We start from the raw sequence: 72,089 nt of genomic DNA on the forward strand, positions 1-72,089 counted from the left end.
ACTATTTACTTGTTCATTGTGTAAACTGACCATTTAATTCCTATCTTTTTGTTTCCTATCTTTTAACCAATTACTGAGTCATGAGAGGACCTTCCCTCTTATCCCATGACTACTTACTTTGCTTAAGAGCCTTTGGTGTGGGATCATGTCAAAGGCTTTCTGAAAGTCCAAGTACACTATATCAACTGGATCACTGTTGTCTACATGCTTGTTGACCCCCTCAAAGAATTCTAATAGATTGGTGAGGTATAATTTCCCTTTACAAAACCCATGTTGACTCTTCCTCATCATCGCTAGGAAAATTCTGGAATCCTCATCCTTTGAAATTTTTAAGAACAAGTTAGACAAACATCTGGCAGGGATAGTCTAGGTAAACTTGGTCCTTCCTCATCGCAGGGACATGTACTAGATGACCTCTTGAGGTCCCTTCCATCCATCTCTATAATATTATGTTCATCTATGTGTCTGATAATTCTGTTCTTTACTATAGCTTAAACCAGTTTGCCTGGTACTGAATTAAGGTTTACTGGCCTGTCACTGCCATGATTGCCTCTGGAGCCTTCTTTAAAAATCAGTGTTACGTTAGCTATCCTTGAGTCATCTGGTACAGAGGCTGATTTAAGCAATAGGTTACATACTATAGTGAGTAGTTCTGCAATTTCATTTTTGAGTTCCTTCAGAACTCTTGGGTGAATACCATGTGGTCCTGCTTTTTCTCAATTTGTTACAAAACCTCCTTTATTGACACCTCAATCTAAGACAGTTCCTCAGATTTGTCACCTAAAAAGAATGACTTAGGTGTGGGAATCTCCTTTACATCCTCTGCAGTGAAGACTCATGCAAAGAATTAATTTAGCTTCTCCGCAACAGTATTGTCTTCCTTGAGTGGTCCTTGAGTACCTTGATCATCTAGTGGACCCAAATTAGTTGGTAGGCTTCTCACTTTTGATGTACTTTATTATTTTATTTGTTGCTGTTTTTTAGTGTCTTTTGCTATTTGCTCTTCACATTCTTTTTTGACCTGCCTAATTACTCTTTTACACTTGCCAAAGTTTATGCTCCTTTCTAATTTCCACAGCAGGATTTGACTTCCAATTTTTAAAGGATGCCTGTTTGCCTTTAAGCACCTCTTTAGTCTGCTGATTAGCCAGGGTAGCAATTTTTTGGTCCTATTTTTTATTATTATTATTTGGAGTATACATTTAGTTTAAACCTCCACTGTGGCATTTAAGTCTGTTCCACGCAGCTTGCAGGCATTTCATTCTTGTGCCTGTTTCTTTTAATTTCCGTTTAACTAGTTTCCTCATTTTTGTGTAGTTCCTCTCTTTGAAGGTAAAAAATGCTACTGGTGTGGGTTTCTTTGGTATTTTTTCCCCTCTAACGATGCTAAAATTTAATTACAGTGCGGTCTCTGTGACACCTACTTGCAGCTACAGGAAGCATCTGAGAAGTCTGAATTACCCCATTCATCTGCCTGGTGTGTTGACAGAATGCTCACTGGCACTGGACTCCTGCCGCTGTCACTGCAGCCGGGGGTGGTGTGGTAGGAGCCCAACTGCTGCATTTCTAGCAGCAGACTCAACATGGGCATGGCGTGAGCAACCAGCTCACAGAAGGGTGATGATGGATTCCCCCATGAGTTGCTCTAGTGTAGCTGGCCAGCCTACAGCGACGATGCCACTACTTCTCATTAATATACAGTGTGGTGCATGATACATGCTAGTTTTCATAAAGCCCCAGCTCCTGGAGTCATGTGAATAGAAGAGACTAAAAAAAAAGGCATTTTCTAGCCTGCCTCGTTGCATGAAGAACGTGCCTGCACCAGCTAGGCGCCCCTAGGGGCTCAGCCCCTGTTGGCACACTTAAAGAACCAGATGTTATTTCTTTAAAAAAAACCCTTATTTTCTAGCTAATCTTATGAGGGTAGCAGCATGACTCCTGAGTTTTCAGTGCCTGGCCCAAGGAGGCACATGGCTGCAGCAGGGGCTGTCAGTTCCTGGGCCTTGGTGGAAGGGGCGGGGCTAGGGCCCTCACTTTAGCCCTGGGCACCGCCCAGCGCTGGGGGGAGGGAACAGTAGCGTCCCGCCCCTGAGGGGGCGGGGAAGTGGGCGGAGCAGCCGCGGACCCCAATAAAGCTTGACATTGAAATTGAAAGCGCCTCCCTGGTGGCGAGCTAGGGGAAGGGGCGCTCGGGCGGGCGGCTGGTTTGCTGGCTATGCGCCTGCGCACAGCAGCCGGGCAGGTGGCTGGTGTGTTGTTGTTCGGCGGTGGCGGCGGCAAGATGGCGGCGCACGGGGGCTCTGCGGCCTCCTCGGCGCTCAAAGGGTTAATCCAGCAGTTCACCGCCATCACGGGTGAGACGCACGGATGCCGGCGGTGTGGGCCGCCGGGGCCCCCCGGGGGGCTGTGCACGTCCTGTAGCCCCAGTATCGGGGGGCGGTGCAGGGGCAGCACCGGTGGGCTGGGCCCCGCAGCTCTGGTCCAGCTCCGGGCAGAACCGGCCTGGGGCAGCGGCGGCTTCCGGCCGGGGGGGCGCGGGCTGTGGCCGGCGGATCGGCGCGGCACGGAGGCTCCCGGCTGAGGGGATGTGGGGTTCCCCTTCCTCCCCAGGCCAGGGGCTGCCCCGTTTCTCTGTGACCTTCGGGGTGCGGCCCCGGCCCTGCTCACCCGGCAAAGTCCCGGGCCCAGGAAAGGGCGCTCAGGCATCCCATAGGGCAGGCGAGCAGCCGCCCGGCCTGAGTCTGCGGCACAGAGCCCCAGAGCCGGGTGGGCGGGCGGACGTGCGGGAGGGGACAGGCTGCCGGGGAGCTGGGGGTCTGGCAGGGAATCACTGTCTGCTGTACGGGTGACACTCCAATGCTGTCAGATGCTCTTCTCCTTTTTCCTCCATCGCCAGGACAGGTGCGTCTTGTGGTCTCTGTTGGGTGCAAGGAGCATCAGTCGTCCTCCTCCTGCTTCCCCCAGTGTAACTGAAGTTCTGTTTGCTTGAGTAATTAGTGGACAGATTTGGTGTAATATGATCTGTGGAAGTAATCTATTAGTGCATTGAAATGATGATCCGGTTTGTCGGCATATATTTCCCCACCGTTCTTACAAATGGCACTGGATTGCTCCCAATGAAAATTCTTTGTTTGCTTTATCTTGAGCACTTGATACAACTTGTGCATAATCTGTTTCATTATAGCTTCCTCTGTTTGTGTGTCTTCACACCACAACAGAGGAGGGAAGGGTTTTAAAAGATAGGAAAATATGGCTGTCAAACTACAAAAATCGACTTGGTGAGTGGAATAAGTGGAACTACTAAGTTTCTTGTTATAGCTAATTAAATTCTAGCTTGTATCCCTTTTAATAGTCAGGTATGATTGGCTCAAAATCTGAGTTAACAATACTGGAGATGTTAAGTAGCTAGTAAACTGACAGGGATACACGTTAGCCTGTACCCTGGGGAATTCTTAGTAAGTCAGTTCTTTGTAAATCACAAATAGTCATTTTTAATCTTCTCAGAGAGAGTACAATATCTTATGGCTCTGCTGGGCTCCACTAATGAAGAATGAGGAGAAAGTTATTTAGTATATTTCTGCTGTAGGAAACAGGGGACTGACTTTTTTTGTTGTTGCTCACCAAGAAGAGTGGCTGTAAGAAACTGGGAAAAAAATACACACGAGCTACAATGAAACTAGATGAGTTTTGGTTCACATTTCAATGTTTGCAGTGCTCATTTCAAGGCAGATGCAACATTAAATATTTTGTAAAGAAAGTAAAGCTGGTTTTAGAGCCTTTATTAATTGTAGAACATTAGTGCAGACACACTGGCTCTAGACGAGGTTCTCAGGACAAATTTTTTGGTGGCATCAGAGTGCATCCACCAACTCTTGCTGGTGGCCACTCTCACACTTTTTCTTAAAATATTTAACTATCTTTAGGAAAAACAAATAAATATGCACATATACATGTCCAAATCATTGTAATTTATGTATTGCTAGCTAGTAAGTCTGCTGTGAAAAGTGATATTAACAAACATACAAGTATCACTTTTCACAGCAGCCTTACTTAGCCCTCCCAAGCCTAGGGACAAATTAATCCTGGATGGGGGATCGAGGGAGGCAGTCGGGGACTGGAGCCTGAAGCCCCGTGGCCAGAGCCCGAAGCCCCTCATCGAGTCTGGGGCCTGCTGCCACACAGCTGGAGCCTGAAGCCCCTTGGCTGGAGCCTGCTGCCCCGCCATTCCAGGGCTGAAGCCCAAAGCCTGAGCCTCATCGCCCCTGGGAAGGTGGGGAACTCACCAGCTCTGAGTGCACCCCCTTTATAAATTTAAAACACTTTTAAAATACATTTAACACCATTATAAATACTAGACGCAAAGCAGGGTTTGGGCTGGAGGCTGACAGCTCGTGACCTCCCATGTAATAACCTCGTGACCCCCTGAGGGGTCCCAAGCTCCAGTCTGAGAACCCCTGCTTTATCCAGACATTTTCCATCCCTTGAAGTGTTTCATTTTCTGGCTGGGCTGTTCTGACTAGAGCTTCCCGGGAAATCTAATGTTGCCAAATATAGGTTGAGTGACTAAGATAAAATGGGTTTAGGCCCAGGTGACTTAATTTACTACAACTCTAACTTTATACAATATAATCTTCTTTTCCTCGTTGCTATGGTATTTGGACACTTAAACTAATGAAAATTAAACTTATCATGAGTACAAAAGCTACCCCCAAGGCTAACTCCATTGAATTCTGCCTCTGTAACTCACTAACTGCCTTCACCTACTGTGACCTGAAGAAGAGCTCTGTGTAATCTTGAAAGCTTCTCGCTTTCACCAACAGAAGTTGGTCCAATAAAAGCTATTACCTCACTCAGTTTGTCTCTGTAGTATCCTAGTACTAACATGAGTATGACAACACGGTCCCTCTGTGGGATGGAGAACTCACACTTGTGCTCTGATAGGTAGACTGTTAGGGAAAATAAATTCCCCAGATGAGAGTGCTTCTATGGCATGACTAACTTTGGGATACTTGTCCTGGAGGGGAAAGGTCTTTTGATGTAGAGAAGGAGGTGGTACTGCGAGTTAATGTTGCTACTCGTATCCATGAACAATAATGGATACGGTAAGAGACTGAGACTGGGAACTGTTTTAATAGATGGACATGTATCAACACGTAAACAAACTTTCCTCCATTCCTTCTTTCTGCCAGTTGTTATGCTTGTCTTCTCTGGACTGAGCATCTGCTAGTTCTCTTTTGCTCACTCTGTATCTTGGTCAGATGATAGATAAAGTAGGGAACATGGTCTTTCTGCTATAAATATCCGTCATAAAATGGCTGAAACCGTTACACCTGGATGGATAAAAATCAATGATTTTTTTCTTTTTAAATAAAAAAAATCGGATTTTTTTTGATAAAATGCTTTTTGAGGAAAAATCCAATCTAAAGATAGATACATTATAGCTCAAAAATATCTCATCATAGAATAGGTATTATAAATTCTAATTCTCTAGTATGAGACAATAGATTCATGTAATGTTTAAGAAGTTTTGTAATTGACTTCCAATAGTTCATGGATTAGAGACCCAATTTTATGAGATTCCAAGGGCTTCTGTATAGATTATTTAGGTTAATCTTTCTATCTACCCAATGGGACTCAGTCCTCAGTCTAGAAGATACCATCAGAGATGCTTAGTTTTGCGGTTCTCAAACTGTGGATTTGTGTCTCCAGAGATAACATGCCTGTTAACAGCAAAAATGTTTTTAAATAAATAAATATAGAGGTGAGAAATAACAGACCTCAGCCCTATTGTCCCTCTGCAAATTTGTGTACACAGAGTCAATCCCTTACCTCTCTCTAAAAGTGCAAAATTTCAAAAAATTCAATGAATAGAAAATTATTGGGGGGCAGAATAGATCTGGACAAAGAGGAGAAGTCTGGAGATAAATGTGAGGAAGGAGGGACAGTCAGTAGAAACAAAAGTGAAACTGTCTGAGCAGCATATTCCAGAAGTCTTGAGGTCTTTCTGAACATAGCCTTCATTGATTTGACATCTACCATACCATTCTCTCACTAGAAGGGAAAACCTATCATGGCAGCAGGCCGTAAAAGAGACCCAGTTTGGGAATATTTTAATGAAGTTCCTCTACCTGTGGGTAAGACAGGCATGCATGCAAAATGCAAACAGTGCAACAAAGAAATGCAAGGCCTGGCTGCCCGAATGAAACAACATCACGAGAAGTGTTCCTTCTCAGGAGGAAGCGGCGTTGAAGATGGTGAAAGGAGCATGTCTGAACATGCAGGATCTTCAGGTTGGTCAACTTTTTTATTTCATACTTCTTTCTTAAGGACTGCTAGTCTTCCTTATGGACTATTCTTGAATTTTCATGTTTGAGCAAAAATATGGAGTAACAACTATGGTATTTTAGATGCAGTTGTGATTTAAAAAAATAAACAGCTGAAACAAACAGATCTTTCTTTTACAATTTCACCTTTAAAGTAGTACTAAGTGTCAATGAATACAATGAGTAATACCAAATTAGCAGTATGGCAATAATAATTAAATAACTTCATTGACTTATTTTGTTTAGGAGAATCCATCCTCAACATACAGGATTCTGAAGACTGTCCACCTTCAAGATCACCATCATTTTCTATAGTTTCAGAGTTATCTGCCAATGATAGCGTTTCAGTCACACCATGTATGTCACATAACCACAGTATATCACCTGTAGCAAAAATAATTTTTTCCCCCATCATCCAGAAACAACCATAGATAAGTTTGTGATAAGAACCAGCAGATTACAAAAAAGAGGTAATTGATGAAAATCTTGCCTGGTTTGTTTATGCAACAAACTCTCCTTTCTGTATGATTGAGAACCCACATTTCATTAACATGGTTCAGTCATTAAGACCAGGATAGAGTCCACCCAACAGAGCAGATGTTGCAGGCAAATTGCTGGATAAAGTGTACGAAAGAGAAATTGAGCAGTGTGCAAAAGGTCTAGAGGGTGAAGTTGTTAATCTGAGTCTTGATAGGTGGAGCAATGTCCACGATGATCCTGTTGTGTGTGCTTGTGTGACAACAGAAGAAGGGAATGTCTTCCTTACAGAAACAATTGATACATCAGGAAATACACACACACAGAAGAATACTTACTAGAAGTAGCAGTAAAAGCTATAACAAACCGTAGAAAAAAAATTCAAATGTCTAGTATGCAGCTTGGTCACAAACAATGCTGCAAATGCATCCAAGATGAGAAGAAATTATTTAAAAGAGAGTCCCAAGCTAATAACATACGGTTGCAGTGCTCATTTGATGCACCTCCTAGCCAAAGACTTCAGTGTTCCAGAAATAAAGGCTAATGTTGTTGAAATTGCAAAATACTTCTGTAACAACCATTTTGCAGCAGCTGCTCTGAAAAAAGTGGGAGGAACCAAGTTAACTCTCCCACAAGATGTGGGGTGGAACTCAGTAGTGGACTGTTTTGAGCACTATATCAAGAACTGGCCTAATCTGATGACAGTTTGTGAACAAAATCATGAAAAACTAGTTGGCACTGTCACAGCCAAAGTTCTCAACATTGGGCTTAAGAGAAATGTTGAACACGTGCTGAGTACCCTGAAGCCTATTTCTGTAGCCTTCAACAAAATGCAGGGAAATAGCTGTTCTATTGCTGACACTGTTGAAATTGGGAAAGAACTGAGTGAGATCTTAAAAAGAGAAATATGCAATGACAAAGTTAAATCACAAGCCTTAAAAAAACGAATGGGATAAGCACTATCTACAGCTCATTTACTTGCAGATATTCTCAGTACTCGGTACCAGGATTAAGCCTTAACTGTTGAAGAAGAGGAGTTGGCTATGACATGGCATTGTGGAGGGATGATTGCTGGGTGTCCAACTATAATAAACTTCAGAGCTAAGGGTGAACCATTCAAGAAATATATGTTTGCTGATGATGTGAACTGGTGGAATTCACTTAAGCACTTGGATTCGAGACTGTTGAAGTGATAATCTCACTTTTAACAACATTAGCTTCTTCTTCCGGTGTAGGAGAATATTTTCTTCCTTTGGACTAATTCATTCCAAATTGAGAAATCGTTTGGGACCTGAAAAAGCAGGAACGCTTGTTTTTCATTTCCAGATTATGAAGAAACAGGAAAACGAAGATGAAGACGACCGAGTTCGCTGCAGAAGCCAGTATTTTAAGTTTCTCATGTTGAGCTGGCTGACATAGTCGATTTAATTTTTTTTTAAATTTCATTTAACTATTTTAGTTAAAAACAATTTTAACAAAAACAAACCTGATTTTAAAAAACTTCAATGTTTAACTACATTCAAAAATTCATATGCTTGTTTTGTTAAAAATATTATATATTTGCTGTTGAAGAAAAAATCCAGAATACATAATGTTGTTTGTTTTATTTAACTAAAACATGTAAATGTCTGCCTGGTGATGTTCTCCTTCTAATACAGCATGGCAAGAAAATCCTCCAAATATTAATGATTAACCTGTTGAATTGGAGATAGTTCACCTCCCAATTACTTTATAAATGTGTGCTTCAATTACCTTTGGTAAATGAAATAACCAAACAAGCATTCATTTTCTGATATAGCTGTAAAACTAATCTGAACAGTTTTCAAAAGAAATAGCTTTAAAAATGTGTAGTGTAGGTTTCATTTTTAGAAGGTACACATCTATCTCTGAATTGTGAAGAATATGTATTAAGGTTATAACAACCAAATAAAGCACTTTTATATAGAAATCGATGATTAACGCAGGGTGGACTCGATTTATACTCATTGCTGATTTAATATTGAGTTTTTCATAGGGTGATTAGAAGTTGGTAGTTTAATTTTGTGTGTAACCCAACTTCTTTCTGGATCATTGCATCTTCTTTATGTTTTGAATTTTGTGTTGGGCAAAGATCTGAGACCTGTTTATAAAAAAAAAAAATAGCTACTGTTAAACTTTTTTCCTTTTTTAAGGAAGGAGATAGGATTGAAGGAGACCCACATTTCCATCTCCTTCCCCCCCCCCCCAGGCAAGATGTGTATATTAGTGTTTCTTCTAATGATTTCTAAACTATAAATGCAAAGCAAGTGACAGCCATATAAGTTGTGCATTCTTACTAATTACTAATTCTTTGAAAGAGCAATCTTGTCTGTCAGCTATTCCCAGGACCTCTTTGATCAGGGTCTTGATACTATTTTCTGAGACTTTTTTTGTCTTTCGTATTATAGGTGCCAGTGAAAGCGTGGGGAAACATATGCTTGAAGCATGCAACAATAATCTAGAGATGGCTGTCACTATGTTTCTGGATAGTGGAGGCATAGCAGAGGAGCCCAGCACCAGTTCAGCAGCGGTGTCAACTGTCCGACCAGATACAGAGTATGTGCCTGTGTGAATGTATCCATATGAATGAATAACGTGTGTTTGAATAGTGGTAGGATGGAAAGGTGGGAAAGTTATGGTATCAAGGCATTTTGCGGTTGCATTGTTCATTTCTCTCATAACCTGCTGTCACTTCACTGTTACTATGTAGTCTTTTAATGATCTTGTCCACTTTTCCCTCCTCTGGTAGGGCCATTCTAGTAAAACTTTTATCTGGTAGTAATGGTCTTGTGGCTAAAACACAGGACTGAGTTTTAATATAAGAATGGCCGTATCGGGTTAGACCAAATGTCCATCTAGCCCAGTATCTGTCTACCGACAGTGGCCAATGCCAGGTGCCCTAAAGGGAGTGAACCTAACAGGCAATGATCAAGTGATCTCTCTCCTGCCATCCATCTCCATCCTCTGACGAACAGAGGCTAGGGACACCATTCTTTACCCATCCTGGCTAATAGCCATTTATGGACTTAAGCACCATGAATTTATCCAGTCCTCCTTTAAATACTGCTATAGTCCTAGCCTTCACAACCTCTTCAGGTAAGGAGTTCCACAAGTTGACTGTGTGCTGCGTGAAGAAGAACTTCCTTTTATTTGTTTTAAACCTGCTGCCTATTAATTTCATTTGGTGACCCCTATTCTTGTATTATGGGAATAAGTAAATAACTTTTCCTTATCCACTTTCTCCACATCACTCATGATTTTATATACCTCTATCATATCCCCCCTTAGTCTCCTCTTTTCCGAGCTGAAGAGTCCTAGCCTCTTTAATCTTTCCTCGTATGGGACCCTCTCCAAACCCTTAATCATTTTAGTTGCCCTTTTCTGAACCTTTTCTAGTGCTAGAATATCTTTTTTGAGGTGAGGAGACCACATCTGTACACAGTATTCAAGATGTGGGCGTACCATGGATTTATATAAGGGCAATAATATAGTCTCAGTCTTATTCTCTATCCCCTTTTTAATGATTCCTAACATCCTGTTTGCTTTTTTGACCGCCTCTGCACACTGCGTGGACATCTTCAGAGAACTATCCACGATGACTCCAAGATCTTTTTCCTGACTCGTTGTAGCTAAATTTGCCCCCATGTATAGTTGGGGTTATTTTTTCCAATGTGCATTACTTTACATTTATCCACATTAAATTTCATTTGCCATTTTGTTGCCCAGTCACTTAGTTTTGTGAGATCTTTTTGAAGTTCTTCACAATCTGTTTTGGTCTTAACTATCTTGAGCAGTTTAGTATCATCTGCAAACTTTGCCACCTCACTGTTTACCCCTTTCTCCAGATCATTTATGAATAAATTGAATAGGATTGGTCCGAGGACTGACCCTTGGGGAACACCACTAGTTACCCCTCTCCATTCTGAGAATTTACCATTAATTCCTACCCTTTGTTCCCTGTCTTTTAACCAGTTCTCAATCCATGAAAGGACCTTCCCTTTTATCCCATGACAGCTTAATTTACGTAAGAGCCTTTGGTGAGGGACCTTGTCAAAGGCTTTCTGGAAATCTAAGTACACTATGTCCACCGGATCCCCCTTGTCCACATGTTTGTTGACCCCTTCAAAGAACTCTAATAGATTAGTAAGACATGATTTCCCCTTACAGAAACCATGTTGACTATTGCTCAACAGTTTATAGGAGTACTTGTGGCACCTTAGAGACTAACAAATTTATTTCAGCATGAGTTTTCGTGAGCTACAGCTCACTTCTTTGGATTCATAGAATGGAACACACAGACAGGAGATATTTATCCATACAGAGAACATGAAAAGGTGGAAGTATGCATACCAACAGGAAGAGTCTAATCAATTAGTCTCTAAGGTGCCACAAGTACTCCTGTTCTTTTTGCGGATACAGACTAACACGGCTGCTACTCTGAAACCTGTCAACAGTTTGTTTTTCTATGTGTCTGACTATTTTATTCTTATCTATTGTTTCGACTAATTTGCCCGGTACCGACATTAGACTTACTGGTCTGTAATTGCCGGGATCACCTCTAGAGCCCTTTTTAAATATTGGCATTACATTAGCTAACTTCCAGTCATTGGATACCGAAGCCGATTTAAAGGACAGGTTACAAATCTTAGTTAATAGTTCCACAACTTCACATTTGAGTTCTTTCAGAACTCTTGGGTGAATGCCATTGGGTCCCAGTGACTTATTAATGTTGAATTTATCAATTAATTCCAAAACCTCCTCTAGTGACACGTCAATTTGTGACAGTTCCTCAGATTTGTCGCCTACAAAAGCCAGCTCAGGTTTGGGAATCTCCCTAACATCCTCAGCCGTGAAGACTGAAGCAAAGAATCCATTTAGTTTCTCCGCAATGACTTTATCGTCTTTAAGTGCTCCTTTTGTATTTCGATCAAGGGGCCCCACTGGTTGTTTAGCAGGCTTCCTTCTTCTGATGTACTTAAAAAACATTTTATTACCTTTGGAGTTTTTGGCTAGCCGTTCTTCAAACTCCTCTTTGGCTTTTCTTATTACACTCTTGCACTTAAGTGCACTTATTGCACTCTTTGCACTTAAGTTTTAAGAGACCTGGGGTTTGTTTTTTGTTTTGACTTGGGAATATTACCTGTTCTCACTGCTGGTGCTAGAGGCCAGCATCTTGTTGGTGTTGTACAAACATATAGCAAAGAGATGGTCCCCTGGCCTGAAAATTGTACTATGACTCAGTTTCGTCACCTGTACGTTTTGGATAACATTTGCATACCTACCAGGGATATTGGTTACAAGCCATGCTAGCTAAATGCTGCTTTCAGGGGACACAGAAGCTGGGTCTTGCATGGTAGATGTGCATGTGGTGGTAATGATAGTTATTTTCACCTCCACGTCACTGCTTTGAACTTGGTCTAAATTGGATTAGTTGTGGCTAAAAGGTAATTAGGTTTTTGGTCTTCAAGACGTGAGTTTTGGTCTCTGTCCGGTTCCTAGGGGGCTTGTGTCCTACCATAAAATCCACAGCAACGTTTGGCATTAATTGGCGCCCATGTTGTGCATGAAAGGCCAGGGTGTGAATAATTATGAAGAGCATATTACCCGCTCATATGTAGAGTTGGTCACTGAAAGGCATGAGTGAGTTGCATTGGGGCATTGTAGGGAAGTTTGCAGTTCTGCTTCCTTTGCTCTACCTGTTCTGTGGATAAATAGATAACTTTTGACCCTGGAAACAGTCTTACTAAACTTTCTGTCTAAATTCAGGTTAATTATAAAGGTGAAAGTGCCAGAAAAGGGTGTACTTGAAGTTAAAACAGCTGGAGTAGTGCCAACAGTCCTAGCTGATGCTAAATTCTGTACCTTTCTGCCATTTGCCTTTGACAGGTACTGAAGCTAAACCTCTATATTTGTCAGTATGGAGGCCTTGTTTCTGTGCAGATTCTTTGTGAATCAGTGACTTTTATACCACTATAAGTTAAACCCAATAAGTGTTTTTATTGGAATAAATTTGATACCTTGGCTCCATTCAGGAGCCAGCCAATCCATCTCCTAAACTTCAGACACAGTGCCTAGAAGACTGTGAAGAGACTGGTAAAACAAATAAGCATTTCTTTCTGCGTTATGTAGGGTTGTAGGCTCTAGTCTGTGACCCCTTCTGTGCCACTCTTTATGCACGGAACCTCTGTGTCAAAGAACCTCTCTCAATTCAGGTCTTTTAAACATTCACTTCCTGCATGGAGCCTTTGAGCCACCTGAAAAGATAAAATAATTAAAAAATTGTACAACATCTTTACTTCACCTAGGTATCATGCATCTGTACTTTTGTCTGTATCATTTAAGCTGCAAGATCCTTGGGCAGGAACTGGTGTTCTTTGTTTATAGAGTGCCTAGCACATCCCTCAGTAAATAACAAGTTATTTTTTTCTACTCTGGTAGGGATGAAGTACGAGCACCAATTCCACAAAAGCAGGAAATTTTGGTAGAGCCGGAGCCCTTGTTTGGAGGTAAGATTTGTTTGTGTTTTTTGTTTATGTTGCTTCCGGCCTGTGTGAGTGACAAAAGAAAAATCGTAACTGACTGAGGGGTTGTCTACGCATACCTACATGGTGCAGCTGCACCACTCTAAGTACTCCACCTGCTCCCTCCCCCCCCCAAGTCAGCGCAGCGCCGTTTATACCAGGAGTTCGGTCGGTATAAATGCATTGCTCAGAGGATGTGGATTTTCCATACCCCTGAGCAGTGTAGTTATACCAACATAAGTCTGGAGTTTAAACCAAGCCTGAGAAATTGAATCCCATCACTGCTTCTTTCTGCTGTTCTCTACAATAACTCTGTAGCCATAGGATGTAATTGCACACTTTGAAATACCTCTGTGCAGTTGGAAGTACGGTTTCTCAAAGGAGACATAGGTAATAAATCATGCACCACTGGGAGTGCAGTTGGCTTCATGTGCCATTTAAAATGGGTGCTGCCTCATAAGCTATGCTAAAATACTCCTGTTTACTGGCTGAGTACAGTGGTCCAGGAACAGAACTGGAAGATACTTCTCCCACATTAGAGATGCTCAAAGTGGTGGTATTGCAGGACAGAGTGATTAGTGATGAAGGGAAGAAGAATAGGTGAAGATTCAAGAGGGCTAGAGCTACAAAGGAGATAAGAGGATTAGAAATGAAGTCAGAAGTATATGAAGGGTAAAGACAAACTATTAATGTTAAAGAAAAATATTTGATTAGTTTAGTTCTGCTTTGTGTTGAATTTCTTGAATCATCTGAACCTACCTACCTGGTGAAGAAATATTATTGAGGAGGCTTAGAAAGTAGGAGGTTTCTGAGAATGGGGGTGGTTCCTAGACGTTCTACAGTCAATATGCAATGGGCATTGCTGTGTAATGCACCAAGGCCCTAGTAATTGGACACTTGGCACAGTGCAAAGGATACCGTGTGAATTTGTTTTAGATGGTAATAGTAGCTTTTCCCATTTGTTGTTGATGTTTGTAGTTTACTCTCATTTTTTCCTTTGGAGAATAAACTGAAGTTTTGAAATGCACCTTGTAGTTTTTATTTTCTGTTTGCTTTAAATATAAGATTGCTTTATTATCTTTTGCTTTTGAAATGTTGCCTCCTCCCCCCCCCTTTTTTTTTAAGTGAAGGGCTAATGAGAAGATCACTTTCCTGCTAGTTAAAATATTGATCTTCTAAGAAGAGGTGGCTATTTATGATCATCCCTGGCAACCCCAATAAAGGTTCAGGGACCCATTGCGCTAGGCACTGTACAGACATGTAAGAAAGGACAGTCTTTGCCCTAGAGAACTCAGTCTAGGTATACGGATATTTGGATTTGAATGTTGTCTAGTTGAGAATGATACTTAAATTGTCTGAAACAGAAGATAACACCAGTTCATAGCCAACTATTAAATTACATTCCAAAGAAACACAAAAATATAGGACAGTGTTTTCAGACTTGCATGCCTAATCTCAGGTTCCTAAAGTCATACATAAATACCTAACTGCAGGCAGGTGATTTTCACAAATGCTGAGCACTTGTAGCTAGCACCTGTTGATTTGTGTGAGATTTATAGGTGCTCAGTACTTAACTCTGAAGTCTGAAAATTTTTTATTATAATGTACAAAGCAGATCACTTGGGGTCAAAAATATTATACCTTTTTTCATAGTTATTAGAGATGGAAATTACTCCTGGGGGAATTGTGCGCTACTGCATGTGTGCAGAATTCATGTCCCCCGCAGATTTCTTTGCTTCCCCGCAGAAAATGACGGGGAAGCAAAGGGAAGCCACACGAGCTGTCATGCGCCCCTTCCCAGCAGTGCGGGCACATCGTTTCGGGCGCCCGGAGCAGCCAGCAGAGAGGTAAATCACTGTGGAGGAGACTCCACAGCCACTGGCTCTTACCCTGCGCCGGTCTTAGCTGCTCGTCCTGGGTGGGTGGGGGGGAGGATGATGGGACCTCCTTTCCCTGCATAGAGTGGCCTGGTCCAGATCAGACCCACCCCTAGAAACCTCCCGGGCTCTAGGAAGCTCTGCACTCCCCCAGGCCCACCCTACTTCCTCCTCCATTGCTTCTCAGTCACAGGGCGAGGGGGTTACTGTATGGGGAACTGCTCCTTCCCACTCTGCCCAACCGTGTGCATCCAGATCTCCACCAAGCCCTTCCCGCCCTGCACCCAGACCACCCTCCACACCTGAACCCCCACCCCACCATGCCTTCCCCCCCATTCATTCAGAGCCCCCTGTCACCTGGTCACTCACCAAGAACCTCCCCCCTGCATTCGGACCCCCACCCCGTACCTAGGGGCCTCAGTAGAGGTTAGTCTTTCACCTGGACCACCCCGAGAAGCCCCCGCACCTAGACCTCCACTCCATTGAGCCCCAGCCAGTTGCACCTGGACCTCCACCTCATCAAGCCCCCAACACCTAGCCCCCCCGCCAAGCCCCATCCCTCCCAAATCCAGACCCCCCCATGCCCCAGTCAGCTGCACCTGAACCCCTTGCAGAGTCCCATTCCCCTGCACCTGGAACCCCCAACTAGCCCCTGAGCATTCAGATTCTCCCCTTCCCCCCCCCCCCACAAGACACCTGCACCCAGATTGCCCCACACAGAACCCTCTCACCCAACATGTGGATCCCCCCACACTAAGCATCTCTATTCTTGGATCCTGCTGGGCTGAGCCTGCTTGCCCCACACCTAGACTGGGGGCTAGGGCTGAGTGTGTGAGACTCTGTCCCTCTCACTTACTGTCTTGGTGCACTGGTGTGAAAGGGTAGGGCCCCAGGGTGTTTCTGGGGCAGGCCTGGCCCTCGTGCTGTGTCAGGGTCAGATGCAGCTTCACCGCCAAGTTCTTGTCAGGGGTGGGGTGGGGTGGGGGAAGCTGCAGGGTGATCTCACACCTCCATGCAGCCAGTGGCCTGTGCTCCCCACTGCTATGCTGGAACCTTCATGTTTGTTTATTGACAAAATATGCAGAGTTTTGCAGAATTTTAATTTTTTGGTGCAGAATTCCCTCAGGAGTAGGCAATGCCCTTTAATTCAACCAGTCAGTCCCCCTGCAAATTGATTTTTTAAAATCAGGTTTTATGGTGTATGGTGGCCTCTTTCCATGTACTTTGTTTGAACATCTCCTGTAACTGAATTACTTTGAAAATACTGTCTTAATTGTTAAATGACCATTCCTAGGCAGACAAAGATTTGTAATAAATCGCTCTATGGTGTCTTGTCTTACGGCCCCATCAGGAGTACTTTGGAGCAGCAGCTATAGATAGTAATGCCAAGTGACTTCAGCCCAGCCCTTTATCCTGGTATTACAGAGGTCTTTGTGAGTTAATTGCCCAGCAGAGAATTGGAACAGTATCTCTTCCCCCTCCTTTTGTGCTCAGAGGCAACTGCATAGAGCTCCTTGAGGGGGGGTTTACTTGGGGATAGGGTAATAGCAAGATTCCTCCTTTTGAATCCAGATATTGCCCACCCTGCCCAACAGCCAAGAAGATGATGTGAGTGAGAGGCCTGACAGAACTAAATTGGAGAACTCTGAGAGTAGCTGCCTTCCTAGAGGATTTTCCATTATTACTCCTCCAGGACATATAGTTATTTTCTAAAGTGGGTCCCTGTTTTATGTTGTGGGTTCAGTGTGGTAAGAATTATTTAATTCGAATACTATATTGGGCAGCATGGCAGAAAAGCAATCAGCATGGGTATGTACAAGCATATCAGAAATGGGAGGCCCAGTATTTTACCTGCTTTCATCAGCAACCTGAATTTGCTTTGAGGAAAGACTTGTTCTTGGGGGGAATATCCAAAGTAAAATGTGGTGATACTTGGATCTGTTGTTCTGGTTTCCCCCTACCCTTACCCAGTGACCTTACTCCTCCTTATATGTATGCTTTGGGTCTTTAATCTTTTCGCATCACAACTTTGTGGTATGCCATCATTCAAAAGTAATTCTTTGACAATCTAGCTTTTAAATTACATCTGAGATCTTTTTATTTTAATTTTTTTAAAGCTCCTAAACGACGCAGACCTGCCCGTTCAATATTTGATGGTTTTCGGGATTTTCAAACAGAAACCAGTAAGTATCTGTGATTCATTATGGTAGGGTTTCTAGTTTGTTGTGTAACTTTGTGGTGTGGAATGAACAGAGTTGTCTGCTATTGGCCATGATCATTGGCTGCAGTCATCAAACAGTTTTTAATGTTAAATGAGGAAATTTCCTATGCAGTAGGCAATATTCTATTCTAAAACTACTTTATTAATCTTTAATTGTAGTGGTGCCATTACTACTTTTATAATTAAAGATGTGTCTATTTATTAACTACAGCTGTCTCCCCACAGATACTAGTTTCACAGCTTTTTATAATCATGGCAATTTTAAATAGTTGTGAGGTGATTATGACGAAAATGCCAAGTCATGGAAATATGAATCTTGGCAGATACTATTGAATCTTGTTGTGACCCTGATGCATACTTCCAATCTTATAAAACAAAACAAAACACACAAACCTGTGTGTGCTCTGTGGCAGTACTGGACACATGAGTAAAGTACTTGCCATACCAGAACGGACTTTGATAACCCAGTTTAATTCTTCAAAAGCATCTTTTTCCCTTGGTGGTAGGGGATGGAAAGGTGGGGAGAGAACTCAAGAATCCTGGGGGAACTAAAGCTCTCATTCACTAATCTGGTCTTCTGTGTGGCCACTGTTGCTGTGCGCGCGCTCTTGTTAGTCTTCAGATTAGTCCTGGGTTTTGCTTGGCAGCACAGAAAGTTCTCAGTGAACTTGTTTAGCCATTTACCATTACATCTGCCCACCCATGTGCAAAATCTACAAATGACAAAAGTAATAGAGAAACTCTTCTAAATCATAAAATTTCAAAAAATGACTCCTTTGGCAGGTGGAACAAATGCAGCCTTAATAACTTTTTATTGTTAATCATTTGTATTACCATAGTTCCTAAGAGCCCTAGTCATGGACCAGGACCCCTTTGTGCAAGGCACAGTGCCAAAAGCTGACAATCTTCTACTGGCATCACTCAAAGAGTCCCAGTCAGACTCTTCAGTAATAATCAACCTATTTAAAGGTAGTGTCATTGGCTTCTCTGTGAATAACCTATACCCTACTGCACAACCACATTTTTTGACTGACTCATGGTTTCAGACAGTGTTCTTTAAATTATTTGAACAAAAGACATACAGACTGAGGAGTCTGTTAAAGTTTAGTAATGTACTGGGAAGTGGTAGATTTAAACAATACAGTAGAATTTAGGGTTCCATTACTCTAATTACTCTGTTTCCACAAAGGAAGACGTTCCAAAATGTTTTTTTGACACATCCTTACAGTAATCCAAAGTGGAATGGCCCACGTTGGTGCATAAAAGTGGACTCTACAGCTCCATGATCACCAGCATGGGTCAGATAGGTGGAACACATCACTTTTGTCTGTTACTATGGTGTGTGTTACTAAAAGTGATTAATATTGCAGGCAGTGTTTAATTCTTTCATATCACTATACTAAATGTCTGACAATCTGGAAGCATTCCACCATGTCAGCTGTAGCTCTTGAAGGGTATATGATCCAGTTACACATTCATCTCTCATCTAACTTAATAACATTCAATAAAAATACACAAATACACCAAAAGCTTTTTTCACCTAAATGAAAGCTGGAAACTTAATAGTTAAAGTCTGACACTAATCTGGCCTTTAATGTTTGCAGACATGTTTCCAGGGGCTGCAAAATAGCGATATTTACAGGTACAGGGGGCTTCTATACTCTGGTCCACTGCACACTTGCTTGTGTCCAGTGGAGAGTTGGCGGACCACATGGTCCTGGCTCCCCATTTCCAGCTGCTAAACTGCATAAAAAAGCAAATGCACAGAGTATTTTAGGTAAGCAATTGCTGTAATTCCCCCCCAAAGGTTTCATATGATCACAGATGGGTATGCAAGGTGGCCTCATGGGCATGAATGGGAGAGGTGGTATCCACAGGACACTGTTTTCAAGGTGTGGTATAGACTATAGAAAGAGTTTGAGAACCTCTGACCTATAAGAGGTTGCAATATCTAAGTCTATCAATGAAGAGGATTTAATGTTAAATGTGAGGTTTCAAAGAATATTCTATTTATGTGAAGAAATACCTGATTCTGTCAAAGGGGTCCTTTGATGTTTGTGAAGGTGAGGGAACAGGTGAAAGATCAAACTAGAAATATTTTTGGATGTAGGTCAATATTTGAAAAACAGGAGCCTAAGTTTAGACTACTAAATCCATATTTGGGCAACAGAATAAGTTGCCTGATTTTTTTTCACAATCAGATTCCACTAATGTGTACATTTTACAAATATATTTAAATGAGAGTTCAGTGTTCAGCACTTCAGAAAATCAGAGCACTTAGTTGCCTTGTTATGGATTTAGAACCTCGACTTTAGGATCCTGTCTTCAAAATAAATCATGGCCTGTGCACTTTGTAACCTTGTAAAATGATTTCAACCAGGTGAATTTGTATGTAGGGAATAGGGATGAAGACAGCGTAATGCACTGTTGTGAGTATTTTGTCTAATTCAACTCCTGTTCCTCCCGGGGCTGTATAGTTCGACAGGAGCAGGAGCTGCGGAATGGAGGTGCAATAGATAAGAAACTCACTACCCTTGCAGACCTCTTCAGGCCTCCCATCGATCTGATGCACAAAGGCAGCTTTGAAACGGTAGGTTTCTGTCTTTCAGTAAGACTACCTGTGTGTTAATTAGGCATAGCTTGTAAGCCTTACATCAGCATGCATGTCCAAATTGATTTATAGTGTGATTGTACAATAAATTATAAGAAGATACATAGCTGCCAATATTTAGAAGCAGACTAGCACCTGCATGGGGTAGTAATTTTATGCGTTGTATAGGACTGATCTTAGCAAGTAGTGACTGATTTCTAAAAAGTGTGGGCTTGTTATCCACTGTTCTCTTCCCTGGCCCACTCTTTCCCCTTTTGTTTTTCAAATGTGAAGTTGAGCAGGTGTCACTGGTGAAAGATTTCAGTGCATGAGTGAAGCTAACAAGGATGGAAGAATCCTAGTTATTTAAATTCAGGAAAGGTGCTGTGGCTAAAGATTTTCTGTACAGGTGCTCTGGGTACAGGATTTCTGTGCAGAAGCATGATCTTTCTGCACAGAAGCATGGTGGTGAGGGAAATAATATTCCACAGATCAAGTAGTATGATCATCATCATCAATATTGTCCTCGCTCTTCCCTCTCTGAGGAATTCCAGAGCATTGTAATTGCCTGGTTCTCCTGTCTCACAGATCACTATTTCATCACCAGTGTTCCTCAGTGCTCTTCTCTTCTCCCTGTATGCACTGAACCCTTGAGAGGGGATGAGGTAGCACAAGGACAGGTCTCTAACTGCTTCCAAGTCTACACGTCCACTCACTTGTGACCCCTGCCTCTTTGTTCAGTTTTACAATTGTGACTGCATCTGGCATCTCACCCTGATGTCCCAACAACTCAGTTGTATTGTGGCAAAGACTAGATGATAAGCTTATTGAGGCAGGGACCATCTTTTTTTGTTCTGTTTGTACAGCTGATCCGTGACTAGGGCTCCTAGAGGAATTTATTTATTTATTTTATTTTATTTTATTTAACTCTCCTGTCCATCAGTTAACTGCTATCCTCATTCCATGTTCTTTTGTCATCTTCGCTCTTTTATGCTACTCCTATGCCTGGGACAGCCTCCTTCCTCTTGTATACCTGGTAACCACACAGTTTTCTAGACCCTCCTCAAAACTCACTTCTAGCTAACTACAATTCAGGCACAACTAGCTAATCCCCCTCTATGTACCTAACTAGAGGATACATTTATGAAATTTAGTAAACCTAATGTGACAGTTCTAATGGTCATAAGCTAAAGTTTTTGCCTCCAGAAATATCTAAGAACAAATGTTTCAGACGGCTTACCCCCTCGGATCTTGGAATTATCTTATTTAAATAAATATTTAGATCATTTGTTCCTGTATTAGATTCTAAATTCCTCAGGGAAGAGGGGCCACAGCTTATTTTATAGATAGGGCTACTCACATCTGTGACATTTACACACAAGATGGCTGGAGTGGCAGTATCCATTCTAGTTAAGGTTGCATGAGCATTTCTATTCAATCCCTTATTTTCAATCATTCAGATTTTTGTAGCTCATCTCTTTTTGGGCTGAAATTTTCTAGTTTTCATCTGCAACTTAAGTTAACTTATGCACTTAATGTTTTTTTGAGGTTTTCTGTCATGACCAGTTGTCATTTTTAAATAGGGGTGTGGGGGGACTAAGCTTTTCCAACTATTAAAAATAAATAAATAAATACAATTTTAAAAATTGCAACTTTTTGCACCAGCCATTCCCCTACCCGTGGTCTAAACGGTTATGGATAGAAAATTCAATTTTGGCATTGGCAGTAGCTTTTGTTGAGGGGGAAAATGTCCTTGAATGTTCCAGTGAGTATTGATTTGTCTTTGATCAAGTTATGACCCATTCTTCATGTGATCAGTACGCTTTACGTAGAGTTTATTGCTATCTGCATGTGGCTATCTTGGCTGTATTGTGAAGGTGTACACAGGTTGAGGCAAGGATTCTGTAAGAGCTCTGATTTAGTCCTGTAGACCAATGGTTCTCAGTCAGTGGTATGCATATCTCTGGGGGTATGCAGAGGTCTTCCAGGGGGTAATCAACTCATCTAGATTTTTGCTTAGTTTTACCACAGCCTACATAAAAAGCACTAGAGAAGTTAGTGCAAACTAAAATTTCATACACACAATAACTTGTTCATACTGCTCTGTATACTATACACTAAAATGTAAGTACAGTATTTATATTCCAATTGATTTATTTTATAATTATATAAAAATGAGAAAATTTCAGTAAGTGTGCTGTGACACTGTATTTTAGTCTGCTTTTGTAAGGAAGTCGTTTTTAAGGGAGGTGAAACTTGGGGTATGCAAGACGCATCAGATTCCTGAAAAGCAGTCTGGAAAGGTTGAGAACCATTGTTGTACACAAAGTAATAGGGGGAGCTGCTGTACACTAACACCTAAAGGTTTGCAGGAGAGGGCTCTCTGCAACTCCTCATGTTTATGGAAAAGAGCTCCTTAGTAAACAGGAGGGGGATTCATTCTTGCAGATCTTCAGAGGTCCATGGCACAGAAGGTACTACTAACAACAATATGTTAGTCTTAAACAGCTTGAAACTACCCCCACCTTCTTTTTAAATAACTAGGAAATTCCACACACACCATAAGCCTGTTTTGAAAGCATTAAGATTGCATGTTTAAACACTGAAGTGTCTCTGAAACTGTAGAAAGTGTGTTGTGTTTTGAGAAACAGTATGTGAGCAAGTAATTAGTCTGTCATTGCATGCCATATGCACAAGGAGGCAGAATTGAGATTGCTCATACATGCTCACTGGCACTGGCTCATACATTCTCTAACATATTCAGCCTTGCAACTAATCATTTGCCTTAATGTAGACTTCAGTATGGAACAAAAAGTTAAAATGGAGTTGAGCCCATGCACTAAACCACTGTGACACTAAATGTTGTCTTTGTACATGGATCTAATTAGGGTAATGAAATAGAGGAGAGGTGAAATGAGGCACATTATGATTGGAGTTACTGTAGAGTACTTGAAGACGAGGGAAATATGCATGAAGAGTGTGAAGATGGGAGTTGGGATGCGATTCAGGGGCAGATCAATGGGTTGGAAATAATAAGAGGAGGGCTTAGTCATGGTTAAAAGGAGTGTTAAGTTCTTGCTGGATAGCTCTTGAGAAGATCATAAGTGAACACTTGGTTTCATCCTACTCCCAAAAGAACACTTTTGTATGTCACAGGCCTGTCCTCTTCACCACACCCACAAGCATTGTAGTGTAATTAGCAGTATCTACTCGGGATACACATGAAGCTGGCATAGCTAGGAATCTGGTGGTCAGGATTCAGGTCCATTCTTAGATGTTTGTAAGCAACTAGCCATGTGGCACCTGGTTCTAAACTTAACGAGTAAACGGTTTATTTGAACCTTAAGAGTGTGCCGCTTCTTTGAAAAGCGTAATAAAAATTATGTTGTAGAGCTCAGTGTTGTCTCTGTGTCCATATCAAATACCGTTAGTTTTCAGGTTAAAAAGATGTCTTCCAACTATCAGTTTTGCTTTAAATCAAGTTTGGGTTTGTTTATTCACATGTAACAAAGGTTCTGATGGCCAAATTAGGCTATCCTTTAATCTTGTACAATCCTATTAGTCGGTGAGTTTGTATTGGTGTAACTTAATTAGTAAAATACTTATGAATTTCTGTCTCTAACACCAAAAAATACACGGCTATAGGGCTGTGTGGTATAAATGGAACACCAAATATGACCAGCTGTTTGGACCAACCAGTTCAGACTCGTTCTGTTTTATTCTACCACATACGAGCAAGTGAACTCTGAGAAGATGCTGTCTTTTAAAATGTGCAAAGTTTGTTTGTTTGTCACATTTTCTCATATATTGGACAGGCAGCATGGTCCAGTAGATAGATCCCCAGACAGTGATCAGGGGACTGCGGATTCTATTTCTGGCTCTACCACTGATTTGCTGTGACCTTGGACAATTCTGCGCCTCTGTTTCCTTTCCCTTGTGTGTCTAAACTGCAAGCTCTTTGAAACAGTCTGTGTGTTTATATAGCACCTGGCACAGTGGGGTTCCAATAAATAAACTTGATATTAGTTCTAGTTAGTTCAGTAATACAAAAGGAGTCACTCAGAAATATTCATCACCTTATCAAAGTAAATTGTGACTGCTATTGAACCAAGTCACATTTTTTGTAGAAAATTCAGGTACTGCAAGTCATTTCTGGGAGTCCAGTGCTTGTCTAATGCTGTAAACTCAATTTTTATTATAATTACAGGTAGTGGCAAGAGTCTTACTACTTGAAAGGACACAGTATGAAATCTGATCAGCTTTAAAATGAGTTTAAAGTAATTCTGGCATTACACCTGCCCTGAAGCACTCCTCTTCTTCTCCCCCCCCCCCCCACTCCCCAATTAATTTCTGTAGACTTGTTTTTGTCAATATATTGTATGGGTTTTTCTTGTTCACAAACTTTAAAGGGGTATGTGATTCATTTGGGTGGGAGGGGAGCAAAACTGACTACACAAAATGCTGGCAAATACATATAAAAGTAGAAAAATTAGACTTTTTCCCACTTTGAGTCTTTTTTTTTAATAGTAATTTAGGCATATGTAACAAGAGTAGGAGAGAAACTGTGCAGACAGAATGGAATTCTTAGTCAGTGTCCCTGTAATCCAGTAGAGTTGGGGGTCAGAGCACAGGACTGGGACCAGGGCTCTTGGGTCTAAATATACATTCTGATATAGATTTCCTCCTGAGCCTTGGGCAATCATTATTCCAAAAATTAGACATCCAAATCTATATTTAGGTAATTAAATAAAAGGCTTGTCTCCTTTGGAGCTGGTGAGCATATTGAAAAATCAGGCCACTTACTTAGATTCCCCTTCTGTTAAATAGGTGCCCAAGGAGTGTTGTAAGGATTAACTAATGAATGAGAAGCACTTTAGAGATAAGTACTGAAGTGCTGCTTATGTGAATATGCAAGAGTAGTGGCATATCCTATGTGCACCTAATTCCTGTATGATGTCCTTTCAGGTGAATGGAAAATTAGGCCGCAATTGCTCTGTCATCTAGCCATGCAGAAATCTTATTACCTAGGTGTTTAATGTGAGGGCCTGTGTACAGTAAGTAAACTTGAACCAGCTTTCCTTAACACATACAGGCCCTAACTGAATTACCAGTTAAATGAAGTATTAGCATTGGAATGGTAATATTGAGGTTTTAAATTTACAATTCACTGACACGAGTGGGTGTAGATAAGACAAGAAACTTCATTCTAAAAGCCAAAGCTTAGGTTCTGAAGAAAACAGTAAAATCTGGTGAAATACCCTAAACCTTTGAATTTGCTGTCTCTCCCCTCCCCCCCCCTGCCCCCCGTGAGTAATGCAGTTAGTGCAAACTCACGTAAGAAATAAAAATTTAAAAAAATATATATATATTTATTTTTTTTAGGAAAGTTCATCACTATTTCCAATCTATCCTGGAGATGTGAGCATTCCTACTTTTGATAAAGCCCTCTTTTTTTCAACAGGTTTGACAATTCAGCGATCAGAATTACATTCTTGATCAAACTCCTACCATTAACTTGCAACCAACCAATCAGACAATGCCAGCTTTGTGACTCAAACCAGTAAGATCTCTTCCTGCAACTTCAAACCCTCCTGTTCCCCCCCCTCCGCCCGCCACTTGCAGTCTGAATGAGCATCAGAAAATGACTCCTGATTTGGCAGTCACACCAAAATTAAGTTTAAGAACATAAAATCTAGAAAAAATGAATAGTGGGGAAAAAAGGGCTGTTGTATAAATACAAGTCCTCAGTCAGTAACTTTAGCCTATTTACACAGAAAAAGGGTCCACAAGTTTTCCTTTTGAGTAACCAGGTCTTTCTTCTGCTATCAGATGTGACTCACTTCACTCTGTTTTCTCTGAACAAATGGTTAATTCAGATTTTTTTTTCCCCCCATTTTCAGTCTTTTGCTTCTCAAGTTGCTTCCCTCTCCCTATCCTGCTGGGCTTGGCTTGTTGAACTCAGTTAACCAAAGTGTGATTGATTGATTGATATTTATTTTAAATAATACATTTAGGCAACTTGAACTGCAGTTAAGTAGGTCTTCTAGCCCTGCTCTCTGTTTGTCAGGTGTTTGAGGATGACTTTTGCTAGTTCTGATCATCCTTTCTACTGTAAAGAGGTTTTGGTAAAGCCTGGTGCACAAGTTGAACCCATCATTGCTGGCGTTGTTTCTGTCTAGCCTTTTGTTTTTAAATAATGTATTCTTTCTGTCTGATTGAAGGCCAAAGAGTGTGGTCAGATGCAGAATAAATGGCTCATGATTAACATCCAGAATGTGCAGGACTTCGCATGTCAGTGTCTCAACCGTGACGTCTGGAGCAACGAGGCTGTGAAGAACATTATCCGGGAGCATTTCATTTTTTGGCAGGTGAGAGGCTAATAGAGATACGTTGAAGATAGAAATTGATGGGAGTGGGGCAACAAAAACAAACCTCTTGTAGTTTATAAACAAAACAAAACCCAGTGCTCTCTAAGAACTGCCAAGAAAGATTGAATTGTGGCTTTAATCTCAGATTACCGAAATGAGTGTATGTTTAAAACAATTTTAAAAACCATGTGTTCAAAACTAGCCTTTTTGGGTCTGACCTTTTTACACTAACAAAATCCATGTACTAATGTTTGGACGAGTTAATGGGAATTGCATACATACAAAGTGTAGAGTAAATGGTAAAATAAGGACTCGTTTTGTTCAATTTTGAGGCATTATCATTTTTTTTTTTTTTTTTCTTCAAATGTGGTGTTCTGTAGGTATACCATGACAGTGAGGAAGGACAGAGATACATACAGTTTTATAAACTGGCAGATTTCCCTTATGTCTCCATTCTGGACCCCAGGACAGGTAAGATAAAGGACAATACATATGATCTTCAGACAGACTGCTGATTGTAATCTGGAATGTTTAGTTCTGCTTGTTTTTGGCAGTGCTAGTTAATATGGGTTAAAACGTAAATTACTTTTGCAACATTCTAAATGTCTGTACACAAACAGCAACATTTTCTGAGAGGCACTGAAGCCTTTAAAGATTATGTGGACTAAGAATCTAACAAAAGAACTAAATGAATAAAAATCCAAGTTCTGCACAAATTTTGTGTAGTGACACTTGATTTCAGTTTAGCTTGCTAGCTTTATCTGTCCATTTGGAAAACAAAATTGGTAACACTTTGTGGCCAAATCATGAACATAAATCCACCCTTGCCTCCTCACCACCTCATCAGTTTTGCAGAACAAAAATGGACCTTTATAAAATCTAATAAGCATTATGTGCTTTAAGATAAATTTGTTTTATGCTCCAATGGCTAAGCAAAAATCTCTTGAGGGGCCCCTCAGTGAAATGAGGTCCAATGTTCCTATGTGTTCCATAGGCCAGAAATTAGTGGAGTGGCACCAACTGGATGTAACTTCTTTTTTGGACCAAGTGACTGGTTTCCTGGGTGAGCATGGGCAACTGGATGGACATTCTACCAGCCCTCCCCAAAAATGTTCCCGCTCTGTAAGTATAAGGCCTTGTGGGTAGTGGGAGGGAAAGAGGGAAAACTCAGTACATTCGTGTCTGGTCCAGTAGAACCTCTCATCCCACTGCATGGGAAATACAAATAGACTTGTGTGAACTAACAAGTGTGTAAAAGCACAAAACATGCAGATAATGCATCAGCGAAAGTACTTTCTCTCCTTTTTGATCAATAGTTTTTTGTTCGCAACTACATAATCTATAGTATTTGTTACGAATGTAATGGCCATAGTAATGTGAGCTTTCACTACAGCACTTTGCTGTTAAAATCGCTGGGTAGAAATGAGAGGTTTGTTGGATGTGAATTATGAGGTGTAAATATTAGAAAGGGTGCACTATAATTTAAATGTTTGATTGATGTTATGGGGGTGGGGAATTCTTCTCTGTAGTTGGCTTTTCAACCATCTGTGGTATCCCTAATCTCTTGACCCCACACCTCCAAATCAAATAAAATAAGAACTAAGTGGTAGGGTTGGTGTCTTGGAAGGACGGACTGAAAATAAAGATGAGAGTGCTTGTTCTCCCGCCATCTGGTTCACTTGTACAGGTTTCTAGAATACAATAATCCTATTAAGAAGCTGTTTAAAAATACTCATTGTGATTTTAATGTCATGCAAAATGACTTTCAGTAAACTACTACAAATTTCAGTACTGGAGTTAATCCATGAAAAGTGTAGGAAATTATGCATTCTATTTAAATTAATCTCAATAGAATTGCCTTTTTCAAAACGATGACGCTTCTGTTGCTCTTTACACAATTGTTTTTCCTGCCAATTGTACCCCAGACCTGGATTCTTACAGTTTCCAGAGGTTTTTTTTTTTTTTTTTGTGAGCAACTAAACTAAAACCCAAGCACCTTGCTGTAACTTGTGCAGTAGCTTTATGTGTCTTTTGAGTGATTCTTCAATATAAACTAAAATTTATATGATGAAATTTTGCAAAAAAACAAATTTGAAGAGGTTGCAAGCAGAGGACAGAACCAAATTACTGAGTGATCTGGAAAGACTAAGTCATCAACTAAAGAAAATTTGGGACTAAAACTGTCAACTCCTGTGCCCTGGGAGAGGCTCATCCAGCAGCTGCACAGATCACATTAAAAGTGTGGTCCCCACACTGTGGGGCACAGCTCCTTAAGGGGGTGCAGAGGAATGTTCATGGGAGGGGGCGCGTTAGGCCAGCCCCCACAGGGGCTGGGGAGGGAGCAATACCTACCCCCTCTCTGCCCCCTGGCTACAGCCCTGTGTGCAACTGCAAACCCACCCTGGGCCACCAGCCACTGCCTGCCGGCCCAGCTGCAGCTCTGGCCCCATCCTCGGCCCCCTTACCTCCACACTTCTCTCTCCCCTGGAGCCCTGGCCGCAGCTCCCGACTGTGCCTCCTGGGGGGTGGGAGGCAGCAGGGATAAGGGAGAGTGCTACATGAAAAGTTTGGAACCACCACATTAAAGGGAGCTTATTACAACTTGCCTCTTTATTATAGACCTTTTAGTACTTTTCCATGCAGACAAATACTGTAGCTGCCATGTGGAAATCAAGACTGGACAGTTGAAAGAGCGCAGGTGGTCCTCCAAATTATAAAGGTTTGGGAATGATTGAAATAGACAGTACTCCATGATCAGCATTGCTTCAGAGACTATAGTGGAGTGGAGGAGGGGGAGATGTCAACTGTGGAGAATTTACGTATTTCTCAAAAAGAAGAAATACGGGCTTTAAAATTGTAGAACAGCTGGCAGTCACACCATTTAATCATTACATGCCTATCAGGTGTCACCTGAGAACCCTTTGTTAAAGTCTTCTAATTCCTGTTTAAAATATTTTGCTTAGTGTTTTTATTATTTTTTTTTGTCATTTCTGTGTTATGACTATATCAAACAGGAGAGCCTCATTGATGCTAGTGAGGATAGTCAGATGGAAGCTGCCATCAGGGCCTCCCTGCAGGAGACGCATTTTGATTCCTCCCAGGTCAAACATGACAGCCGATCAGATGAGGAGTCTGAATCTGAGCTTTTCTCTGGAAGTGAGGAGTTTATTTCTGTTTGTGGCTCTGATGATGATGATGATTCCGAGAATCCTACCAAGTCTAGAAAGTCTCCACACAAGGACTTAGGGTGTAGGAAAGAGGAGAGCCGTAGGCCTCTACCTGAGCCCCCCACAAGGACTGAGCCTGGAATAACATCAAACCATCGAGTAGTGTCCTGCATTGATGCTGGGATACTGGAAGAATCAGCTGACAAGCCTGACAGTGCAGTGGAGGGATTGGATGTGAATGGTGAGCTTTTCCCCTTTAATTGTAACTTAATTTTTTTAAAAAAGCTTTGCAACAGCCTTTTTATATTTATCAAGCATATTTAAGTCCTAATTTTAAGAACACCTTTTCTGTCTTTATCCTTACTTAAAGTTTGCCATTTGGATACATCCCTCTACTTTCAGCAGCATGAAATGACGTTGCAAACCCCAAGAACCTGTTAATCGCTGAACTGTAATCTGAGTTTCTATTGTTCTGCGGGACCATCTATATTAGATAAATTGGCATCCGTGTAATGTAGATGTGTGTAGTGAGGCTCTCACCAGTGAGGTATGCTGCACAAATGTAAGTCCATTTTGCAGTTATGCAGCAAATCTGCACTCGTGTGGTTGTATTGGTGCACATTTTCCTTGTGTAGATGGACCTCAAAAGTTCCTCCTCCTCCCTCCCCCCCCCCAGCTTTCTCTGCTGGTTGGCAGTAGGAGTACAGCAGTTTTCCACGAGACAGTGCAGCAGTGTACAAGTAGAGAGTGCACTAAAGAGAGGGGAATGGTATTCACATCAGTTTGGCACGCAAATAGCTATGATGTCAGCAAAGGACTGCACCTTAATTCCCTTTGCTGTAGTTTCTCTGTGGAGATGGCGGGGAGGGGCAGTATCAGTCACTGGTTTTAACTTTTTAAAAAAAAAAAATGAAAGCAGGGATTTTGATTAAAAAAAATACATGCAACAGAAGTTCATCTTCATGGACCAAGCTTTGCAGCTCACCTTTAAGACTTCTTTTGTGTTAATTTTCCACACTAATCCTCTTCTCCCGTAGAGTGAAGTACACCATTTAAATGTACAAAAAAGCTCAGTTCAGATGCCTTGTTGTTAACTTGTAGCAACTTACTTTACACTAGGACCAAAGGCACAGCTGATGCTAAGGTATCCAGATGGAAAGAGGGAACAAATTTCACTGCCTGGACAAGCTAAACTTCTGGTAAGTGAAGCTAATTGGAGATCCTGTTTTGAATGGAAGAGAGCTGAAACTAGATGATGATTTTTTGTGATGGCACTATGAAATTAGATTTAACCAAATATGAAAGATTGCTATACATATAGAATTATAGATTATTAGGGTTGGAAGGAACCTCAGGAGATCATCTAGTCCAACCCCCTGCTCAAAGCAGGACCAATCCCCAAATCCCTAAATGGCCCCCTCAAGGATTGAACTCACAACCCTGGGTTTAGCAGGCCAATGCTCAAACCACTGAGCTATCCACCCAAGAGATAGTGTGGCAATTGATACAAAAATATTAAATGTGAACATTAGACAGAAGCAAACTGAACATTTTAATAAAAACTGGACCCCTATTTTTTTAATTTGAAGTCTCTCCATTGTGACTTGTGTTTCTATACTTAGAGTATATGAAATCTTGCAAAAAACTTAGCTTTTGCATGTGTCAAATAGCTTCTATGTGTAGTCAATGCAGTTTTGTGATAATTAGCTTAGGAACTTTTAAAGGTATTTTATTAGGCTGGATTTGTTCTGATGCTTCAAAATGTATTACCATGGAGGGGCTTGTTCTGTCAGACTATGAGGCTTCTTCCTTGCTATATAACTATCTTCCCACATTATTCCTGAGGGCATTCTGTGCCAAAAAAAATTATGTGCACAATATTTTAAAATTCTGCAAATTTTTTTATCAAATAAATGTGGCGGCTCCAGCATGGCATTGGGGAGCACAGGGCACCACAGAGGTGGGAGATCATTGTGCAGCTCCCCTTGGGACACGGACTCAGCAGTGAGGCTGCACCCAACCCTGACACAGTGTAAAGACCGGGCCTGCCCCAGAAACACCCTAGAGTCCTGCCCCTCTGTGACAGGTTCACCAGGTGTGAGCAGGCAAGCTCAGCAAGAGAGGATCCAAGTATGGAGGGGCTTATTGGGGTGGGGAGATCCAGGTGTGGGTTGAGAGGGTTCTGAGTGTGGGCAGCTCAGTGGGGGATCTGGATGCACAGGGGCTTGTTGAGGGATTCTCGGTGCAACGGTAATGGGACTCTGCAGGGATGTCCAGGTGAAAGTGGTTGGGGCTCAGCGGGGGTCGGGGGGGGGGAGGGATAGAGCTCAGCAGGGGGGTATGGGTGTTGGGGGGGGCTCAGTGGGGGGTCCAGATGCAGCTGGTTGGGGCTTGGTGGGGTGGGGATCTAGCTGTGGGTGGCTTGTCTGGGTGGTCCAGATGCAGGGGGAATGGCTCATCGGGGGTGTGGGAGTTCTGAGTGGATGGAGGGGTGAGGTTTGGCTGGAGGATCTGCATATGAGGGCAACTGGATACACAGGGGTTGGGGGAGCAGCTCCCTCTACAGGGATCCCTGCAGCTGAGGAGCGATGGTTGCAGGAAGAAAGGGAGCAGGGGAGTTTGCAGAGTTTCTTTCAGCTGGGGGATAAATCTGGGAGTGGGTCTGACCTGTCCCCAGATGCCATGCAGGGGATGAAGTCCAGTCCTCCCTAGCCCAGCCAGAGTTAGTAGTTGAGCCCAGCGGAGGGTAGGAGCCACCAGCCGGGTCTTCCACAGTACCGCCTCTTGCCCCACAGTGACTTACCTCTCTGGCAGCTGCCCTGGACCCCTTGAAACATACTGCTGGGGAGGGTCACAGAACCACTGTTGTGGCTACCCTGTCAGAAAGTCATTTTTCTGTGGAGAAGCAAAGAAATCTGTGGGGGGCATAAATTTTGCGCAAGCACAGAAGTGCAGAATCCCTCTAGAAGTACCACATGCGGACACTGCTGGTAGTTCTTTGTTCTCACTGCCACTTCCAGTCCCTATACAAGCTCCCCAGAGTCTTCCCTGGTCCTAATGCTGCTTGCTTCTTTTATATGGTAACCCTTTCTAATTAAATACCTTTTCATCTTAGCAACTTAAGCATTTTACAAACATTGTCTCATCTCACTCCAGTGTTTTAGGTGGTATTTATTTTATAGTGAGCAAAACTGAGAGAAGTTGAGAGAAATTAAGTGACTTGCCCTTTGTGATAGACAGGAATAAAATACAAAAGTCCTGATTCTTGGGTCCTCTTCTCTAATTTTGACTCCATATTTCCACAGCCCCCCTCTGGACATAGATAATAGAACTTTCCCCATAGTGAGATCCCCCCTAACATGGGAATTTTGTCAACAGTTCCTGGTGCTTTTCTGCACTGTTCCTCGGAACTGCTTACTATAGTAGGAAGTAGTCATCTGGTAGCAATAGCATAACTCTTCGAAGTTTGAAGGCTTACTATGTTAAAAGCACTATTGTACTACTAGCAACCAGGCTTGCTCATGAAGTGGGGTATGACCAGCAGTGACCCTGCAAACTGAGTAGACATAAAAGCCCTTTCTGGAATTCTCTGATGTCCTTTTGTAAAAGTACAAAACTTCAGAGAGTGTTTGCTCAACTCTAGGAAGAATTGGAGGAAGATTGCTATTTATCATGCATCATTTAGCTGATATACTTTTTTAGTACGGGAGCAAGGCATGGACCTTATACTCTCATCAGGAAAAGAGGCTCAACAGCTTTCATGTATGTTGCCTTCATTGAATTTTTGGAATTTCCTGGAGGGACAGAGTCACCAACATTGAAGTGCTCAAGTGGGCCAGTATACTCCCAGCCTGCAAACACTCCTCAAACGGAGACACCGTTGCTGGCTTGGGCATATGTGCCAAATGAATGATGGGCGAATCCCAAAGGATATTCTCTATGGCAAACTGGCAGCTGGAAAAAGACCCAAAGGACACCCAAAATTGCATTTCAAGGATGTGTACAAGCGAAAACTCAAAGAAATGGACATGGCTGTGGATAACTGCGAAGATCACACTCGTGACTGCAGTCTTTGGAAACAAGCTTAACAAAGGTCTCCAAAGTTATGAGAAAAAGCAGTTCGACTTAGCAGAGGAGAAAAGAGCTTGCAGAAAGCAGAGCCCAGAGGGTTGAAACACCACCTTTAAATGTGTCAGATGCAGCAAAGATTCTCTCTTGATTGGGTCTCTTCAGCCACAGTCTCAGCTGCCATAAAAACCATTACTGAGGACAGTGGTGTTGGCACAGACCGTTTCCACACTGGCGACTTATCAGGCAGCAGTGGACTTGCTGTGCCTTTCTGTTCCTGACTCTCCCCTTACTCGGGAACAGTCAACTATGGTAGCTTCCTTTTTCAGTGTCTTCAGCATCACCCAGACTGGCTGCAGACTTCTCATTATTGTCTGTACCATTGTCCATACCCCATCATATCCCAAGGATAGAGTTTGTCTGCTTCCCTCTCAGTACAGAGAGGTTAACTGGCACCCATATACTGTCTTTGGTACTGACGACGATTACAGTGCTGTCTATATCTGGAGGTCCGGTACCAGCTTCGACTTCAGCACCAACATCTGTTTATGCACTGAGTATAAGTGCAATTCCCCATCACTACTTGGAAGTGCCAGCTTATGTGCTGTTGTTGGTTCCAGTGATGCCTGTATATTGGGCTTTGGATGTGACTGGCTCCACCTAGAATTGCTCCTCCATTACCTTCAGACTACTTGGAAAGTTCTTCAAGGTCAAGTTTGGAGACATCTCCCTCTCCTTCACCTTCGTATTACTGCTCTCAAAGCTTGTTGAGACATCCTGGGCTACCGCTCCTGCACTATGGATAAAGACTCTTGGCCTAGTTTCTAATGGCCACCAATGCCATACCCCAATCCACAGTGGCCTCCTTGGAACCCCTGGGAGGTTCCTCAGTTTGTGAGGTCCTGATCCACAGCTCAGTCCAGGACAGGGTTGCCTATCCCCTGGTAATCTCCCTGCCTGAGCTGTTTGTGAAGCAGTCACAGACTGAGGGGCTCCCTCTGAGTTGGTTCAGCTTGAGCCCTTGTTACAGACACGTGCTGCCACAGAGATTTCACTGGTTCTGCTAGTGTCCTCTTGCTTGTTACCAGATGACATTGCAGTGCCAGATTCTTCATCTCTGGTGCCTGAGGATTTTAAATCCTATCAAGATCTATTGGGACAAATGGCTTTGACGGATATTCAGACTGAGTTTTTAAGGCGAAAACGCCTTAAGGATATTCATTCCTCAGCTCCAGGAAGAATGTTTCATTTATAGGAAGAGTCAGTCTTGAAACCTACAAAGTCTCTGTGGACTACCTCAGCATCCTTAACACCTACTGTGAAGTGTACTGGTAAAAGGCGGTATGTCCCCCCAGGTAGGGTTTTGAGTGTTTTTTTTTTTTTCTCATATCCAGCCCATAATTCCATTGTTGTGATGGTGGTAAACGAAGGACTACATCAGAGGAGGTATAAATCCACACCAAAAGATGACATCTAAAAGTTTAGATTTGTTGGAGAAAAATTTATTCAACCTCTTTATGTCCAAGTCATATCTTGTAATGGTGTTGCAATTTTTTAAGTTTACAGATGAGTTGCTAGAATCCTCCAAGGAAGAATTGAAGGCATTCATTGCCCAAGGCTATTGGGTGGCAAAGACTTCTTTGCAGTTGGCACTGAATGTAGCAGACCCTTTGTCCAGACTTTGGCCTCAGCTGTAATGATACCTCATGGCTGCAAAATTATGGCATAGCTCCTGATGTCCAACACAGCATAGAGGTCCATTTTCTCAAAAAAAACTGGTGAGACTTTACATTCATTTAAGGATTCTTGTGCTACTTTGCAGTCATTGGGAGATTTGTACCCTGGCCACAAAGAGATGTCATTATGGAAGTCACCAGCAATATCATTCATAGCAATGCCTCCAACAGTCATCCTACCCTGCTAGGCAGCAATAGTTCCCCAGAAAGGGATGTAAAAAGCAACAGAGTCCTGTGGCACCTTTAAGACTAACAGATGTATTGGAGCATAAACTTTCGTGGGTGAATACCCACTTCGTCAGATGCACATCTGACGAAGTGGATATTCACCCACAAAAGCTTATGCTCCAATACATCTGTTAGTCTTAAAGGTGCCACAGGGCTTTCTGTTGCTTTTTACAGATCCAGACTAACACGGCTACCCCTCTGATACTTGACACCAGAAAGGGACATAAATCACAGAGGAGAAAATCCGCTGGGTCCAATTTGAATCAGTCGGCCCGCTCTCTGCTAGTTTTAAGCAGGGAGCCTATTTGACTTGCATATCGAGAGTGGCATTCCAGTTATGACAGTCTCACCATATCCCTTGAATTCAGGGACAGGCTGTCTCACTTCTGCAGTCCTTGGGAAACAACTACTGAGTCCTACGCACTGGGGAATCAGGTTATGCCATCCAACTTACGTTCATTTCCCATTCCTACCACCCTACCCATCCCTTTTCAGGGACATCACTCACAAGTCCAGACTCTGTGCCCTTTGGGAGCTATAGAAGAAGTTCCTCCTTCAGCATTGGCAGGAGGAATTCTATTTCCTGATCCTCAAATCCAAGGGAGGGGTGAGATCTATTCAATCTTCCAAGTCTCAACAAACTAATGAGATTCTGCATGGTAACCCTAGCTACAATCCCTTCCTACATTGAGAGCAATATACCAGGTAATTGGGATCCAATCTTCAGGCTGCCTACTTCCATGTGGCAATTTTCCCAGCCCACAGGAAGTTTGAGATTTGTACTGGCAGGTCATCGTCATCAATTCACAGTGCTCCCTTTGAGGCTGAGGATAGGCCAACACATGACTCCTCTGCCACGTCCAGTTCACCCATCATCTTTTTGATCAGCTAGGTCTGATTTTGAACAAAGGGAAGTCAACATTAATGCCAGCACAAACGATAGAGTTTATTGGGGCCTTGCTTAACTGTACGAGTTTGAAGGCTTTCCTGATGATTGAGAAACTTCAGATAACTTGTCATCCATCTGTGCCTCCAGCCTCACCCTTCAGCTAGAATCCGCATATGCCTGGGATTGCTAGGGTATATGGCAGTGTGCACTTTCATAGTTCAGCACACAAAATTGCATTGTCATCCTTTCCAAGCCTGGTAGAAATTAGTCTATCTCCCGAATTGTCAGTTGATGGACAGCTTCTTAAGGATGCTACCAAAGATCCTGGACTCCCTAGAGCTGTGGAGAAATCAGATCAATGTTTGCCAGGGTGTTCCCTTTGCCCACCCTTCTCCAACCAGGACTACAGTCACTGATGCATCCACAATGGGTTGGGGAGCACATCTAGGGACATTAAAAGTTTAGGGTTTGGGGCCCGAACAGGAAGCTTCTCTTCATATCAACATTTTGGAACTTTGAGCCATTTAAAGTGAATGCCAGGCCTTTCGGACTGAGATCACGTGCACAGCTGTTCACATACTTACCAGTAATACTACCACAATGTATTATGTGAACAAGCAGGGGGAACTCACTTCAACCAGCTTTGCCAGAAGTAAATTCTTTTTGGCACCTTTCATCAAGGAGGGAAAACTGAGGAGTCTGCTGCTTGCCAGGAGCTAGGATTCATGATGTGACAGAGAGACTGCCGAGACTCATCAAGCCCTTGGAGCATTACCCCTTCTTGCTTTTCCACATAGGCACCAATGATACTGCCAAGAATGACCTGGAGCGGATCACTGCAGACTACGTGGCTCTGGGAAGAAGGGTAAAGGAGTTTGAGGCGCAAGTGGTGGTTTTGTCCATCTTCCCTGTGCAAAGAAAAGGCCTGGGTAGAGACCGTCGAATCATGGAAGTCAACGAATGGCTACGCAGGTGGTGTTGGAGAGAAGGCTTTGGATTCTTTGACCATGGGATGGTGTTCCAAGGAGGAGGAGTGCTAGGCAGAGACGGGCTCCACCTAACAAAGAGAGGAAAGAGCATCTTCGCAAGCAGGCTGACTAACCTAGCGAGGAGAGCTTTAAACTAGGTTCACTGGGGAAGGAGACCAAAGCCCTGAGGTAAGTGGGGAAATGGAATACCAGGAGGAAGCAGGAGAGCGCGAGAGTAGAGGACTCCTGTCTCATACTGAGAATGCGGGATGATTAGCGCGTTATCTTAAGTGCCTATACACAAATGCAAGAAGCCTGGGAAACAAGCAGGGAGAACTGGAAGTTCTAGCACAGTCAAGGAACTATGATGTGATTTGGAATAACAGAGACATGGTGGGATAACTCATATTACTGGAGTACTGTCATGGATGGATATAAACTGTTCAGGAAGGACAGGCAGGGCAGAAAAGGTAGGGGAGTTGCATTGTATGTAAGAGAGCAGTATGACTGCTCAGAGCTCCGATATGAAACTGCAGAAAAACGTGAGAGTCTCTGGATTAAGTTTAGAAGTGTGAGCAACAATGGTGATGTCGTGGTGGGAGTCTCCTATTGACCACCAGACCAGGGGGATGAGGTGTACGAGACTTTCTTCTGGCAACTAACAGAAGTTACTAGCTCATGAGAGACTTTTAAATCACCCTGATATCTTCTGGGAGAACAATACAGTGGTGCACAGACAATCCAGGAAGCTTTTGTTAAGTGTAGGGGACGATTTCCTGGTGCTGGAGGAACCAACTAGGGGCAGAACTTTTCTTGACCTGCTGCTCACAAAGAGGGAAGAATTAGTAGGGGAAACAAAAGTGGATGGGAACCTGGGAGGCAGTGACCATGAGATGGTCGATTTTAGGATCCTGACACAAGGAAGAAAGAGCAGCAGAATACGGACCCTGGACTTCAGAAAAGCAGACTTTGACTCCCTCAGGGAACTGATGGGCAGGATCCCCTGGGAGAATAACATGAGGAGGAAAGGAGTCCAGGAGAGCTGGCTGTATTTCAAAGAATTCTTATGGAGGTTGCAGGAACAAACCATCCCGATGTGTAGAAAGAATAGTAAATATGGCAGGCGACCAGCTTGGCTTAACAGTGAAATCCTTGCTGATCTTAAACACAAAAAAGAAGCTTACAAGAAGTGGAAAATTGGACAAATGACCAGGGAGGAGTATAAAAATATTGCTCAGGCATGCAAGAGTGAAATCAGTAAGGCCAAACCACACTTGGAGTTGTAGCTAGCAAGAGATGTTAAGAGTAACAAGAAGGGTTTCTTCAGGTATGTTAGTAACAAGAAGAAAGTCAAGGAAAATGTGGGCCCCTTACTGAACGAGGGAGGCAATCTAGTGCCAGAGGATGTGGAAAAAACTAATGTACTCAATGCTTTTTTTTGCCTCTGTCTTCACGAACAAGGTCAGCTCCCAGACTACTGCACTGGGCAGCACAGTGTGATGAGTGTTGGTTCTTGGATCTTTTTTTTCTGATCAACCTTCCAGACCTTTTCACCTCATCCCCAAATCTTCTGACACAATATCACAGTCAGTCAGATTTGGCATCCAGTGCTGATCAGTCTGCATCTCTTGGCATGAATGCTGCATGTGTGTTGTCCCAGATCTTGAACCAAGATGACTGCTGCATCCTGGCCTCCACCCAATGTTTGTCAAAACCTGGTGATCCGAGAAGCTAGTAGGACTATAGCCTCAGGCAAGACACTACCCACGGGAGCCCTAATTGGAGGATCACCCAGCTCCACCAGTTGGTCCAACCACACTATTTCAGGCCAAAGGAGGCACAGGAAATCTGTCTGAGCAACAAGGTGATTTCCTGTTATGGCTGCGTTGGACCCTGCTTGTGCCTGTCTCTTTCACCTAACCCTGTTCCTGATTCCTGCTCTGCTCCTGGCACCTACCTCTCTCTTCACATCTGTTCCCACCATGCTCCTGTTCTGTGCTTGATCCTTGTCTTCTCCAGTTCCTGCCTCGCCTCCAATCAGTTACCAGTCCTGGCTCCAACCCCAGCCTCTGACTTGTGACCTTGACTCTGGCTTGCCCCTTGGCTCTGGTTATTGGAAGTTGACTCTGGTGCTGACCCTTGGCTTCATTCCCCACCCTGGACATCTGCTCCGCCCACTAACCATGACTCTTGCTATGACTATAGGCTGGACCACCTACATCCCATTCCATAACACATAAATGAGGAGGAAGAATAATGCTCAGAAGCAGTGCAGTAGAAAGCTCTCTGCTACAAGTACATATTTGGCCAAGTAGAAGGGTTTTTCAGTTTGGTCTCTAGCTCAAGGAATCTGGCCAAGGCCAGCACTCATTCATGACTCCTTGGACTATCTGTTGCATTTTAAGTTCTCAGGTCTGTCTAAATTCGTTCAGGGGTCCACTTAGTGGCTATCTTGGTGTTCCATCTGACAAGACAAAATTGACTTCCTTTGGATAACTGCCTTGTGGCTAGATTTTTTTTTTTTTAAAGGTGGTGGTGATCTCTTCCTTCTTGATAAACAGCACTATTGTGAGACCATAATTTGGTGCTGGCTGCCCTCACAGGACATCCATCTGAGCCCTTGGCAACCTGTTCTCTCTCCATTCTTTTACAAAAGACAGGTTTTCTCATGTCAGGACCTCTGTACATACAGTTTTTCAAGAATACGTTGGCCCTAAGGACACGTAAGAAATGTTTGTCTAAAGTGATTTCAGTTTCACCTTGACAAACTATGTACTCACCTGTAGTTTTTCCTAAACAGCTCTTGAATACAGAGGAACAGCACCTTCGTACATTGGATTTGAGATTGTTTGGCATTCTATTTGGAAAGGACTAAACCATTTCATTGTTCACCTTGGCTCTTATGTCTTATGCGGATTGGGTGAAGGGTCAGATGGTTTCTTTGCAGACAATCTGCAGATGGATTACTTCTTACATTACGGCAGCATATGGAGTAGCTCAGTCTATTCCTCCACAAAAACTGGTAGCTCATTTGACAAGGGCCCAAGCGGCTTCAGTCACATTCCTCAGCGTTTCTACGCTGGACATGTGCAGAGCAGCTACCTGGTCTTCAGTTCAGCTATTACGACTGATAATAATCTGATCTAGATCAGATGCAAACTTTGGAAAGGCAGTCCTGTGGTCATTCTTTAGGTAGATGCTGAGCCCCGCCTCCGTCAGTTACTGCTTGTAAATCACCTGAGTGGAATGAATACACATTTGCAACCACTCAAAGAAATAAAAAACAGCTACTTACCTGTTCTGTAACTGTTTGTTGAGATGTGAGTACAGATGTGTATTCCACGACCTACCCTCCATCCCCTCTGCATCAGAGTCTTTAGCCTTGGATTCCGGTGGGAGAGATGTGATGAGGGTGAGGTTGGTGCCACCTTTATATAGGCATAGGAAGGTGACTGGGCCAAAGGGCATGGAATATGTGTCTGCATCCACATCTCAAAGAACAGTTACAGTACAGGTAAGGAACCTTCTTTTGCATGTACAGCCTTAAATATACCCTTTGTGCATATGAATTCTGGTAGTCTGTGGTGAATAACTCCTTTCCCTGATTAGAGTAAAATATATAGTTACTAAACAAATTCTACCACCTTGGCTAAGGTCCTTTGAACCTTCTGAAGGCTATTGTCACTTACACTTGTGGCGGGTTCCCCCTGGGGTGCCACCTGCAACTGAGGTACCTCTGAGCCCCCCTGACCCACCAGCCTGGGCTTCCTATCACACTGTGCTGCTGTGATAAGTTGCCAAGCTCTCCAAGCTTGCTCTTTCACCAGCATACACATAGGTAGGGACACACGCAGCTGCAGTACTTGCAGGCTGCTGTGATCAGCTCTGCATGGGGAGGTTACAGCTAAGGAACTGCCCAGCTGCTCAAAAGCACACCACCCTTTGGAGTATAAACCCAAAATTATACTGCCTTGCACTGCCCAGAGATCTGTACAGCGTAAGCTCATGAAATTCGCCCCCTCCCTCAATGTGGAGAGGAAACATGCAACAGGTTTCTGCTCCAAGTTATAACTCCCACACAGTTTTTGCTTTATCACAAACCACATTTGTTAACTACAGAAAGATAGATTTTAAGTGATTATAAGGAATAGCAAACAGATCAAAGCAGATTACCTAGCAAATAAACAAAAACACAATCTAAGCTTAGTGTACTAAAGAAGTAGCGAATTCTCACCCTAAATTAATATTTAAGCCAGCTGCAGGCTCTTAAGGGGCAAGCTGCACTTGCTTGAAGCTTAAAACCCCAGGTATTGCTTTCATAAGATAGAAATCCCTCTAGCCTGGGTCCAGCACTTCTCCCCCCAGTTCAGTACGTTTTACTGTACAGTTGGCTGTGCACATGGGCAGCCTTACGTAGTGGCACACTTAATGTGTACTGCAAAATATGCTGATCCTTATGCAGTTGTCAAGCGCTTTCAGTCAAATCAGAGCCAAGTTCCAAAGACAGTTCTCCATGATGGCTATTTCCATGCTGAATTGTTTTTTACCCTCCGTGGTTTGTTAGTGTTGTCCAAAACAGTCATAAGAATTGTTTGAGGAAAAAATTGCATTTTGAAGTTTTAAAATGGAGACCATAATTAATGGCAGTTGCCATTACACTAACATTGAATGTGTTGAAAACTCAGACTATTCAGCGTTTAATTTTTTACCAGTCTGGATATTGCTTCATTGCACACCATTGTTCACAGAATATGCTTGCACTCTCAATACTGCCCTATTCCCTAGATAGATTGGGGGAGGAGAGGGGGATGGACCAGAAGCATATGTTGTGTTGGCTCCACGTAAAGGACTGACTCATACTTGTCTTCTCATTTTCCATGTCTTTCCTTCTTTCACTCTTTTGGGTCCAAACAGGCAAAGAAAACAGTGTTAACGTTGTTTCATAGTAGCATTTTCTGTGGATGCCTGTTTTGAGGGCAATAATGTACAATAAATAGCTCAGTTTCACACTCTGCAGGTAACATTGTTCTATGCAGGAACACAGCACTGCTTTTAATCTATGGCTGTCAGATTTTGTTGTCTAGAAAATGTCTATTGCCTACCAAGTGGCTTGAGGTGTACAGACAGGGCTGGCCTTAAAATGTTCAGGGAGGTGCGAGCAGCCAACTTAACTGGTTTTTAAATAAAAGAGGATGTAGAAGAATTTCCCTTTTTCTCTCCTGTTCTTGAAAAGTGGGATTTGCTTTCCTGTTCTCCTTTCCCCCTGCCCCTTTTCTGTTTGCTATGTTGTTGCTTCCCTCCTGCAACCCTTTTAACTATCTCCTGTATTCCTTTCTCTCCACAGTCCACTTTTCTACACGATAGTTCTACACATGGTGTTCCCTTTCCCCTCCTCTCCTGACGTGGGCATTCATCCACCCTTCCTGACACATTGCTGCTGTTTGACTGGTTGAGCTGGATATCTCGTCTTCTTCACACATTTTTTTCCCCTCTTTTCCTCCTCAAAAAAAACCCAAACAAACCAATGTTGCCATTCTAGGGAGAGAAGCAAAGGAGCTAATGAGGGCAGTTTACAAAGAAATATATATTTTGATAGGAAGAAAAAGATGAACTAAATATGGTCCTATTCAAGTAACATAGAAAAGTCACTTGTTTCACAGAGGATCATTTAACTCTTTCTAGTGGTGACTACCAATAAACAACTAAGGGGCTTCTACGTTTGGATATTTTAAGATTTTCTTGCAGGTGCCATTTTGTCTTAATGTGTAGTCCAAAATTCAGCTTGCTTGCATTAATATGCTAATATCTATTTCTCTTCTGTTTAAAGTATTCATTAGCTAGGGACCATTTGGTTTAATAGTGTCCAGTATTGCAGTCATGGGAGCTATAGAAATGTGTACATAATACAACTCCTTTATTACCTAACTTCTCACTCAATGCCCTTCCGTCCATGATCTCAAACTTTTTTTTAATATTTCAAAGAAAAAGTTGTCTCTGTACTTGATGCAAATCAATACTTTTCTGCCTTTTTCTTCAGGCTCTCGTGAAGCACGTCCAATCAAAAGGATACCCCAATGAACGTTTTGAACTTCTCACCAACTTCCCTCGAAGAAAGCTTTCTCTCCTGGACTATGACATCACATTGCAGGAGGCTGGCCTGTGCCCTCAAGAGACTGTCTTTGTGCAGGAAAGGAATTAGCACCATGGCCTGAGCTCTCCCAGCCTCCCTCCCCTCCTCCTCTTTGCCTGTGATACCAACGTACTAAGTATGCAGCTGGGCTCATGGGATCACCGAGCTGAAATCAGGCAGGCAGGCATTTGCCACATCTCCCTCTTCCTCCTTTCTCCTAGTCTTGTGACCAAATGAAAATGCTAAGATGTGAGCTTTCCCAGCTTTGGGCTTGGAAAAATCATGCTCTAATTGTGGAGGAACATGCCTCCTACAACTGCACAACCCTTTCTCAGAATAAAAGAGTTGTCTGTGCATCCAACATGCTGGGGTTAGGGATGGCCATAACAAACAGATATTTCTCACTGCTACCCCTAAAAAAAAAAATCTATTTTGTTAATATATTTTATTTTTATTGAGAAATACCATGTGACTAGGCACTGAGTTGTCTCCCTACACAGAGAAATTGTTATTTGCAGTAGAGTTTTTCTTGGTTTTGGCTTTCTACACAAAAGGTCTCTGTTAACCTTACAGCCTTGTGAGGATCCCTTGTCATGTCCTTTGCAGAATACTGATTTGCTGGAAGGATATGGTGTGAGCTATGTTTAGCAATTCAGGCTAGGGAAGCTTGGTAGATTACACATGCATATTTTTCCCTCTTTTCCTGCTGATGAGGTGACCTCTTGTTTTAAGTGAGGGTTGACCTGCCAGGGGATTTGGCAAATATTTAGCATGCCTGATATGGGAATTGGATGCTTGGTCTGAAGCTGAAACCTCCTGTTTTTATAGCTAGAACTTACTCCTCCAGAATCTATTCTCTTATTCCAAAATGTGGCCTCTTTGTTGTCAGGACTTTATTGGTGGTGGGATATTGTAAGAATCTCAAACTTTCTGTAAAACTTTTGCCATCATACAACTTAAGAACTAATTTGATTCTTTGTTTCCTAGGTAATTCACTTTCGTGGGGCAATAGGGCTTTCACAAAACAGCCAGGCTATAAGATAAGAAAAGTAGGTTCTAGTGCTGAGGTTCCTTTTATTATAAATTACATATATTAAAAAAAAAAACAACTCTCATTGATGGACATTCCACTAAGTTAGAATGGTCATTTTATTGGCTCACATCATCAGGGTGACTTGAACTCTCTGTATCTGTAACAAAAGTTTTATGAGTTGTGTAAAGCAACGGTAACTAACGTGTCAGTATGATTTGGGCTTTATATATCTCAAAGCTATAAGAACTGTCAGTGTAAGCCATACATACATTATGACTAAGGAATCAGTTAACCAAACATACAATGCAACGTACAGTAGCTTTTTGCACTATGTACTCTCCTGTGTCCCCAGATACTTTACCCTGAGTCTGAGCACAACTGTGTTCAAGGATTTACAGAAGACTGCAGTGAGACAAAAGCATTTAATTGCTAACTCATCCTTTTACAGACACTAGTACTGTTTCAGGATGTTCTTTTGTAACTGATAGTTTGTTAGCATATTCTGCATATATGGAGGAAAACAAGCTGCTTCACGTTGGACATAAAAATACAGGGTTAACTTGAGAATCAGACAAAATTGGCAGTTTGCATAGTGTGAAAGATTAGTGTCCCCCACTACCCCCCATGTCAATGGGCTTCATTGTGTTTGTCAGGAAAACTTATCTCCTGGCATCAGTGTCAAAGAAAGGAATTAATGCTGGCAATAATTTTTCCAAGTGGATGGCTAGGAATATAATGTGGGATAAAACTTTTCAAGATACTTTGCCTTTAATTTCACTCCAGGCTGCATTCCTACATTAAAGGATGTTACATGGGAAATCATGGCGATGACCCAGTTTATTCCTTATGGGTCTTTGCAAGCTAACTGTCCTTTGCCCTTAAAACTGAGAGTTCTTATACAATTTGTATAAATATTTATAAGTATATTTATATAATGCTTTATAAATGGATGATTTGACTAAAAGCACTCACAGTGCTACCACTTTTTGAGTTCTGCTCCAGTATACAAAAGCCAGTTCTGATCTCCATTCCCTGTCCAGTAGTTGAGTCACATCAGAAGTGACATGTTGAGACTCTAAAGTGATAACTGATCATTGCCACATTGTTCTCAAAGGGGACTATTCCTCCACTATACTGACCCGAGAGAGAACTGCAACAATCAAAGAGAAAGGGAGTGCACTGGTGGTTGTGGGTGAAGGGAAAATGGTGCTTCTAAAATGGAGGATCCTCTGAACCACAAAATACACAATTCAGACTTGGCTGTGTAGGGAGAGGTGTAGCGGTAGTCTGTATCATTTAATTCTAAATGCTTTCCTGGGCTTCCAAGGGCTAATTGAAATGATTAACTCTGACACTTGTAAAAGCAGCAGAGAGTCCTGTGGCACCTTAGTGCCACAGGACTCTTTGCTGCTTTTACAGATCCAGACTAACACAGCTACCCCTCTGATATCTGACACTTGTGTGCATGAATCTGTTTGCACCTTCCCAACTAGTGAATGTCTGAAGAATTTGAAGTTTAAGAACACCAAGACTTAGTATATAGCATTTGTCCATGGGCTGTTCCTTGTCCACTAAATTGATTAAGGCTGCAAGTTTCTGTGGCTCTCCCCTGATGTCCCTTTATGTACATGGGAGTGTGGGCCTTGGCAGTTCCACTAAATCTTGTGTGAAATTGTTTTTGTTTGGTTGGCGGGGGTGGGGGGATGCTGATTGTTCAAAGCCATTTTCTGATTCGGTAGTTGGTCCTTTTTGACATTATGCACTCTGTTATGATTTCCCTAAATAATTCTGTACACACGTTACATTGAATGGATGGAGGGGAACTTCTCTTTCCAAACCCCATTCTTAATTAAATTTTGACTTTAGCTGCAAGGCAGCCAAAAGCCATAAAAGCGCCCTTTTATTTTCTCTTCCTGCTCAGTTGCAAGGAGCTGGACTCTCTCTTATACTGGTCATCTTGCATTAAAAATCTGAATTTGGAGTCCTGAACCAGCTTTTAATTCAGCTTTAAGTTATGTTAAAAGCTGCCCACCCACCTCTCAAGCAGTCTGGTCTCGCAGGGAAGCAACAATTATACTTTGAAAAGAAGCCACTCGTGCTTTTTAGTGGTGGAGGTATGAAAAGAAAATCTGCCTCTTATCCAGTCTGGCAGTGGTTCTCCGCACTAGATTTTTAGCATAATGGAAGGTGAATTGAGAGCCTGCAGCTTGCTCCCAGTTCGTTTTTAGGTAAATAATTTAAAAAAGAGCCCAGCTGTTGGACAGGGAGGGAAGTGAAGGATTTCAGTTGTCAACTGCCTTTTCCTTCTACTCCATCCCCTGGCCCAACTGTACTTTAACTACTGGGTGATTAATTTCTATATACTTTCATATTCCTCCTGTGATCAGTAAACTGCCATTTAATCTCCCAAACTTATTTTCATGATTTTAAGCAAGCTGAAAGTAGCCATTGGCCAGAAACTGATGATGAAAGGCAGCTCAGCTCACTGAGTTGGAGATCTGAAGAGACAAGATGTCAAAACTCCAGGAAACCTTAAAGGAAGGAAAATATAATTAAAAAATATATCCATAACATACTACTTTCTCTTGTGCTATGAACAATAGTAGAAAGATATTTGGTGGATTAAACCCCATTCCTGAGAGAAACTGGCTTCTAATGTTTTTTGGTTTGGGCTTTTTTGAGGACGCTCTGTGGCATGGGTCCTTAATTTTATGTATCAGTAGCTGAGGTGGTGATCACTTACTGTACCAGTACACACCCATTGAGAATTTTTCCTCTTAGAAAAGCGAGCTAGCTGCCTGACTTAGATACACAGAAGGTTCAAAGATATGAAATACTTCCTGCACTATGGCTATTTCCAGTTACTTCATTTAACACTATGAGTAGGTCCTTGCAATTGTGGGCTGAATAGCTGACTGGTCATGGACTAAAACATGATCTTTGTGCCAGGCCCTTGTAGCTTGTCTCTTCCCAAGAAGCGGTTAGTGCTTGTTCTGGTTGGGTCCTTTATCTTTCAGTTCTTTGCATCTCTGCCAAAGTCCCAAGTTCCCCCCATATACACATCTGACTTTAAGATCCCCCCATTGCAAACATCAACGACACAGTATGGCTAAAGCATTGTAGTTTGGACTCCCAAGAGTCAGTCATAACTGTAATTGGCCAGAGAGGCTCCTGTTAAGAGAGATCTTCTCTCCTCGGTCTGAACCTTAATGCATTGCCTCTGACAGTCCTAGTCTTTGAAGGCTGAAGGAGTGAGACTGGGAATCTAACCTGGGATCTACATAGAACAGAGCATTGACTGGCAGGAATGTAAGATAGCCTGGTCAGAGGTTTTTTTAGTATTGCCACAGAAGGTGCCGTGTAAACAAAAACTTTGTCAAATTGTTCCATGACACTGAGGCTGAGATGCACATTACTTTGGAGTGGGCTGGGGAAAGGTCTCGTTAGTTGCAAGGGAAGGTGGTGATGTAAGGGGCTAGCAAAACAAATGTTTGGAAGTGGACTTGATGTGTAGCTTCAGGCAGGACACTTAACCTAAATGACTGGGTTGTGTTGGTCTCACTAATGAGTGTTACTTTGTTGGGTCTGTCATGAGGAGTACTAGAGAGTAGAGGTGTGTTTATAGAATGGGAGTCCATATCCTTGGCAGATACAGGAGGAAATAGCCATCTCCATCCTCTCAGGTTAATGATATTTCAAACAGATGTTTTGAGTTGTAGTTCCTTTTTTTTTTTTTAAAGGAGCAATTTGTCCCACATGTTCCATTTGTTTTGTTTTGCTCTCCAGCTCTGTTAATTCCTTGAAAATTAATCATGAGTATTACAGTTAATCATGACTAGGAGTTGACGTGTACAGTAGCTTTATAAACATCAGATTAAGAGACCATAGATTTAAAAGATGATGATATTGGTTCATCCCTGCTGAGGAGGAATTTGAGATGAGTGACTCCCAGGATACTGGGAACCATGGTCCTCTTATAGTCATCTCCTCCACTCCCATGTAGAGCGAGCAGTCACCACTGTGCTAGGTTTACAGACACAGCATATAGTAAAGCAAGCTGACCGAAAGCTTCAACCTTGCAACACACTCTGCCCAGAGAAGGCAGTGAGGGCCTGAGCATAAGCAACTGGGAGTCTTTTCACTGACTTCAGTGAACTTTGAATTAGGACCTAAAAGATTGGTGTTGTACACTCACATCCTAAGCTTTGCTTCTGGATGCACATTGCACTCCCTGGTAAATCACCAAATGTGCTCGTACTCTTTCTTTTTGAAATTGTCTAATAGCCTTGTAATTACAGGCTTTTACAGTCTTATTTTTAAAGTGTTATTAAATTATAGTGACACAGTATAGTATTACAAAGGGTGTCAGAGTTATCAAGAGTTGTTTAAACAGCATTTCCTTAGCTGTGCTACATCAAAGCTTTTCGAAAAGAGCCAAATCTGCTAGTCTGTTAGTACAGTAGAGTGAAAAACTTTGGGGGGTGGGGAATGCAGTCCATTGCTAACCAGTGTGGATAGTTGAATAGAAATTTAGGTGCCTGTAATTTTGTTAGTATTAGTGTTGTAAATACTCAATTGCATATAATTCTGCATTTTTCATCTGAGATACATACAATGCATACAAACCTCTACTTCTGCTACCATGGTTTATGCTGTTGCTAGAAACCATTTGATGAAATACAGCCTTGCTTCAGACACTGGTGCACAATCTTAAAAACTAGCAGATGTAACAAAACCCTGTCTTTCTGTTTCGGTAGACTTACCCACATAGTTGTGCAGACTGCAGTTAAAATGGGATTTATAGACTGAAAGGAACAGCTCATTTCAGTGTTCCATAGTCGTCTTGTTACTTCCCCATAATATTTATGCATTTTACAGAAGTTTGAATGAGCTAAATAACTGACAGCACTAAGTACTCAGTCTGCTCAGAATACAGCTTTGTTTTAAGAGTATAATTGACGTCCTGAAATCTTAAATTTAAAAAAAAAAAAAAAAACAGCTTGCCCTTCAATAGCAATATTGGCCTTGCATGTCTGACAATACTCATTTTTGTTATCAAACCAAACAGATTAAATATGCCAACAGTTGGGTGTTAGTACAGTATAACTACCTTTCGCCTTTTCTGTTCTGAGTGTTTGATCTGTAGAGCTCAAACAGAACTGCATATGTAGCTATGTGGTACAGCCCAGTAGATTCTCAGTGGTATATGACCTTCACAATCAGTACTGTACGAGTAATTAGTGACGATGATTAGAATGTAACTTTTGGGGTAAGAAGTCTGTTTCTCCATTTGTTGTGTTTGCTCTTCCCAACTGGAGCGCTGGGTCCACTAGCACTGAAGGACCATAAAAATTTGATCTACAAATCATCATTTTTCTAGGAGGAAAATAAGGAACCATGTGATAGAACTCATTGGTCTTCTATCCTTATTCCAAATGCCAAACAGTGTAAGGATGAATACAAATAGACAAGTGATTAATGCTATTCATGTATTGAGGTTAGCTGAAAATTTTGGTACAGAGACTTTTCTGGGTGAAACTGGATGTATCCTTTGAGACGTCCCTTTTAGCAGTTATCCTTGTAGTGGCTCTGTGGACTAGATACTAGCTGTTTCCCCCCCCCACTCTTCTTGCCTAATTCAGCAGTTCTGCTGAATCAGTTTACAGTCATTTCTTAAGGTTTTTTTTTTTCTTTTTCCACCCTTTCTTTTACCAAGCTAGTAGTTAACACAGTGATGCAGTCTAGGGCATGGAGATCTATGGACATGGTTTTGCTATATTAAGTATAAATACTGACAACTTTCAGTCACGTGAAGGATAGGTAGGCATGCCTTTGTCATGCTGTGTTAACATTTCTGGTTCTGCTATTTTTTTAAAAAGCAATCTTCCCCTGTTATGTAAAGGCTAGAGTGTTCTTTTTAATCAAATAGCTCAAAATTGGGTAAAGTATTGACCCATATAAATGTGCCAGACACCTACCTGGGTTGGAATTTTCATTAATTTCCAGATTCTAACTAGTTCCTCTGCAAATTAATCAGAACAGATTTTGACAACCGCTGTTGAAATCTGTGTACATTACTGCTACAGGCATTCTAAAAGAATTATTTTACAAGGATTTTCCCATGTATGCCAGGAAAGTGCTAGATTTTATTCCAGCTCAGTTATGATCTGCTGTTTGCCTTTTGAACCTGTGAGGTTAATAGATGCAGTCTTGTGTCATACAGGAGAATTTTATTCAAATCTCTTAATAGTTAGCTGTGAGATCATTTACAGTGTCTATCCAGTCCCAGTAAAAATGGCCATACTGGCATTTTATTGAAGAATGCAGCACTTAGTGTCACTGCCTTATGCCTTAAATTGCCTCAGTTTTGTCATCTACCATTACGCAAAAATACGTTACTAATAATTATAGAAATTCTGGACTCGGTCACTGTCAGTTGTCATTATTTCCACCAGTACACCTTCAGTACAGAAGAGAGTAATAATCCTGTATCTTGTAATTGTTTAAAGGTATAGGAACTTTTGAGTCATAAGAGGATGTAGTATAAACCTAGATGAAGGAGGGGGGGGGATGTGGTGCTATTTTATAGAACAGCTTTAATTGACAAAAATCGGAGTCAAACTCAACTGAGTCTGAGAAGTGTGGTGTCTAACCAGGCACATCGTGCATTCTGATACAAGATGTCTGTTTATGGGGTTGGCTCCTCCAGTTGATAAACGTAGTTTTTAACTGTGCAAAATTGTGACTTTGCCTGTCATTTTGTACAGCAGCAATTTTCTTTAATTATGATGCAACTAAGTGGGAGGAGGAGAAGTCTTTGGAAGATTTCAGCTCACTGTGCTGGGAGGGACCAAACTCAAGGAAACCTCTCTAATCTATATAAACAACTGCTGCATTTTTTATAAATATATGTAAATGTCCTATTGTAATATTTGATCCTGGAAATAAAACAAACTGTTTTCAGTAGCTTCATCTTTTTGTTTTTTAGTGGGAATGATCATGACCCTAGGCCATGTGTGGAGCTCCTGCATTTTCATCAGTTGACAGAATTTTATCTCATTGGGTACATGTACACAGCAATAAAAGACTTTCAGCATCAAGTCTTGGAGCCTGGGTCAGATGACATGGGCTTGGGCTGCAGGGCTAAAAGAGGCAGTGTAGACATTCAGGCTTGGGCTGGAGCCTGGAGGAAGCTCTCAGGGGCTGGAGCCTGGAGGAAGCTCTCAGAACCTGGCCTCCAGCCCAAGCCCAATTGTCTACACCAGTGGTTCTCAACCTGTGGGCTGCTTGCGGCCCTATCAGCGCACAGCTGCGGCCCCATGTGACATCCTCACAGCCATAAAGGTAGTATATATATTGTGTGGATGTGGCTCACATAACATACACACAGCTGCGTATCCAACCCACAGTGGTACACAGGTTGAGAACCACTGGTCTACACTGTGACTTTTTAGCCTTACAGTCCAAGGCCCATGCACCCAAGTCAGCTGACACAGGCCTTGGGACTCTCTGCTGTGGGTTTTTTGAGGCTGTGTAGATGTACCCATTGAGAGTCAATGTCTTGTTCATGTGTGATCTTACAAGGTGGTGGAATTGCCAGAGCTCTTATGGGGAGTTAGTTCCTGTGTTCAATCTTTCTTTTGCTAATTGCTTCTGAGTGTTAGATGACTTAGCAGAGTAATTCAAGGTGTGATAGCTAAATTCCTGCCCCTTTGGGTTATTTACTGTATATAATCAAAAGCTAAATTCATTTACTATACAAGATGCTATATTAAAAGGGGGCACTTTTTTTCTGCAACAGGAATAATACTGTTGCCCTTTAAAGACAGAATGCAGTAGCTTTAATACCAGGTTCTATGCGCATTTGTTCACAAGGATCCCATTCTTGAGTACACGTGCCCCATGCATCCGAGAATGGATTATTTTGGCTAACAGTGTCCATTGTAACCACACCAAAGCCCCAGATATCCTTGCAATCCCCCATCTGAGGGCATAAGGGCAGAATGGACTCAACAACCCCTCAGCAGTTGCAATAGTTTTAGTGATTAGTTAGTATAGTTAATTTGCCTGTTGACCTAAACCAAGGGAATTTTTTTACTGTTTTTTCATAAATAGTTGCCTCATCCACATACCGGGACTCTAAGCTGTTATGGATGAAGCTAAATCTGAGGTTTAAGACATGCCCCTCCAATGATCTTGCCACTCAGTAATGGGCATTCCAAGGGTGTGTCTACACTACAGCAGCACAGCGATGGCACCATAGCTATGCTGCTGTAGCACTGTAGTATAGTCGCTTTGTACAGTGGCAGAAGGGTTTTTTCCATTGCTGTGGGAACTCCATCTCCATGAGTGACAGTAGCTAGGTAGATGAAAATATTCATCATCAGCCTAGCTGCATCTATGTTGAGCGTTAGGTTGGCATAGCTATGGTGCTCAGATGAGGGTTTGTTTGTTTTTGTTTTTTCCCTACTGCCTCCCTGGCCACTGCTCTTTCAGCCACTTTTTTCCCAAGTGCACTCACTACCCACTCTCCTCCCCTCTACTTTGGAGTTCAATTTCTGACCTCTACGGTAGAGAAGAAACTGAGGGGATTGGGTCATGTGCGCTAGATGAGGTGCCAATGGCGCAATGAGACAGGGGCCAGGCATAGGCAACCTGGACAGGCACTGCTGCTGAAATTTTCCAATCAGAAGCGCAGGGATGCACCAACACCTGAAGTGGAGCACCTGCAGGGACACACATCTTGAAGAACCTCAGGTACTTCACATGCTGAATAAACTTCTCTCAGTCCTCTCTCCATTCTGTGTCAGCTAGGGCCCCAGCCAGCCATGTTTCTGCACTGAACTCCACAGCTCCAGAGTTGTCAACTTTGATCCATTTTTTGACCCCTTCCAGAAGAAATAGGCAGGAGCATCGCTCCAGAAAAGAGACATGGATCCCCTTTCCAGAACCCTCAGACCTGAGCTACATGAGGTCACACATGGCTCAAGCTCTGCAGCCACTGACCTAAGATGGACCCTAGGCACCTCAGTGCCAGTTATGAAAAAACTGCCTGCAGTACCAGCTCAGCCCACTTTTCCTCCAGCACTCTACCGCAGTACCTAGCACTTCTCTGATGTCTCTTTTGGTGCTTAGAGCCCATATGGCAACAAGAGGCCTAGGTGTGGGCCTGATACAATAGTGCTAACTCATGTGAATAAAAATTGATGACATTTGTGAAGGGAAAAAATGGAACTTGTAATTTAAATTTAAATATTTTTTATTTCTAAAAACTTTTTAAAATCTCAATTTAATACAAAATATTAAGGCCTAAATTTATCATCTGTTAGAACATTTAAGTAAAAAATAAGTCTGCTCTACTCAGGAGCGCCTCTCAGAAACTTTTGAGTTTAAAGACTGCTTTTCTATATAAAGAAAGAATCAGGGGAAAAGTCTACCTTTCAAGGTCAAACTTTATCAGCATCCCGCAATAAGTCATGTGCTATATGAAGGGCTTGTATTGTTTAATAAAAAAAGAAATTGTATATGTGATTTTGCATGTTTAATTAAATGCCTGTTATCCTAATGCAGCTTGACACAAAGCATGAGCAAAAAGTCAATAGAAAATTAGCATATTCAACATATTCTAACATATTAGAAATGTAGAATTAATCTTGACAGATTGAGCTATGTAATTGCCTAAACAAATGTACACTACAACTATATACCTTCTTAAGCAGGGCCGGCTCCAGACCCCAGCCCGCCAAGCAGGCGTGTGGGGCGGCATTGTCCTGGCAGGGCGGCATTTGGCTCCAGCGGACCTTCCACAGTCATGCCTGCAGGAGGTCCACCGGAGCCCCGGGCCGAGCGGACCTGCCGCAGGCATGACTGCGGAGGGTCCCCTCTTCCCGCAGCTCCGCTTGAGCTCCCGCAGGTATGACTGCAGCGGGTGCGTTGGTCCCACGGCTCAGACGGAGCTCCCGCAGGCATGCCTGCGCATGCTCCACGGGACCGTCCGCAGGCACTTCTGCCCCGGCTGCGGGATCGGGGAAGGGCGGTGCGAGCGGCACGGCGCGCCGCCCTGCTTGGGGCGGTGGAATTTCTAGAGCCGCCCCTTTTCCTAAGTAGCAAAAAGATATACCAAATCTAGTGTAAATGCTCTATTTAGTTGTAAATCAACATGCTTTTATGGTTATATCAACCAATGAATGCACCTGCCTTTAGAAAACAACAATTAAAATTTCTGATTTAAATTGAGGCTTTCCATGTGATGATTTAAATTGCTGATTTAAATCATCCACTGTAGTGCTAACTATAACTTTGGTCACCAAAAGCGTGGTACCCTTCATACAGTGCTAGCGATGTTAGTACTGGTGACTTCCCCTACCCATGTAGAAGGGAGCAGGCACACCTTAGCACACAGGAAAGGGTAGCCTAGAGGCCATTCTTTGGGCAGGAGAAGGCATGGGTCTTGCAGGGACCAGGCTCCCTCGTCTCCTTATACTGATCAGTCATAGCCCCAGTGGGCACCCTGGGGTATGCAGTCATATGCCTACCAGCCAACATCCTTTCCCCCCCCCCCCCCGCCGCCTTCTAGAGTTAGATTACCTTCCTTTAAGAGGTAGAATACAGGTCAGAGGTCAGTTAATGCAATCACAAATCAAAGAGAGAGAGAAGGACATGAGAGGTGCAATGGGCAGAAACAATTGATCCCGGTGGCAATTTTGTCATCTTGTCCTGATCAGGCAGTCAATCTCTGTCTCATCCAACAGATGACTTTAAGATGTTCCAAGACCTGATGAAATGTGTGGCCAAAGCCCTTGACCTCCTGCTGGAAGCACTGGAAGAGAAGTCACCCCAGCTGCTAGATGTGCTGTGCATCCTTCCATGCCTAGTAGACTCACTATGTTCATTGACAAGGGATTGTTAGAGCCTATAAAGGACTTGTGGCAGACTCCAGCATCTATATGTACCACTTCTAAAAGGGCAGATAGTACAAAGTTTTTCCCAATGGCTTCTAGTACTTTCATTTGCGTCTGGTTCCAGGCTCATTCATTGTAGCGGTTGTTCAGGAAAGATCCAAGCAGCAAGGGCCCCTTAAAACAACATCAAGGGAAAAGGGCTATAAGAGACTGGATCTGTTTGGCAAAAAAATTTATTCCTGTGCAGGTGTCCAAATACGCTTATTTGAAAAACCTGGACTGGGATCACCATATGTTAGTGGGTCTGACAGTGTCAACAAAAGATATTGCATGCAATTCCAGTCCTATCTCCACCACAACCACCTTCCCTAGCCCTCTGCAGGGACCCCTCTTAGGGTATGGCTACACTTACAAATCTGCAGCGCTGGTTGTCCAGCTGTGCAGGGCCAGCGCTGGTGTGTGGCCACACTCACAGCTACCAGCGCTGCAGTGTGGCCACATTTGCAGCATTTGCAGCACTGTTGGGAGTGATGAATTATGGGCAGCTATCCCAGCATTCAAGTGGCAGCAACGTGCTTTTCAAAAGAGGGGGGTGTGGGGCAGTGTGACAGGGATCGGGGGAGGGGTGGAAGAGAGAGTGGATTTTTGGAACTGACACTGTGCAAAATCAGAAAATTTTCCCACCCCCTTACTGTTAACTGCAAACAGCCTGCATCCAACATACTCTCTTTCCCCCCTCCTCCTGTTTCTCTCAAGCAAAGCAAACACTCAACCCCTGTGAATGACTCCTTTTCTCGCTGCTGGTCAAGCAAAATGCAAACACTCAACCTCTGTGAATCACGCAGGGAGGAGGATCTCATTTGATTGTTCACAGATTGATCACAGCAAACAGGAGCTGATAAGCAGCTCCGGTAGAGCAGCTCCGGTAGCAACGGAGCTCCGGAGGTTCACAACAAAACAAAGAGAGGCTGCATAACAAAACAAAGGGAGTAATTTAGTTAAAAGCATTCTGGGATACACCCTTATACTCTGGAGGCCAATAACAGCGCTGGTGTGTGGCCACACTTGATGACCAGCGCTGCAATCCTTATTCCCCATGCTGAGTGAGGTGTACGGCCAGCGCTGCAGCCAGGGAGTTGCAGCGCTGGAAGTGCCCTGCAGGTGTGGCCACTTACTAATTGCAGCGCTGGAAAGCCTCCACCAGCGCTGCAACTCGCAAGTGTAGCCATACCCTTACAAGATAAGATTGAAGCCAGAAGTGGACTTGCTCTGAGATGCAGGAGAAGTGGAACAGATGCCCTTAGAGTTTAGGGGCAATGGAGTTATACCCATTATCTTCTGATGTCAAAGAAGGAAGTGGGTTGGTGTCCCATTCTGGACCTTCAGTGTCTCAACAGATGTATCCATTGTTTCAAGTTCAGAACAGTGACTCTAGCCTCCCTTATTCCCTCATTAGATCCGCAAGACTAGTTTGTGGCTCTTGACCTTCAAGATGCCTGTTTTCAGGCATCCATTCATCCAGCCTGTAGGAAATACGTCACATTCCTAGCAGAAAAATCTTGCTGCCAGTACCGGGCTCTGGCCTTCGGCCTTCCCACAGCACTGAGGGTGTTCACCAAGTGCTTGGCAGTCGTGGTAGGTCATTTAAAGAAACAAGGAATTCAGGTGTACCCATGCTGATAACCAGCTGACTTAACGAAGATCACACCAATAGGTGAGTAACTTTCGTGCTCTTTGCCTCACCAGGCCTCAAAATCATCAGATTAAAATTCACCTTACTCTGATTCAAAGCAGAGTTAATAGGAGCAGGCTTGCATTCCAGGTCAGCAAGACCTTGCCTTCCTCAAGAAATTCCAAACTAAACCTCATCAACCAACTCCAAGCTCACCCAAATATATAAGTAAGCATATGCTTCAGACTTCTGGGATACATGGTTTCATGCACCTGTGTCATGCAATTTGCCAGACTTTGCCTAGGTTGAAAAGAGTGTATCTAGCCAGCAGTCACCACATGCAAATGTTGGTCATGGTCCTGCAAGAAGCTCAAAGAACAAGAAGTACTTGTGACACCTTAGAGACTAACAAATTTATTTGCGCATAACCTTTTGTGCGCTAAAACCCACTTCATCGGATGTATGCAGTGGAAAATACAGTAGGAAGATTATATATAGATAGATACAGAGAACATGAAAAAATGGGTGTTGCCATACCATCTATAAGGAGACATCAATTAAGGTGGGCTATTATCAGCAGGAGGAAAAAAAAACTCTCGTAGTGATAATCAGGATGGCTCGTTTCCAACAGTTGACAAAAAGGTGTGAGTAACAGTAGGGAGAAAAATTAGCATGGGGAAAGAGGTTTATGTTGTGTAATGACCCATTCACTCCCAGTCTTTATTCAAGCCTAATTTAATGGTGTCCAGTTTGCAAATTTAATTCCAATTCAGCAGTTTCTCGTTGGAGTCTATTTTTTGTTGTTGGAATATTGCGATTTTTTTAGGTCTGTAATTGAGTGACCAAGGAGGTTGAAGTGTTCTCCGACTGGTTTTTGAATGTTATAATTCTTGATGTCTGGTTTGTGTCCATTTATTCTTTTGGGTAGAGACTGTCCGTTTTGGCCAATGTATATGGCAGAGGGGCATTGCTGGCACGTGATGGCATATATCACATTGGTAGATGTACAGGTGAACTAGCCTCTGATGGTGTGGCTGATGTGATTAGCTCCTATGATGGTGTCCTTTGAATAGATATGTGGACAGAGTTGGCAATGGGCTTTGTTACAAGGTGTGACGATGCGGTTCTGGCGGGACCCAACTGAGAGTGCCAATTCAGGACCAATTGCTAAAACAGGGCAGTCACAGCCCTAGGCTGGGGTTTTTCCACCTCTAAGGCAAACCAATCCAGCCAGACAAAAGGACTTCGGTTTCACCCCACTGGCTAACCACAAGTCACATAAGCAATTTCCTTAGACACTCCAGTCTCCCAGTATCACCACCAGTCCCACTCGTCCTGGGAATGACTGGTTATGAAAACCAACACCCCAGTAAAAGAAAAAGGTTCTCTTGATCCCAAAGGACCAAGCCCCAGACCCAGGTCAATATACACATCAGATCTTACCCACAAATAACGCTGTTGCCAATCCTTTAGAATCTAAAATCTAAAGGTTTATTCACAAAGGGAAAAAGGTAGAGATGAGAGCTAGAATTGATTAAATGGAATCAATTACATACAGTACTGGCAAAGTTCTTAGTTCAGGCTTGTAGCAGTGATGGAATAAACTGCAGGTTCAAATCAAGTCTCTGGAGTACATCCCCCACTGGGATGGGTCAGTCAGTCCTTTGCTACAAACTGAAGCTCTGCACAAAGTCCCTCCAGAGGTAAGAAGCAGGATTGAAGACCAGATGGAGATGAGGCATTAGCCTTATATAGGCTTTTCCAGGTGTAAGAACCTCTTTGTCCTTACTGTGGAAAATTACAGCAAAATGGAGTCTGGAGTCACATGGGCCAGTCCCTGCATACTTTGCTGAGTCACAAGGCGTGTCTGCCTTCTCTCCATGGGTCAGTTGTGTAGCTGATGGTCCTTAATGGGCCATCAAGCAGGCTAGGCAGAGCTAACACCAACTTGTCTGGGATGTTTCCCAGAAGCACCAGAAGTACAGCACCAACTTGAAATACAGACAGTATAGAGCCAATATTCATAACTTCAACTAAAAATAATACATGCACACAGACAGCATAATCATAACCAGCAACCCATAACCTGGTCTTAGACACCTTATATGACCCCCTTTACCTAAGATTTGGTGCCACTACAGGACCTTGGTTGCAAACCATGTTCTATATTGTCCCAGTTTATATCAATAACGTCACACAGGGATACGTTTTTGGTGTGTGGTTGCTGGTGGTTGCTGCTTTGTCTCCAGAGATCCGCAATCCAAGTACTGCTGGACAACACCGCAACTGTCTCTTATGAAAGCAGACAAGGAAGAAGCAGGTTATCTCCCTGCTATCAGGAGGCCATTTGCCTCTGTACTTGGCATCCATCACCCAGGTCACGCTGCTGGCCCTCCATCTTCCAGGCATTTAGAACTCACTAGCAGCTCATCTCAGCCGGCAGTTCTCAGACAACCACAAGTGGTCAGTTAAGGACCTAGTGTTGCAGGGCATCTTTTGCAAGGGATTTATCTATCCATAGACCTATTTGCCACAGACCAGAATAACAAATATCAAGTGTTCTGTTCCAGAGGGGTTCCAGTCCAGACTCCCTGTTGAAGTCTCTCATCCCCTGGACATCAGGACTGATGTATGCCTTCCCCGTGATAGATGGTCCTAAGAAAACTGAGGCAAGGTATATTAATAGATCCTGCAACAGCCTTTGCATGGAGTAGGCAGTTCTGGTGAACCTCTTACTGCAGCTCCCCCAGCACCTTACTGGCTGTCTGACAGTCTCACAGTACAATGGTCAAATCATACAACTAGGCTCAGCATAATTCCAGTTAGCAGCCTTGGAAGCTGGTTGGATTATATCCACCAGAAGAAGCTGGTCATCTGAAGTTCAGAACATTTTGCTCCAAATCAGGAAAGACTCAACTAGAAAATAAAGCAAAGTGATCATTTGGGCAAGCAATCCCATCATGCTGAGCACGTAGGCAGGGTGGGTGTGCCCATGCAAATGAGATCAGTGCCTGAAGTGATGAGCTGTAGAAGAGGACTAGATGTCAGGGGAGAGCTCATTCAGACTCTGCTTGCACTTACATCCCCTCAATAAACAGGGACAAATATATTCATCATTGTAGTTGATTGACATGTACATTACAGGCAGTGTTTAAAAAAATCACAGCTACTTCCAGCAGCTTTTTGTTCTCTTTGAGTGTTGACAGGCCATGGAGTGGACGACCTGTCAGGCAACAACTCTGCTATGCTGTCCTTAAAGCGTCATTTAGCTGGGTGTCAGTAATACAATGTGTCAGCATAGAATCAGGGAAAGTGACAAATAGCATCCGCATCAGGCCTGGCTCAACCAAAGCAAAAGCTTGTATTGGAGGGTTCCCCTGTTTTGCACTAGTATTTCACTATAGACACCATGGAGATTTGCCAAAGGAGCCTCAGAGGCAACTGCTGCTGTCTCCAAGGCTTAATTCCTACTGCTATCTTATCAGCATTCCCTTACCCACCTAGTGTCCTATAACTTCACCACATAGATCAGTCTTCTAACTACACCAAAGGAAACAATACTAAAGACAATTCATCTCAGAAATTGGAATGTTCATTTCCACCTTTCCAAGCTGGAAAAGAGCATGAATCTGCAGTATTTCCTGTCTAGCTTGCAAAATCTCAAGTACCAACTGAGTAAAAATACCTCTTGGTTTATGGTGGGTGTTTTTTTTCCTCCCAGTATCTAGGTAAAAAAAAAAAAGAAGTACAGAGTCATGTGAGGACCTCTTTAGAAATTACAAAATGTTTTCGAAGACAGGTTGTTGTTTTGTGTGTGCTCATCTGACCCGACTCCCTTAGCCCTAAAATTAGGTTAAAGTTCACTGTTCTTGATGAGCTAAATCTGAGTATGAAAAATTAAGGAAGGTTAGTACTTCATGAAAGATACCACGTTGAGAGCTCTTGAAAACAAAATCCTACCTGTGTCTCCAGTGGAGCTATTGCCTATGCAGTTTTCTCCATGCAGCCTCATCAGTGTCCCTCTGCCTGGCGGGACCAGCTATCATGGGATCGCATATTTTGTCTTTATGATCTTTCTGCTGAGCCTGTTAACAAGGGTGACAGTTATGATGCTGCTGTTGTTTTTTAAAGGGATGCCTCTCCTCCAGGAACTTCTAAATCATTTCACTTTGAACTAATGATTTAGGGCTGACCCAGGCTGAAGTTGAACTGGTGACCTAGTAATGAAAGACTCCATGGTATGTTACCAATCCTTTAGCTGTCCATCCACTCCCTTCCTAAATTCTAACTCACCATGCAACTTCATCAAAACCTAGTGTGTTTGGGAAAGCCAGCCCCAGCAGGAGAGGTGAGAGAAACCTAAAAGCACTGATTATAATTAGAGCTGACTGGAGGATGACTGTTCCATTTCACAGCAACTTCTGAGGTTTTGAAATTTGTTTTTGTGTGAGTGTCTGTCGTGTTCTGTAGGCATGGGTGGCAGGTTTAGAAATTTTGGTGGTGCCCAGAACCCACCCCCGCCCAAACTCCGCCCCCCCCAAAACTCTGCCCCCATCTGCCCAAGGCTCTGGGAGGGAGTTTGGGTGGGGGAGGAGGTCTGGGGTGCAGGGTGCAGGCACTGGGAGGGAGTTTGGGGATGGGAGGGGGTGCCAGGGTGGGGCTGGGGCTCAGGGCTATGGCAGAGGGGTGGGGTGAGGGGGTGGGGTGGGGCTGGGGATGAGGGGTTCATGATGAAGGAGGGGGCTCAGGGTTGGGGCAGACGGTTAGGGTGTAGGGGGATGAGGGCTCTGGCTGGGGCTGGGAATGAGGGGTTTGGGGTGTGGGAGGGGTTCAGGGCGAGAGTAGGAGTGTGGGGAGTGAGGGCTCTGGCTGGGGCTGGAAATGAGGGGTTTGGGGTGCTGGAGGGGCTCAGGGCTCGGGCAGAGGGTTGAGGGTGTGGTGGGGGGGTGAAAGCTCTGACTGGTGGTGTGGGCTCTGGGATGGGGCAGGGCTGGGGATGAGTTTGGGGTGCAGGGCAGTCTGCTCCGGGACAGGGGCCAGAGAGGAGGACTCCCCCCAGCCCTTTCCCTGCCGGCAGCAGCGAGCTCTGGGGGAGGAGCCCCCCTCTCCCACTCCCCTTTCTTGCACCCCCCCCAGCAGCACACTCACCTCCACCACTGTCACTGCATGTGCTCCTAGGGCCCCTCTCAGGTCCAAGAATCTCCCTTGCCAGGGTGTTGCCGGCTCAAAGAGCCTGAGGCGGAGCAACAGCAGGGTTCGTTGCCCGGTGTGCGTAGCACTAATTGACACACCAGGGTGGAGAAGCAAAACCACGTTTATTTGAGCCCAAATAAGGTGCAAGGGAGACATAGCAATCTCAAATCCTGCACACCCGCTCGCAGACGGGGTCCCAGCATTTATACCCCCCTTGTTTGTGTAAGCCTTTTGTTCGGTTTTCCCCCTCACCCCTCCCTTCCCAACAGCAGTCACTGTAAACATTACATTTCAGCGTGTTAGAAAAGTTCTCATCCGCATGTTTATCTGTTGGCCTTGTTAGCTCAGGCACATGAAGCCTTCTCCCCCCTTCTTCCCCTGCCTTCTCACTACTTTTGCTAGTTTAAGCGGGACTGCAGCTGTCTGCTAAAAAGCTGACTCTCACAAATTCTGCTTTTAGGCTGTTAGCATGCAGGTTGGTTAAAGTTCACAGCATGTAAAAACTTTGGTTCACTTCAGGCCCAAAGTCACAACTTTGGTTTACTCAGGCCTAGTGACACCAACAATTCCCCCCTTTGAGAATACTCAACAAACTTTTGGCGAGTTTTCTCAAACTTTAAAGACAAAAAGCAATGAAGCTTTGCAGATATATGTACAACTGCTCTTTTGAGCTTAGTCACCCCCAACCCAGGAATGAATGCATGGACAAAAGAGTGGAATGCTCATTTTACAGCTAAGGGATTGGGGCACAGGTAGGTATACCAAGTGGTTTAATTTCCCAGATGTCTCGGTGAATAATTTAGTTCCACATGCATCCTCCCCATGGACCCAGCAGGATTCGGTATGTGGGAGCCCACACCCACCCTAACCGGTCCATATGCTTGGAAGGAGCACTGTGAATGTCCCCACTTCCATCCAGAAAGTGTCCAAGTATGTCTCCATGACCACAGATCAGATGGTACGCCTGATGCGTCTGTAAGGGCAGTGGGCCAAGTCTGGTGCTTAAGATCACTCGGAATGGCCATCAGCTGGTCATTCAGGAAATTCTGAATTTCTAAACATACTAGATCCCACTGCAATGCCTTCCCAGCCTCAGTGATATGCAATACCATCTCTGTCAGCAACTTCTGGGTCATAGAACTAAGGGTGGAAATGACATGTAACTCACCAACTCCAGCCTGTACTTAAGATAGCTGAGTTTCAAGAATAAAGCTAGTAGCCTTTTCTAGTTGGCCCAATTTCTTATCATGTTTTTGGCTTTTAAGATATCGGCCCTAGCCCACAGGGATCTGCTCAATTCTCTTTCTTTCCAGAGGAAATAACCCAGGCCCTCTGTTGTGCTAATCTAATGGCAGCCCCTTGTGAGCAATCTGGGTATGTAGAAGTGATTTGAAAACCTGATAAGGGCAATGTCATTTAAAATCCAATTAGGGAGGGCAATACATAGTGAAGGATTTATCCAAAACACAGGGCACAGCCTGTAGTTTAAACCCCAAAATCCAATCAATACCACATTCCCAAGCATGGGTCCCACAAATTTCTTCCTGCCAGTGTGCAATTCTTTGTTTCTTCACCAGGGTCAGTTCTCAATGTCCTTTTTAGTCAGGAATTCCTGGACTTTGGCAATGTCAGTGGAGTGAGTGTTTCTTCTTCTTTCCCAAAACAATTGTGGTTTAGCATCCTACAGGGGAGAGGTTGTCAGCACATATCACCCTGTAATGGCTTTGCTTTTTCTAGAAAAGTCTAAAGGCACAGTTGGTCTGTCAGTGGACAAGAGAGAGGTTACAAGCACGTCACCTTGTCCTTTTTCCCTGCTGTCCAGAAGCACAGTAGAACTAGAAGAAAGAATAGGCTAATCATCAATAGGAAAATTCTTCCGATGTGGAGGGGTCTTTTTGCAGTGAGAATCCTGGGTCCAAGCAGTCAGTCTTTGGCACTTCATAGAGGTGTTGGTAGTCAACAGGACTTGGAAAGGGCCTTTCCAGCGTGGAGCCAAGGCAGTCTTTCGTTGATGGATCTTTATGTAGACCCAGTCTCCTGGTTCCAAGGAGTGGCAGGGCTGCTAGGATCTTTGGGTTGTTTCTTCTTTACCTGTGAGAAAAGAAACCTAACACATTGCATTAGTGTCTTTGCAGATTTTACAAATTTTATAGCTGCATGGGCAAATTTAAGTCCCCCCTTTTTCTGGTTTTTAGCCAAGTAATGGCTCTTATACTTATCAGTGCCAAAGGAAGGGCATCTGGCCACTTTAAGTTTGTTTCAGCACAAATCTTGGCCAGTTTATTTTTAGCATGTTAGCTATTCTTTTTTCTCAGTTAACTTGTTTTTTCTTTTCCCATTTTTGGCTTCTTTAACCTATAAAGGAAACTTTTACTTATACACCTTTTGTTAACAATGAACACATACACAGTACATTAGTCTTATTTAACATATGCCACATATACCCTTTCACTAAAATAACCTTATTACAGAGCTTTAGAACAACAAGCCAGGACAAGCACACCCACTTTGATGAGTTCACTTAATATAACCTCTAGTCCAATAGCTTTCCACCATCCCCAGCCCTCTGGCTAGAAGTCTGAGGTAGCCAGAAGGATCCCATGTACAATATGGGGAGTGGGTTAACTTTCCATGTCCTTGCTTTTAAAGACTGTTAGTATGCAAATTTTAATAATAATTTTCAATTAAAAGATTTGGCCAATGAAATTTCTTTCTCTTACTTAAGAAAATGTATTAGACTTTAGTATATCACATTTTTCTGATATATCCAAACACTTTGTATTCTAAGTAGAACAAAACAAGTATCTGCATTTCAATTTAACACTGCCACTTGATTTTAAATCAGACCATCCCATAAAAATATTAAACACAACAATTCTGGCCACGAGACAAACACCACAAGACAGAACATAGAACACAAAACATAATTGTTACTCTGTCAGTAAATGCATGTTGAATGCTGTTCAGCTGGCATTAGTTTTCTTTGATCATCTGAAAGACAAAAACAGAGATCTATCCCTTCTGGGCAGTCAATCATTACTTAAAATATACAAATACTCTTGTTAATTTTAGGCAAAACAGAAGAATTACTCCATATTTTCTTTGCCTAAATTTATTTACAAACATTTCAAAGACACCAAAAACTTTTCTCTTTAGCATTTTTACAAAGTTCAACTGCTGTTCCCTCCAGCAACTACAGAGTTAACTTTTCACTTTCCCTTAAAAATCACTTGCTTTTCCCTTAAATCACTTGCTTTTCCCTTTCAACAGCCACTTTACCAATTCAAATCACCATTCCAAATATCCTCCTGAGTATTTGAAATCCTCATGCTTATATTCACTTACTCCTTCTTTCCACTACACCCTCAAAAGTTTCCAACCTGTTTTCCAATCTCTCTGTCTGTTGCCTGCCCGCCTGGGCCCGATCCTGCTTTTCTCGCTGAATCGTCCCTATCCTGGACACAAACTTGTTCCACTACCAGTTTAGCTAGGAGGGTGGGCTTCACAACTAGCCCCCACCCTTCTGGTCTTTTCCCTAAAACATTTTTACTTACAAGACTACCCGAGTCCTCCCTAGTAAGGCTTGCCACCTGGGCAAAAATACATGGCCATTGGGTAAAGGCCATTTACTTAACACATAATCCAAACCCCTTTAGGGGGTCTACCCAGAGACCCACCCATTTGTCTGCTGACACTTAAACAGAAAAGAAAATTACACAAAGAGCAGAGAAAATTACAGTCTAAGCCAGATTTTTCCACTTCTATTACATTGTCCGTTACAGGGGGCGGGACAGTAGGATCTCAATACAACCTCAGAGCTTCATCGCACACATGGCTTCCACCCTGAGGAATTACGAACAAGAAGTTCAGTTCCGCCCACAAACCTAACGCCCAAATGAACAGAGCAGAAAAACAACGGTAACCGGTTAAACAGAACAGAACCAGAACCAGATAGTGCACCAAAACCAGATAGTGTTTCCTTATTCTATTAGGGCTCACCTTTAACCATACAATCCTTATCATATAACACCAACCATACCAAACAAAGCAAACATAAAATAACAAGGGTAAAACAGATAGATGGTGTAAATTCTGCAGGGCTCCCCCATTCTTAATTGCTTACCAAACTGTGACAAATTCCTGTTACCAATTTATCCCTCATGTCAGGTGATCAGACTGACACTGCATATAATCAAATTTTAAAGCTTCATTAAAAATAATAAAACAACAATGGAGAGTGTTGGGAACGCTCCCACATCACTCAGGAAAAATATAAATGCTCCAAGCCTTAAGCCACTTTAATACTTACACATATCCAGACTGGCCACGTCTGTGTATAATGTTCAGAGAAGGGAAATAGGTGGATGGGAGATTATCCTGTATACAGCTTGTCCAGAATTTCCAACATGCTTCTGCTCTTGGAATGGCTGTTCTTTTACACCCTGGAATCTCCTGCGGTGTCTCTTTCAGAGATTCCAGTTCAGGTCAGCTGCCCTATGGCTTTTCCAGTGTCACCAAGCCATACCAGCTACAGGGTTGCAGAAGCACACTGTTGGATTTCACTGGAAAGTTAAGCTTTGCAAATGTAATTTTAGTTCTGTAACTTGTATTGCCTTTGGTTTGCCTCTGTCTCTATTTTTCCACAACCAGCTGGGGCTGAAAGCAGTTTTTCTTTGCACTTAGCATAGTCTGTGCTGGTTCTTGACCTTGAACACAAAGCAACTTTTCCCTTCATCTCTGGGACAAGCTGAATTTCAAATTAACCTGTTCCTAGACAAATTGCTTACACTGTGTCAGAGGCTTTTCTTTGGTGATTAAAAGCTCCTCTGAGATATATGATCTTATCTAGATTGAAGATACCTTCTAATGGGCACTGTTTAGATGGATTTTCACGCATGTGAAGATTCCAATTCTCTAAATACCTGCAGGTTTCAGGACCATAATGTACGTACATGTACTATGCTGGGGTACCCTTAGGGGATGAGGTAGAATGTTTAGACTGTCCCTTACCCATTTTCCACGTACACACACAGAGAGGGTGCCCTGTCCGCGCTAGCGGCTCATAAACTAAGGATCTCTCCCTACAAGACACTTACACAGGAGAGACTAACAAGGATGACTGACTCTCCTACACCTCCCTTCAGCAAAGAGCGTCGGCTAGTCTCTGGGAGACGGCGCCGCTTACTCTGATTGCATCCAGTGAGATGATCAGACTGTCAGTAGCCCACACGGAAAGGAAGGGGGGGGAGGGAAGATGGGTTCACACATTCCTAGACCCAGGCAGCTTCCTCGCCGGACGATGCCAGGCTGAGTCAGCCCACCGTGGGTCGGATCTCCTAAAGATCCACTAGTTACCAGGCTTGCTTTAGAATAGTCCTGATCATTAGCAATAGCTTCACAGGGTAGTCTGGGCGTCTTCCGGTAACGAACACTCACACTGGTATACACACACACACACCAAGGCCATTATTTCCTATTACCACGATGCATCTTATCTTGCTGCACAGTCAATAAGTTTAGATGGCATGAGCCCAACAGAGACAGACATTCCCACGGACAGTTCTCCTCCCAGTGCAGCTCTGGGGCATATGATGAGGGATTTTTACAAGAGCTGTACATACAAACAGCTTCAGAAGCTACCCACTCGCTGACAAAACAGAAGTAATTGAAGGATCATGTTGTAATTAAGTGATCCTTCTGGTGGCCACCTTTCCTGGCTCTCTAACTGATACTGAGGCCAGTCTACTGTACAGAACCTTTTCAGTTTACTTTTAGTCAATGGATCTGATTCAAACACTTTCCAATTCGTCAGAATGCATTTTAAGGGTGTACACCATGCCCTGCCTATACTCTGTCCCTGCCCCATACTCTAGGGAGACACTGAGCGTCCCCAGGTCTTAACAGGACAAAAAGGTTCACAGCACTGGACTGTTCCTACCTTATCCACAGGACCGGTTCCTCACCGTCGCCCGCAGCTGCTTCTCCACTATCTGAGTGCGTTGCACCGTTGTGTCCTCCAAGGTCAGCCTGACGCGTCTCTGCCGAGGCCCCCGGTAAAGGCACCAGTGCGCGCTGGGCGTCGGCTGTGACCATCGTCCACCGGCCACTGGAGGAGTCCGGGCAAGGCACAATTTTGCCTCGAGCCCACCCAGGGATGCCAAAACTGTTGCCGGCTCAAAAAGCCTGAGGTGGAGCAACAGCAGGGTTCGTTGCCCGGTGTGCGTAGCACTAATTGACACACCAGGGTGGAGAAGCAAAACCACATTTATTTGAGCCCAAATAAGGTGCAAGGGAGACATAGAAATCTCAAATCCTGCACACCCGCTCGCAGACGGGGTCCCAGCATTTATACCCCCCCTTGTTTGTGTAAGCCTTTTGTTCGGTTTTCCCCCTCACCCCTCCCTTCCCAACAGCAGTCACTGTAAACATTACATTTCAGCGTGTTAGAAAAGTTCTCATCCGCATGTTTATCTGTTGGCCTTGTTAGCTCAGGCACATGAAGCCTTCTCCCCCCTTCTTCCCCCGCCTTCTCACTACTTTTGCTAGTGTAAGCGGGACTGCAGCTGTCTGCTAAAAAGCTGACTCTCACAAATTCTGCTTTTAGGCTGTTAGCATGCAGGTTGATTAAAGTTCACAGCATGTAAGAACTTTGGTTCACTTCAGGCCCAAAGTCACAACTTTGGTTTACTCAGGCCTAGTGACACCAACAAGAGGGTGCTGCGTGCACCTCCTCCCCTGCTGTTGCCCCTGACTGTAGTCTCACTGGGGGTGGGGGATGGGGCTGCCTCCTTGCCCAGCATGGGGCAGGAGTGGTGACTGTGGGCGGGGGGGGGGAGGGTGCTGGTGGAGGGTCCCTCTGGAAAAGGGAAGGGTCTGAGGGGGAAGGGCAGGCTCAGAGTCAGTCTGCCCTGGCAGTCGATGTGGGGGGGGGGGGCGCTAGGACCCTGCAGCAGCAGTTGCTTCAGGGAGGCAGCATGGAGCTGCACGGAAGAGGCAGGGACGCTCTGCTCCCTCCGGGGCTGGGGACATATGAGGGGCCAGCAAGAGGAGGACGGGGGACACTCGGGGGAGGCTCAGGGGGGCAGCAGGTGGGGCTGGGCGGGAGACCCGGGCCCAAACATTGGTGAAACTCAGCCCCTGGGCTCTGAATATTGCTGGTGCCTGGGCACCATGTGGATATATAACTCGCCACCCATGATTGGTGGGTAGGGTGCTGGCCTCCCTGCTGTGCCTGATTCAGTGGAGAGCTTTTCATCCCAGATCACTCCAAATTGGGCAGAGCAGGACTTGAACCTAGATTTTTCACATCCTATAGTATGTCTATCTCAGACCCAAACACCTATGTGACAAAAGCTTTGTGGAACCCAGGACACCTCTATGAAATGTTTTGGCTCTGGTTCAAAACTGCATTCCATAGCAAAATATCATTTCAGTTACAATGTTCTCACCAGGTCTCGCTATAACAGGCCCATGGAAAGTTCTGTCTCCTGCCAAAGATGGACAAAGGGTTTCTAAAGGCCACAAGGGATGATTATGATCATCTAGCCTGCCCTGCATAGCAGAGGCCATGGCACGCCCACACCTAGAACACAGTGGGCAGAGCTGGTTGCCCCATCTAAAAAAAGAAACTAGAAATGAGAAAGGTACAGAAAAGGGCAACAAAAATTATTAAGGGGCTGGAACAACTTTCATATGAAGGGAGATTAAAAAGACAGGGACTGTTCATCTTAGAAAAGAGATGAAGGGGAGGGATATAATAGAGGTCTATAAAATCATGAATGGAGTGGAGCAGTGAATAAGGTAGTATTATTTATCCCTTCTCATAACACAAGAACCCCAGGACACCCAGGGGTGAAAGTAAGTTAAATGACTTACCAGTACACCGGAGTCCTTAGCAGGGGTTTGTCCTCAACCGGAAGAGGCGTGGCCTTTAAATCAAGATCACCCCTGAGCTATCAGCTGCAGAGGTGGCTGGGAGTCCCGGGGCTCTGGCCGCCACTACCGCAGAGGAGCTCCGGGCCCATTAAATCACTGCCCGAGCCCGGCTGCTGGATCCCCGGCTTCCCCAGGCTGGCGATTTAAAGGGCCCAGGGCTCCCCACAGCGGCTGGAGTCCCGGGCCCTTTAAATCACCGCCGGAGCCCTGCTGCCACTACCCCAGGGCTTCAGCAGCGGGGCTCAGGAGGCAATTTAAAGGGCCCTGGGCTCCGGCCACTGCAGGGAGCCCTGGGCCCTTTAAATCGCCAGCCTGGGGAAACCGGTCTGGTCCAGCACGGTGTACCAGCTCTTGCCGTACCCGCTTACTTTCACCTCTGAGGACACCATATCAAATTAATAGGCAGCAGGTTTAAAATAAACAAAAGGAAGTATTTCTTCACACAACGCACAGTCAACCTGTGGAATTTGTTGCCAGGGGATGTTGTGATGGCCAAAACTATAACTGGGTTCAATAAAGAATTAGATATGGACATATCCTCCAGGAACTTTAATGGCTACTAGCAAAGATGGTCAGGGACACAATCCCACGCTCTGCGTGTCCCTAAGCCTCTGACTACAAGAAGCTAAGGCTATGACATGGAATGGAGCACTCAATTGCCCTGTTTTGTTCATGCGTTCTGAAGCGCCTGGCACTGACCATTGTCAGAAGACCGGATACTGGGCTAGATGGACCATTGATCTGACCCAGTCTGTCTGTTAGGTTCCCTTACAGCAGATTAATCCCATTATTGCTTGTCCTATCTTCAAAGGACATGGAGAGCAGTTGGGTATCAGAGGGGTAGCCGTGTTAGTCTGGATCTGTAAAAGCAGCAAAGAATCCTGTGGCACCTTATAGACTAACAGACATTTTAGAGCATGAGCTTTCGTGGGTGAATACCCACTTCATCCGACGAAGTGGGTATTCACCCACGAAAGCTCATGCTCTAAAACGTCTGTTAGTCTATAAGGTGCCACAGGATTCCTTGAGAGCAGTTGATCACTGTCCTCTCTATGTAAAAGAATAAATAGACACAAATCAGACATCAGGAATGGTAACATACAAAAGCCAGTAGGAGAACACTTCAATCTCCCTGAACATTCTATAATAGATTTTAAAGTAGCCATCCTTCAACAAAAAAACTTCAAAAACAGACTTCAAAGAGAAACTGCGGAGCTACAATTCATTTGCAAATTTAACAACATTAATTTGGGCTTGAATCTGGGAACTGGGAGTGACTGGCTCACTACAAAAGCAATTTTCCCTCTCTTGGTATTGACACCTCCTCATCAATTATTGGGAGTGGACCACATCCACCCTGATTGAATTGGCCCTGTCAACACTGGTTCTCCACTTGTAAGGTGACTTTCTTCTCTTCATGTGTCAGTAATTTTATGCCTGCATCTGTAATTTTCATTCCATGCATCTGAAGAAGTGGGTTTTTTCCCACGAAAGCTTATACCCAAATAAATCTGTTAGTCTTTAAGGTGCCACCGGAATCCTCATTGGTTTTGTGGATACTGACTAACACGGCTACCCCCCGGATGCTTGCCTTCTTTATAATGGCCCTTAACACATTTGAAGACTGTTATCAGATCCTCCTAAGTCTTCTTTTCTCAAGACTGAACCTGCCCAGTTTTTTTAACCTTTCCTCACAGGTCAGGTTTTCAAAACCTTTGATCATTTTTGTTGCTGTCCTCCACTTTCTCCAGTTTATCTACGTTTCCTAAAGTGT

At 43.4% G+C, this 72,089-nt stretch overlaps 1 protein-coding gene across 1 annotated transcript; it reads left to right on the plus strand.

The window, feature by feature from the left end:
* Positions 1 to 2,150: 2,150 nt before the first annotated feature.
* Positions 2,151 to 45,433, plus strand: UBXN7 (UBX domain protein 7). Its single transcript, XM_039488900.1, has 11 exons — positions 2,151 to 2,354; positions 9,227 to 9,374; positions 13,257 to 13,324; positions 17,334 to 17,399; positions 19,915 to 20,027; positions 26,249 to 26,395; positions 26,776 to 26,866; positions 27,390 to 27,517; positions 29,410 to 29,803; positions 30,682 to 30,761; positions 43,489 to 45,433. Exons 1-11 carry the CDS (start codon positions 2,216 to 2,218, stop codon positions 43,648 to 43,650), a joined length of 1,536 nt encoding a protein of 511 aa, XP_039344834.1. The 5' UTR covers positions 2,151 to 2,215; the 3' UTR covers positions 43,651 to 45,433.
* The last annotated feature ends 26,656 nt before the right edge of the window (positions 45,434 to 72,089 follow it).

Source organism: Mauremys reevesii, linkage group 9 (genome assembly GCF_016161935.1).
Source record: "Mauremys reevesii isolate NIE-2019 linkage group 9, ASM1616193v1, whole genome shotgun sequence".
Taxonomy (NCBI): domain Eukaryota; kingdom Metazoa; phylum Chordata; order Testudines; family Geoemydidae; genus Mauremys; species Mauremys reevesii.

Coding starts and splice junctions, on each gene's coding strand:
- UBXN7 (XM_039488900.1), top strand. CDS start 2,216: ATGCGCCTGCGCACAGCAGCCGGGCAGGTGGCTGGTGTGTTGTTGTTC. Junction 26,867..27,389: donor CATTCTGGACCCCAGGACAG/GTAAGATAAAGG, acceptor TGTGTTCCATAG/GCCAGAAATTAGTGGAGTGG. Junction 29,804..30,681: donor GGAGGGATTGGATGTGAATG/GTGAGCTTTTCC, acceptor ACTTTACACTAG/GACCAAAGGCACAGCTGATG.